Source organism: Sorex araneus, chromosome X, assembly GCF_027595985.1.
Source record: "Sorex araneus isolate mSorAra2 chromosome X, mSorAra2.pri, whole genome shotgun sequence".
NCBI lineage: Eukaryota > Metazoa > Chordata > Mammalia > Eulipotyphla > Soricidae > Sorex > Sorex araneus.
Window position 1 is genome coordinate 135,311,467 of NC_073313.1, and position 72,089 is coordinate 135,383,555.

Below are 72,089 nucleotides of genomic sequence, written 5' to 3' on the forward strand. Positions count from 1 at the left end.
TTAATTAAATAATAGCAATTATGGTGTCAGAGAGAGACCACAGTGAGTAAGGCATTTGCTTTGAATGAGCAAACATGGAATGAATCCCGGGCACAGTATATGGTCCCTCAAGTCTGGCCCTCAAGTGAGATCCTGAGCATAGAGCCCAGAGTAAACTCTGAGCACAGAGGCAGGAGTAAACCCTGAGCATTTCAGGTATTGCACCCAAACCGAAAAATAGCATTTGTGTTACAGAAAAGTATATACAGAAAAGCAAAATTTAAAACAAAGATTTATTTTAATAATTTTATATTAAACAACACATGTGTACAATTACATATTATATTGTTGATATTTTCTCTTCTTTGGGGGATTGGCATACTCAGCATTGCTAAGAGGCTACTCTCTGACATGCTTCTGAAGGCAAAAGCTTAGACTCAAGCCCTTTGAAATATCTCCCTGATTTATATTGTATATCATTTCATCTACAATTATGTCCCTAGTTAGACCTCTAAATATTGGTGACCAAGTGGCTTAATACCAATCTGGTGGGGAAATAAGATCAAAGGCAACTTCTGTGGGGAAAAAAGGAGAGACTGGAACAAGCCAAAAATGTTTTCTTTTCCTTGTTTTGTTTTTGTTTTATTTGCTGTTGTTGGTTTTGGGTTTGGTTTTGTTTTTGTTGATTATAGGGGTTTTCATGTTTTATTTTTGCAGGGTAGGGGGTCTCCCAAAAGATACTCAGAAAGCAAGTTCCCCTTGACGTGATACTCAGCCATGGTTCAAATCATCTGCCAAAAATGTGGTATTTCTGGAGCCCTGAAGTGCCCAGGACCACTAGGGGGCACATCTTCGGGGTTGGGGAGAACTGGGAGAAAGGGGCTCCAGGTCAGCTGCACACTGGGGGTGCTCAAGGGAACGTGTGGTATCCTAACACTGCTCTATCTCTCCAATAACTTTTTCTAGTTTTAAGTTTCTTTTTCACTCTTGGGTACTTTCTATTATTTTTAACAAACCAGTGGCATTGGATGGAATATAGAGCTAATTGCCAAAGGGAGGATGGAGAGGGAGTTAATGGTGGGGTGTAGTAATTTTGTGTATCAATATCATTAATTTTAATACTATTGTAACATCATAAGTAAAATCAAATAATAAAAGCATGTTTTAATTATGTATGTGAATGTTATAACATGAAACAAATGAAAATACAGAATCATTGTAATATATATTTCAATCTGTACCCTGTACATATGTTACCTATTTGAAAAGGGAAAAAAATCACTTTTAGTCTTAAATAGTGGTTGATCAAAGTAAACAGAGATAAGGACTAAGTAGAGCTTGGAAATCAGTGTTGGGATGAGAGTTCCCACTGGTAGCAATGTTAATGCTCCTGGGGACTTGGCCAAAACTCAAGATCAAGAATACCCTGGTGGAGACCCAGGTGGCCATGCCTTTGCACAGCCGCTTTGCTGCTGAATGAGCAGGAGCCAGAGCCAGCTATATGACTTGGGGTTCCAGCGAGTGCTTGCAGCCATGTCTCCAGACTGTGAACTAAGCTTTTGCCCCATGCCGGCTAACAGAGGAAATATCCTTCTTCCTTGGTTTTTCTTCCCTCTGGGAGGAAGAGGTGTGGTGTCCGCCATTTTATGGGACTTTTAAGTAGGTATGAACTTGGTGGCGTGGAAAAAAAAATGTGCTTTGAACTTGAAACAGCGGGACACCTGGGCAGTCTCGGGCCGGGGCCGGTGCTGGTTTGAGCTCCGCCGAGATTCGACCTGGGTGGCCATGCCTTTGCACAGCCGCTTGGCTGCCGAACGAGTAGGATCCAGAGCCAGCTATATGACTTGGGGTTCCAGCGAGTGCTTGCAGCCATGTCTCCTGCCTATGAACTAAGCTTTTGCTCCATGCTGCCCCAGGAAGGGAAATGATTCAATTTCCAACTTAAATCTCCCTGGACTTAATTACTAAAATACAGAAATCCTAAAACCGCTCGGTCACTACTGCAGATGCGCGACTTTATATCTCTTCATTCTCATCAGTGGAAAACTAATTATCAAATATTTCCCTGTCAATAGGGCCATATTCTTGGGGGATAAATTCCAACAAGAATAGTGAGTTCTGTGTTGAAACTCCAACAACAATAGTGAGTATTGTGTTGAAATATGGAATGTAATCAAGGTAAAGAGAAAAGGAAGTGAAATTTTTCAGTTATGCAGGGGGGGTGGTTGGGGGTGGGGTGTGGGATGTATACTGTTTTTTTTTTCTTTTTGGTGGTGGAATATGGGCACTGGTGAAAGGATGGGTGTTTGAGCATTGTGTAACTGAGACATAAGCCTGAGAACTTTGTAACTTTCCACATGGTGATTCAATAAAATAAATTAAAAAAAATAAAACTGTACTTTCTGTTAAAAAAAAGAATACCCTGGTGGGAACACCCAAAAAGGAGAGAGAGAGCAAAAGGGAATGCCCTGTCACAGAGGCGGGATGGGGTCAAGAGGATGGGGTGGGCATGGTGGGAGGGATGATGGGACCATTGGTGGTGGAAAATGGGCACTGGTGGAGGGATGGGTACTAGACCATTGTATGACTGAAACACAAGCACAAAAGTTTGTAAATTTGTAACTGTACCTCACGGTGATTCACTAATAAAAAAAGAATACCCTGGTGTACTGATTCAGTGGAGCAAGATGAGATAAGCTAGTACTCGAGAGAAAAGGACCCACTAAATTTTGGTTTGTTTTTGTTTTTATTTAGTCACCATTAAATTACATTATTCATGATTAGGTTTCAGGCATACAATGTTTTAACACTGATCCCTTCACCAGTGTCCACTTCTCTCCACCAATGCCCCCTCCCCTCCCCCATTTCCCTCCCATCCACCAGTGTGCCTCTATGAGGCACTTTTTTTAAAAAATAAGTTTTTACATTGTGGTTTACAATACTGTTGCTGATAGAATTTCATACATAATTTTGAAAGTCATTCAGACTGGAGCCAGAATGATAGTACTGCAGGTAGGACTTTTGCCTTGCATGTGGCAGATCTGTGTTGATCCCGTCATCCTATATGGTTTGCTGAGCACCACCAAGAGTGCAGAGTCAGGAGAAACCCTTGAGCACCACTGGGTGTAGCCCTTCCCAAAACAAAACAAAACAAACACAAAAACAGAGAATCACTCAGGCTGATATGTGGTGAGGAGGAGAGGGCAATATGGAGACCGAGTGCGGGTTTGTGGTGAGCCCTAGCTGCTACAGAGATTATATTGCTCAAGCCAAAGGATAAGACTGAATGAACTTCAGTGCAGAATCTTACAGGCCATCAAAGATTAATTTTTCATCAGTACGACATGGAACCATAATAGGACTTTAAAAGTTGAAATACCCATTTGACCCAGCAATACCACTTCTGGGAATATACCCTGGGGGTCCAAACACAGCAGAAACACCATCTGCACTTCTATATTCACTGCAGCACTATTCACAATAGTCAGAATCTGGAAACAACCTGAGTGTCTGAGAACAGACAACTGGATAAAAGAAACTATGGTACATCCCACAGAGTCTCTTTCCCCCATGCCTGGCTGTCTTCACCGGGGCCCCTCAGAGGGGGAGCGGGTTGAGTTGCCCTCCCTGCGCCAAGCAGAGCCTCAGCAGCCGAAGACCTCTGGAACCCAGCCACAGCCATGCCCTCTCCACACGTTCGGACAAGCCTCACGCATGACGAAACCAGCCGAGGAACCCAGGTGTGAGGAACCCGGAGCTGAGATCTCCAAGTCTGCTCGGATCGAGACTGGGCCTCCTCCACCCAGATCCCCAGTTTTCCAGTAGCTTGGCAGCCACACCCACAAACTGCCCTCAGCGCCCGTGTAATCCCATCAACGGCCAAGATCCAGAGACTATAAAACAATGCTCCTGAAACTGTGCGGCCCTCTTATAGCCTAGTTCTCCCTCTCAGAGAACCTGGCAAGGTACTGAGAGCATCCTGCCCTCATGGCAGAGCCTGGCAAACTCTCTGTGGTGTATTCGATATGCCAAATACAGTAATAATGATGGGTCTCATTCCCCTTACCCTGAAAGAGCCTCCAATGCGCCATCACTGTGAAGAATGGGTAAAGAGAGGCTTCTAAAATCTCAGGGCTAGGATGAATAGAGACATTACTGGTGCCCACTCGAGCAAATCGACGATCAACAGGATGACAATGATACAGTAATGGCACATCTACATAATGGAATACTATACAGCTGTAAGGACAGAGGAGGTCATAAAATTTGCCTATAAATGGATAGACTTGGAGAGTATAATGCTGAGTGAAATGGGTCAGAAGAAAAGGACAGATATAGAATGACTGCACTTATTTGTGGGATATAAAAACAGCATGAAACTAATATCCAGGGCCAGGGAAAACAAGCCCGGAGGACTGGTCAATGGTTGGTTAGTGGTGTGGGAGATGGAGGGAATTTAAGATAGAGAAGGGTCCATCTTGACAATGTTAAGTTGGAAATGATCACTCTGTACAAGTACCGAGTGTTGAAAACAGGTAAAGGGATATACATGATAACCTTTCAGCATCTGTATCGCAAACCATAACACTTAAAATGAGAAAGAGAGAGAGAAGAGAGGTGCCTGCCATAGAGGCAGTCTGGGGAGGAAGGTGGCTTGAAGGGGTGGGGGAGGGAAACTGAGGACATTGGTGCTGGAAAATTACACTGGCGAAGGGACGGGTGTTATGCGAACATTGTATGGCTGAAATGCAATTATGAGCAATTTTGTAATGCTCTATCTAGATCACGGTCATTCAATACAAATTTAAAATGAAATAATAAAATTAAAAAGTAAAGAATAAAAAAAAAAGTTGAGCTAAGGCCCCCTGTTTGGAGAGCAGCATACTGAGTTGTTGGATTTGGCCAATAAAATTAGGATCAGCCAAATACGTGAGATCAAGTTTTTTTTTAATTTATTCTTTTATTGAGTCACCATGTGGAAAGTTACAAAGCTTTCAGATTTAAGTCTCAGTTATACAATGCTCGAACACCCATCCCTTCACCAGTGCACATATTCCACCACCAAGAATCACAGTAAGGGGCTAGAGCGATAGCACAGCGGGTAGGGCGTTTGCCTTGCACGCAGCCAACCTGGGTTTGATTCCCAGAATCCCATGTGGTCTCCTGAGCACGGCCAGGAGTGATTCCTGAGTGCAGAGGCAGGAGTAACCCTGTGCATCACCGGGTGTGACCCAAAAAGAAAAAAAAAATCACAGTAAACCTCCCCCCCCCCCCCGCACCCCGCCTGTGTAACTGGTAAATTGAACCCCGTGACGCCTCGCATGTATTTGCCATACACATCTGGGCTGTGTGTGGGGCGTTGCAGTCCGCCTGGGCGATGTCCCTGTGGTTAGGCCTCCGCGGAGGCGGGTGCAGGAAGGGCCTCCGGAGACTTTCGGGGGCCACGGCCGGGGCCGGGGTGGCCGCCCCGGGCAGGGAAGAGGAGGAGGCGGGCGACGAGCGAGCTTCTGGGCTTTTCCAGCGCGGCTGCCCCCGCCCGGCGCGGGCCGTGGGGGCGGAGCGTGCGCGGCGCCGGGAGCGGCCGTGTCCCCGCTGACGCGGGCTGGGGAACATGGAGCCGGGCAAGATGGCGCCTCCCAAGAACGCTCCGCGGGATGCGCTGGTGAGCGCGGGCGGCGGGAGCGGGGCCGGGAGCGCGGCCGGGGAGGCGGCCCCCGCCAGGCGCCCGCGGGACGCTGTGCCCGGCGGCCGCGGCGGCCCGGGGGAGGCCGCAGGGAGTGGCGGGAGGGGGGGCGCGGGCTGGGGCGCCCCGGCCACCCCCACCCCGCGCCCCGGCGCCCTCCGGCCGCCCCCGGGGGAGCGAGCGGCGCTCAGGGCCGGCGCCGGCCTTTGTCTCCCGGGCAGCCTGCGAGCCCCGACGCCGTCGCCCGTCGCCCGTGGCGGCCGCGCCGCGCCCGCCCCGTCCCCGCAGCCGGGAACTGACAGCCGGCGGTGGCCACCCCCCCGCGGCCGGGCAAGCCAACCCCGACCTCTCGCGTCCCTCTGCCCCCGCCCCCGCACCCCCCAGCCCGCTCCCACCCACCCCCCACACACGCCGCGCTCGGCGTTTCTGCCAGGCGGCCAGGGCGACGGCATTGGCGGGCCAGCGGGAGCAGGGCTGGGGGAAGCCCGGGAGGGAGACGGGGACCTTACGTAACTGCACTCCGGCCCGGCCGCGCGGCCCCGCACCCGGGGGATGCCTGCTCACTCTTCTTTGCATTTGTAGGTGATGGCACAGATCCTCAAGGATATGGGGATTACGGAGTACGAACCAAGAGTTATCAATCAAATGTTGGAATTCGCTTTCCGTAAGTTCAAAAAAAAAAAAATCGGCCTGATTTGGGAAGGTGTGCACTGTTTTGTTGTCTAGACATTCGTGAACCAAATTTCCAGCGCATTGAGTCGAATTCGGAGTAGATCGGGGAAAAAGAAGGCGGGCAGAAGCAGTTCTCGTGTGGTATATTTCAAGTTAGTTGCATCGAGATGACATTACAATGTGTTATATACAATTAGATATCAGAACCAAAATTCATAAACCTAGAAAGTAGTGAGATTTTTTAACTGAGAAAAATGTCCACGGGGGCGGAGGGATAGAACAGTGCTTAAGATACTTCTCTTGCATGCAAGTGACTTGACCTAGGTTCAATCCCCTCATCCCATATTGTTCCCTAGCACCGACAGGAATAACAGTCATAGGTATTAAGCTGTTTTCATATCTGTGTGAAAATAATATTTTACTCTTAAAGGATATGTGACTACCATTCTGGATGATGCAAAAATGTATTCCAGCCATGCTAAGAAACCCAATGTCGATGCAGATGATGTGAGACTGGCAATCCAGTGCCGTGCAGACCAATCTTTTACCTCTCCTCCCCCGAGAGATGTAAGCAAATTTTTATTTGAAGTTTATCTTATGATTTTTTCCAATTGTACTTCTAAAAAAGTTTTTTGCTTTTAGTTTTTACTGGACATTGCAAGGCAGAAGAATCAAACCCCTTTACCACTGATTAAGCCATATGCAGGACCCAGACTGCCACCCGACAGATACTGCTTAACTGCTCCAAACTATAGGCTGAAATCCTTAATTAAAAAGGTAAGTGTGGGGGGTGGGGCGATAGCACAGCAGGTAGCGCGTTTCCCTCGCACAGGGCCCACCCAGGTTCCATTCCCAGCATCCCCTATGGTCCCCTGAGCATCGATAAGGGTAATTCCTGAGTGCAGAGCCAGGAGTGACTCCTGTGCACCCCGGGTGTGACTCAAAAATAAAGATAAATAAATAATAAGAAGGTAAGCATTTTCAATCACCTTAACTTTTTTGAAAGGTGAGGTGTGTTAACAAATTCTTGTAGCTAATGCAGTAGATGAAGGCTAAAGCTAATTAACTAGGAATTTTTAAGTTACTGCCTTGAAAAATACCATATCGCCGATTAGCTGCTATGTTAAAACATAAAAGATACAGAATATTTATAGCCAAAAGAAACTTTGGGTTTTTATCCAACCCAACATTTACATTCCACATCATAAAAGTGAGCCCAAACGTATCTATGGAGTTAGTAGCAAAGCTAGGATTCTCAAGTCTGATAATTCCTAATCCTTCCACCATATGAAATTAATTATATATCAAGAATTGGACTGATATGTATCAGTTCAATATATATCTTGATATATATGTATATATCAAGAATTGGACTGGCTTTCTGAAATATGACCAAAATCTCTCCCATGAGTGAAAACATATTCCCCACATAGGGCAGTCTTCATTGTCTAAGATTTTGAGTTAAAATGTTGACTTAAAGTCACTAGGAAGTTAGATATCATCCCCAAATAAGATTCTACTTTAAACTTAAATACTATACAGAAGAAACATATATCAGTATCCATATTGGACAGATACATATTAGATACAGACATGTTTGTGAAAACATTGGTTTCAATGGTAGATTCAGAACGAAGATAGAATTGTATCTATAGGAGTAGATGTTAGCACAACTTAATATCTTTTTATGGTAATCAGTCACTTCCCATGTGGTAAACATGCACTAAGCCTTAAACTTATACCGAGCTATATGCTAATTATATATCAAATAAAGAAGACATTGCTGGCACAACAACAAAAACTAGGATATTCTTGCCATGGATTACTAGTAATTCACATCAACTATCTTGGTTTTGTTCTGGGAATTTTAGGTGTCAAATTGTAACAACAATGAAATTAAATTTGTTTTTCAATTCTGTAGGGGCCTAACCAAGGAAGACTAGTTCCACGGTTAAATGTTGGCGCTAGTAGCAGACCTACCACTCCTACTGTAGGTAAGTAAGAGGCAGAAAAGGCTTTTCTGGTTAATAAAGAAGTATCTCACACTACATTCCAAATCAAAAGGAGAGTCAGAAATCCCCATTTGTGCGTTGCCACTGGTCACATTTCCCCATTTGTGTGTTGCCACTGATATCATTTACTCATACTCTGGTAAAGCTATAAACATACTTTTTACAGATTTCACAATGAAAAGGTCACAAAAATATCCAAGTGGAGTACAAATGGGGACAGGGTGCTTGTGTTGCAGACAACCGTTCCTGGTTTGATCCCCAGCACCACATATGATACCCCAAGCCCACCAGGACTAGTCACTGAGGGCAAAGCTAGAAGTAAGCCCAGAGTAAAGCTGGCTATTTTCCCATCCACCCCCCAACACCACACCAGCAAAAAAAAAAAAGAGTACAAAATAGGGCATTGTCAAGTATTGGTGTTAGTATATAAACTGTGTCATAGCTGTGAATGTGATTCAGGAGGTAGATATGCACATACCTTTTCACGTACAAGGCTCTGGATTTGATCCCTGGCACCAGATGCCCCCCAGAATACCAGTCATCAACTACTGGATGTGGCCCCTACAGCAAAACTTGTGATACTGATGCTTGTGTTCTGTCTTCCATAAAAAATAAAAGTTGTTATGAAATGAAATGGAACTCCTGAGTAAATGTGCAAGAGACTGTAGTCAGCGTTAGTTTAAAATGTACAATTGGTCCAGAGTTAAGACAGTGGATAGGGCACTTTGCCTTTCATGCAGCTGACTAGGTTTTAATACCCAGCATCCCATTTGCCCCTCACTAAATTCCCCTCAGGAGAGATCCCTGAGCACCACTGTGTGTGGCCCAAAACCATAAAAAAGCCTTTAACACAGCTCAAGGGTGTCCAGACAGTATTTAAAATACTGATTGTCCTTTTGGTTAGAGGGAGCCCCTTGAAGGAGTCTCTTGTGTCTTATTTGACAGCTCTCTACAGACATACGAGCATTTCTTGCTTTCAGGCATAAGATGTTCTGAGTTTTTCTTAATATTTCCCTATCCCAGTCCTACACACAGCCATTTCTTCAGAGTTGAGGTTCATTTTAGTGGAGACTGGCATTTAGAAACAATTGCTTAATGCCATTGTTTAAGGACAATAGTAGATTAACTTTTTGTCCCGTGTTCCTACTTGACTCATTTCATGGTCAATGTGTTTTCAAAAAAAACAAACAAAAACCAAATCCTATCATTTTCTTGGCTCTTACCACTTATAATGAATTTTGTACATAGAACATCTCTTATATGACCATTTGGTTAAGGTATGTAGAAGTGTCTTCCATATTCTTATAATGCTATTTCATTTCAGCATTTCAGCCTGATATAGTATCTGCTTTATTCTTCTACCTGCAACATTTGGGAACAGACTTTATATATATAATTGATGCGACTTTTAAATGGCTGTCCTTTCTCTATTCCAGTTGCATTCTCCCCTCTCACTTGAGGCAGGCTTCCAACTGTAGAATAATGTCACTGGGTATTAGGCTTGCATCATGTTTTTGTATGTTCCACAAATGAGTGCGATCATTCTGTCCTCCTAACTCATTTCACTCAGCGTGATACTCTCCATGTCCATCCAATGATGACTGTTATCTGTAGAAGTAGTACTTGAATGCCATTTAAGAACAATTCTAGGCTTTGGTAATCAGTTACACCCATTGGCAAGTAAATAATTTTAATTATAAGTTGTAATTCATTTTCCTAAACATTATACATATTTTAGATTTCTTGGATCCTAAGAGAGGAAAGGGCTGAAAACTATTATTGAAGACAGTATAGATATCTGACATGTGTGAGGTTTGGAGTTCAGTCCAAAGCATCACAAATATAAAAAGAACCAGCAATGTAGCTCAGTAATAGAACATTTGCTTTGCATGTGTGAGAACTGGGGTTCAGTCAGCGGCACCTCAAAAAAACAAACACACACACAAAGGGCCCAGGATGTAGACCCCAAGTTTCATCCTCGGCACAGCATGGCAACCAGAATTTAAAAAAATAACTACAAGTACAAATAAAGTTCTTAAATTTAAAAATAAATTAATAGGGGCAGAGCAATAGTACAGCAGACAGGGTGCATGCCTTGAATGCAGCTAACCCGAGTTTGATCCCCTAAGTACCACAAGAACTCACCCCTGAGGGCAGAGCCAAGACTAATGAATCCCTGAGCACCACCAGGTGTGGCACAAAAAAAGAAACAAAAAATTTTAATGAGTTTTATAAAGTATCTAAACTGATACTTTGTTTAGCTTTAAAGCCCAACTTCTTACTTAGACAATAATTAGTTCTGATAATGACCAAGAAAATATCTGCCTTGGGATTTTTTTTTGAGAAAATAAAGTACTTCATTAAGCCTCACCAAAGTTTTTGGATTAGTCATTTTACATTTTAATACATGGGAAAATCTGCCTAAGGATGAAGCTATGTTAGCAAGGCTTCATCAACTTTTTCCACTAACAGTACAGGTGAGCACTGCCAAAAATACCTCAGAAACACTTGATTTTGGATTAACGGGCTGCCGTGTGTTCAGAAACCTTTTACCATTGCCAGGTTTTTCTCAATCCCCACATTGTTACCTTACTATATTTGGGGTCACAGCCCATTTAAAAAAGCTAGCTGCTAGGGGTTGGATTGGTAGAACAATGAGTAGGGCACTTCCTTGCACGTGCCCACTGGAAGCTAGATTCCCAGTATGCCCTGTGGTCCCCCAAGCCCATCAGAAATGATCCCTGAACACAGAGCCAGGAGTATTCCCTAAACATGGCTGGGTATGCCCCCTCCCCAATTTTTTTTAAAGATGCTAGAGCAAGGCCTTACATTTGGATCCCATATGTCTGGATACTTTTGGACATTGTTCCACTTTATCCCTAAAGATAATGGTCACAAAGTTGTGTTATTTTTAGGAACTCCCCTGAGTACAGTGCTGGTTCCAGTATGGATAGCTTACTTCCTCAAAGGAAAAACCCAGAAAAAGCACATTTCCATTAGTGATTGTTTTGAGAAAGTTATGTCAGTATACACATTAAAACTGAGTCTTTCAACTTTCAGTCATTAAGCAGACATTCCTTAAATGCCCAGTAGGATAAAGGCACAAAATTCCTGTGCTAACAAGGATAAAAAATGCTAGCCAAGGTTATAATTACAAAACATAAGGCCTGTATAATGTATAAAGGGGATTTCAGAAATCAAGAAGAATTTTATAAAATTGGGTAGTATTTGACCACAGTAATAGTACAGCAAGCAGGTCATTTGCCTTGCACATGGCCAAACTCTGGGTTCGATCTCTGGCACCCCCTATGGTCCTCTAAGCCTGCCAGGAATAATCCCTGAGCACAAAGCCAAGAGTATGCCCCAAGTACTACAGGTGTGGCACAAAAATCAAAAACCAAAAAACATAAATTGAGTGGTATTGTCAGGGAGTGGGTTCAGTGGTAAAAACCCATGCCTTGCTTGTGAAATTCAGGGTTTGATTTCTGGCATCACAAAAATATGGGGTAACATTTGAATGTACCTTGAAACAATGGGTATCATTTAGAGATATACTAGGTAATCTCTCGAGAGCCCGGCAAGCCACCGAGAGTATCCCGCCCACACGGCAGAGTCTGGCAAGCTACCTGTGGCGTATTCCTTATGCCAAAAACAGTAACAAGTCTCACAATGGAGATGTTACTGGTGCCTGCTCGAGCAAATCGGTGAACAATGGGAGGAACTACAGTGCTACTAGGTTATCTCAAAATCTGTTTTGCTTTAAAAAGTGTGAATACAGTAAAGAAATGTCGTTTTCAGGCCCACTTGTGGATCCTATGAAATGTACTTCATCGGCTCTTGTTATGTGCAAATTGATATAGCTTCATGCATAGCAGATATTTTGTTCTCAGCAAGTAACAAAATCTCACCTAAATTAACAAAAAATTAGATATTTATTCTGCTAATTTCCTTCAACACTCTACTTCCTGTAGCTAAAACAGTGCCAGTCATTAGCTGAAGCACTTGACATGATTTAGTTCTCACAAGAATCCTGTGAGATAATTATCCCCATTTGACAGATGAGACGACTGAGACAGGAAAGATTAAATAACTTTCCCAAGGACATTTTGCTGGTAGGTGAGAAAACTTAAACGGAATTTCAAGTCCTAGGCACCAGAACCTACATTGTGGGTGGGGGCTGTCTATACTCAGCTGTGCTCAGGGCACACGCTTGGCTCTGCTTTCAGTGATCATTCCTAGCAGGGCTTAGATGTTGGTCAGATATTGAATCTGCCACTTGCAAAGCAAGAATTTTCCCACTGTATTATCTCCCTTCCCACCCAAAACCTATATTCTTCACCACTATGCTATTCTGAATTTTCAGATCTAAATATTTGAGAGCTTTCATTTTGGCTTGGTTTGAAGGCCACCGCTGGTGATGCTCAGGACCTGTTCCTGGCTCTGCTCTCAGGAATTACTGCTAAATGGGCATATGGAGTGCTGGGAATCGAACCCAACCCATTCGCATGCAAGAAAAATGCCCTTAGCGCTGTACTATACCTCCAGCTTTTAAAGTTACTTTGCTCTTCATTTCTAATGATTTTTCTTCTCACCTTTTAAGTTTCTGTGTTAATTTCTAGTAAGCTAAGGAATGCAGAGTGAAACCCCATAATAAGTCATCTAACTAATTACATGGTCTGTTAATTGTAACTACAGCAACCCCACAAACAATGTCTGTCCCAAATAAAGTTGCAACTCCAGTATCAGTGACAAGCCAGAGATTTACAGTGCAGATTCCAACTTCTCAGTCCACACCCATCAAACCAGGTAACGTGACAGGGGGCATGGGTGGCAAGTGGTTTAAAATACCTTTTCAGTATTTTAACATTTCTGAATACTTTATAACACAAGAGCTTGTGTTCCTGTAGCAAAAAGTTGGAAAGACATTTTAATATGAAAGAAAGATGCCAGTGATAATGCAGGTACTGATCCTTCACAAACCCACTAAAATACGAAAATTTACATCTTTTTAACATTTTCAGAGAGAGAGAAGGGAAGGTGTTTATTGTGATCAGAGATTCTCAAAGAATACTGTGAACTAATATAAAGCATCTTCAGGAAAAACCAGTGAGGGTTAGTTGAAAAAATAATAGACTTTGGTGTACAACAAATGTAATTTTACCTTTGCTCACTCTATAGGATACATGTGGAGTTAAAATAGAAATGGAATTCAGTTATAGTATGATTAATTAATACATGTCTGTAGATTTCATTTTCTGAAAATTAAATGCATGTAGTAAAGATCTTACATAAAATATTGGCTGTAAGTTAAACGTAAAGTTTTACCTTGACTATGTATTTTCTATCAGGAGTAAAACTTCAGTAATAAGTACTACTAATTGAAATTCTAGGTGATTAAGTTTTTAAAATGTAGAACTTGTATAATCTTGTGGCATTTAAATACTTTCAGGCAATTAAAAAAAATAAAAAAAATACTTTCAGGCATTAAAAATGTAATTCAACTCTTGATGCATTAAAATTACCAAGGTTTCTTATAAAGTACAGTTGAAATTTATGCTATTACATAATTAGTTATTTACTTATTTTGTGTGCTTTTTACCATAAGTTTCTGATTTGGGCTAATTCAGTTTGGGGATGTTTTCTTCTGTTTACAGTTCCTACAACAACGGCAGTTCAAAATGTTCTGATCAATCCTTCAATGATTGGGCAAAAAAATATTCTTATTACCACCAACATGGTTTCATCACAGAATTCAGCCAATGAATCAAAGACATTGAAGAGAAAACATGAAGATGATGACAATGATACAATGTAAAGAATATAGTCAAGGTGCATTTCAAATGTGTAGTCAATTTTGAGCCCCATGTACTAAATGAGAACATTCTAGATCTTTTCAAGTGTTATCTTAGAAATCATAAATATAGCTGCAATAGTTAGAACTGTTAAGATTTAAAAGTGAGCACCAATTTTTTTCATTAGGCTTAAAGTACAAAGTGTTTCTTAGTTTTATTAATGTCGAGACCTACTGTGGCAGTTCTATTTTTGGAAGCAGTTTTCTCCAGGATCACTGACAACAGCACTAAAGTTTGTTTTTACAGTCTTACTAGCCTTACCTTACAATTTCCACATACATTCAACTGCTACTTCCTTTCTGTAAGGTAAGGCAGTCACCAACTTTTCTGAACAGATCTAAATGTAGGGTCATAGTTTGGAGGATGGATTTAGAGAGATTCTAAATCCATTTGAATGTATCTGTTTCTTGGTGTTCGTTACTTCCCAACCCCTCAAATGTGTCTGGATCCTCCATTTTCTGCACATTCTACTCTTAAAAAATTTTCTTCCTATGACAATTTAATTTAAAAGTCAACAAATAGAATATTAAATAATTCCTGATAACACAGCTCCATATCATTTTCAGGCTTTTCTTTAAACCTGCTCTTTAAACGCCCTGATGTATGATGTTCACTTAAACCCAAAGGGTTTGCATTTACTTTTTTGTCTCTATACCAGAGCTGTTGTTTTTTACATTTAATGTCATACTCTGCTTTGGACAGGTTGTTTTTTAGTCATTTACATTCAATTTCACTCTCATACTTTAAGTTGATAATTCCACTGTATTTCACAATTCTAAATTTAACTCAGATGCTACCACTTAAAATCTGCCTTAATACGTTATTTACACTGGGATTAGGCAAAATCACTGAATAAAAAGTTACTTTTTCTTTTTACCACATGCATGGACTGGAGCGATAGCACAGCGGGTAGGGGGTTTGCCTTGCATTCGGCCAACCTGGGCTCAATTCCTCCACTCCTCTCGGAGAGCCCAGCAAGCTATCGAGAGTCTCCGGCCTGCACAGCAGAGCTTGGCAAGCTACCCGTATCGTATTCAATATGCCAAAAACTGTAACAAGTCTCACAATGGAGACATTACTGGTGCCCGCTCGAGCAAATCGATGAACAAGGGACAACAGTGCTACAGTGCTACCACATGCATATCTGCTTTGATCACTACTGTCTGAATACTCCTAATGGTATAATTCAGATCATTTTTCTGGTTTGTTGCGGAGGATATATATATATATATCATATATAAGATGAGACCTAAAAAGGTTTTCTTCCTGAGGAAAACAATAAGGAAATCAGATGAGTGTGATGTGACTTGTACTTATGTGTACTTCATTTCCCGTAAGATGGTATGTTGCTAATCACCTTTTCCTATGTGCCATTTAAATCTACCTGAACATCTTATTGGGAAATACTGCACAGTTTAAAAATACAAAGACTTAACATTATTTCTAGGTTTGACATAACTAACATAAAGATACTTTGCAGAATTTTCTAAAATGTATTTTCCTAACATAATTTAGAGCATGTATAAGGGATCCTCAAATTTTAAAACTTAAATTTTGTCTTAGGATGGTACTTGATACATCAAAGATAAGTAGCCCAGGAACAGGAAGACACGTCTCGTCACAGTAGGTATACTCATCACAGTAGGGGATGATAAAAGAAGTGGTATCAAACTTGTAACAAAAGAACTGATCATCATAGGAGAGATTCATTATATAGCATAGGAAATCATTACTTGAATGTTCTCAGGGAGGCAGCATGTCATAAAGCCTAGTTTCTAGTTCTGGCTCCGTAATTTTTCATTTGTGACCTTACTTCACTTAAGCCTTGTTCTCCTCACTGGTAGGAAAATAACACCAGCCTTGCCTACCTCACAGGGATGTTGTGAGGTTTAACTGGTATATGTGAAAGTTTGTATTTGTTCCAAGATTATTAATAAAAAAATTGAGCTTACCTTTGATCTTTTACTTAAGGAATTCAAGGATGATGAATGAGTTCCGGTAATTCTGAAGTCCAAAACCCAATTAAGATTTGCTTAATGGATGAATTACATTAGAAAAAGTCACTTGACTTTATTTAGAATCAGTATGTGACATAGTGAAGCAAAGGAACAATAAGAATGATTGAAAGAATATGGGCTTAAGCCTCTTAAAAACTAATAGTGGGAAGGGTGTTTGGCTTGCATGCAGCCAACCCAGGTTCAATCCCTGGTACCCCACATGATCCCCCAAGCCCACCAGGAGTGATCCCTGAGCATCACCTCGTATGGCAAACACACAAAAATAACCCTAGCATGCTGCTATCTTTGATGGAACTATACATTTGAAGTTGCATTCTGAGTGTTCATTCACTTACTAGATCATCCAGTAGGTGATTTGTTCTTTCAGATGAAGATGACATTATCTTGAAGATCATCCCTACTTAAATCCAGCGTAATCTAGTTTCAAGAGTGACTTCAAAGCAGCTTGCACGTAGAATTTTTAATGTACTGATGTGAATGGAGTGAGTGCATTTTCATCCCTAATTCTTCCTTTTACAAGTAGGAAGAACTATGTGTCCCTGGTCTGTGTATAAATACAGACCTATAGCCCATAGGAGAGAGGATAGAAGATAACAGTGCACACTGGGTTTAAAGAATCTAGAGTGAAATGAAGTACTCAGGGTGTAGGAAAGAAAACACTAACCTGAAGAACAGATGTAACACTGTGTATAATATACTACCAAATATATTTCAGTATAGTCAGATGTAATATATGTACACGAATGCTTTCTCTATACACTCGATGAAAATATACTAGTCTTACCAGTGGTTGCCTCTCAGAAGAGAAGCCTAACAGTGAGGGCACTGAGAGAAGGAATCTTACTATGTATCCTTTTTTTTTATTCATACTGTGTGCTAGAAAGAGCAGAGGTTCCCAACATTATCACCCCCTTTTCTGAAAATACAAATGACTCTGTGCCCCTCTGGAAATTCACGTTCTTTAAAGAAATGAACAGCCCCTCCCAGTTCACCCCAAGCTACTGCCAACCACCCACTGCATCATTCCAGGCTACCCTCCTACCCATATGGGAAGACCACTCAAGAAATTTTTTACAAAAGAAAGTAGGAGGGCCAGAGAGATAGTCTAGCAGGTAAGGTGCTTGCTTTGCACGTGGTAGGCCCAGATTCAATCTTCAGATGCATGTGTATAGCTGAACGTGGCTCAAAAAAAAGCTGAACGTGGCTCAAAAAAAAGTAAAGAAAACTGTAAACACTATAAACACTATTTGCTTATGACTAAGAATAATTTTATGTAGGGATGGAAATGACTGCCTAGCTACTGGAAAATGGGGGCCTTGAGCATGGCTGTGGCTGTGTTCTGGAGGTTTTCGGCTGCCAGAGCTCTGCTAAGGGCGGGGAGGGAAACTCAACCTACTCAGAAACTGCCCCCAGCACCGTGTTATCCCATCAATGGCCAACATGCAGAGACTATAAAACCAAGCTCCCGGAAGAGCACAACACAAGAGACTCTTGCTGTCTTCACCGGGGCCCCTCGGAGGGGGTGGGTTGAGTTTCCCTCCCCGCCGCGAGCAGAGTCCCAGCAGCCGAAGACCTCCAGAACCCAGCCACAGCCATGCTCAAGACCCTCTCCACATGTTCATATAAGCCTCACGCATGAAGGAACCGGCAGAGGAACCCAGGTGTGCGGGACCCGGAGCTAAGATCTCTAAAGCCTAATCAGATCAGGACTGGGCCTCTTTCGCCCAGATCCCCCATTTTCCAGTAGCTAGGCAATCACACCTAGAAACTGTCCCAGCGTCATGTAATCTCATCAACGGCCAGAGACTATAAAACCGAGCTCCCAGAAGCATGTGGCCGCTTTGCGGCTGCATGACATCTTATAACCTAGTTCTCCCTCTCGGAGAACCTGGCAAGCTACCAAAGAGTTTCCTGCCTGCATGGGAGAGCCTCGAAAGCTCCCCATGGCGTATTCATATGCCAAAACCAGTAACAATGATGCGTCTCATTCCCCTGATCCTGAAAGAGCTGCCAATGCAGCACCGTTGGGAAGGACGAGTAAAGAGAGGCTTCTAAAATCTCAGGGCTAGGACGAAAGGAGACGTTACTGAGACCGCTCAAGAAAATCGACAATCAACAGGATGATGACGACGACGATGATGATAAGGGATGGAAATATCTGGGGTCTCAAACTAGTTTTCCACACTGAATCCTAAACCTTTGCAATTTTTTATCATTGACTCATAATTCACCCTTAAATGAGTACATGCATCCTTATACTATTCTAGTTTATATGCTTGTTAAAGTTTTCAATATAATCTTCCTTGACAAGGTTTTAAATTCCTTTATGGCATAATTGCTACATTATACTTCCTCTATTAAGTCCTAAGCATATAGTCAGTAAGTACTCAAGGACTTGGCTATTTGCATTTTCCCACTTATTCTTTTGATTAATGAGCCCAAAATGGGATAATATCCTGAGCAGAGTCTAGTAAAAAGTTACAATCAGGTATTATTGAATGGATAAAATGGCTGCTAGGTTTATGCATATGTTTACTAGACAATTCTTTCAAATACTTTAAATATTTAAAATAAAATTTCACGGGGTTTGAGAAATAATACAGCAGTTAGGATGCTTGCCTTGCATGCAGTTGACAAGGGTTCAATTACCAGCACCACATATGGTCGCCCAAGCCTGCCAGGAGTGATCCCTAAGGACATAGCCAGAAGTCAGCCCTGCGCACCTCTGGATATGGCCCAAAATTTTTTAAAAACTGAAACTGGGGAAACGTAAGTGGGGTACAAATCATTAGTATGCTAAAGTTCTAGCCCAAATATTTATATTATTTTTCTGCGTCTATGGGTAGTTATCTTTGGATCTCATCTAAAAAAAGACTGGACTAAAATTCCTGCTTCTCAACAAAAGTATAGTTATGGTTCCATCAGAGGTTTGCAGAAATGATACATTTTTAATTCATTACAATTATAGGCATAGCATTAAATCACAAATTAGTTTTTATGAAATTATTCAAGACTCCAAAATTTTTGTTTTGTTTAAAGCACTCTCCAAAATATTTTGACTATTCTCTACAAACTAAGCAAAATGTTCTATTCTAGAAGCATCATTTTGGGAATGAGGTAGAATAAAAAGGTACCATCATTTGGAATCAAACATGAATCCTTGCTATTACTTATTAGCTTTGTGATCCATGAATTCAACTATAGGTGAAATACATATATGTAGTATGTAAACAAATACCCAGGACAGAAACTGTGGTTTAACACAGTGCAGTTTGGAATTGTGTATTTATATCTACTCACTCCCCAAACCCCAAAATGACAGGAAAGGTGTCTAGGATTTGACTCTGCAGCCATGTGCATGCCCTGCACGCATGAGATCTGGGTTCCATCCCTAGCATGTCCCCTACACACAAAAACATGAATGAAATGAAAGAAAAACTGCAAGGACAACAGAAGAATCAGAATTTTCTTCACTGAAGAACCAGGTGTAGCCCCAAACCAAAACAGATGCACATAACACAAAGTTAATTCTTTCGTTTTATTCTGGGGTCACACCCAGCAGTGCTAAGGAACTATTCCTGGCTCTGTGCAGTGCTTGGGACCATACATGCTGCTAGGTATAGAACTCGAGTCAGCTGCATGCAAGATGAGAACCTTATTTTCTGTACTATCTCTTTAAAAACCAGAAAAAAGTTAATAGTTAATAGAACAATAGTAGGGTGCTTGCCTTTCATGCAGCCAACTAGGGTTCAATCCCCAGCACCACACATGGTCCCCAAAGCACTGTCAGGAGTACCCCTGAGCAGAGCCCAAAGTAAGCCCTGAGCACGCATTGTTCAGAATGCTCAGAATCAAGAAACTACGGGCAGAGAGACAGTAGATAAGGCCTTTCATGCAGTGTTCTCTTAGCACCACCAGGTGTCACCCCTGAGCAGAGCTAGGAGTAGGCCCTGAGCACTGATGGGTGTGCCCCCGCCCCCCACAAAAAAAGAAAAAAAAAATCAAGAAGTTCATAGTATATGGTACTAACTAAACCTCAATTCATGAACAACTTTGCATTTCATGGTGATTCAATAAGAAGAAAACAAGTTAACAGTATAAGCATGTTACTTAGAAACAAAAAGGCAGATTTCATTTTCAAAAAGCTAAATGTTGAAAAGCTGTCATTATCTGGAGAGTGAGAATCACAAATAAATGAATGGACTGAGGCCCACATTTTTCAAAAACCTTGACTTTGAAAATCACAGTCATATGTAACTGATAAAAATAAATCTTACGGGGCCGGAGCGATAGCACAGCAGGTAGGGCGTTTGCCTTGCACGCGGCTGACCCGGGTTCGATCCCCGGCATCCCATATGGTCCCCCAAGCACCTCCAGGAGTAATTCCTGAGTGCAGAGCCAGGAGTAACCCCTGAGCATCGCTGGGTGTGACCCAAAAAGCAAAAAAAAAATAAATAAATCTTAAATGTCACTTAAAACACAGTAAAGCTTCAAAATAATTATTAAGTACCTTCAATAAAATGTCCTCAGAAAAAGATCATACATTTACCTAGTTCCCCACTCTAACTGCTGCTGCCCACTTTCCTTTATTCAGAAATGTAAATAATTTATTCTTTACTTAAAATTATGTTCTCCTTGGAAGTGACAGAGGGGTATGAATGGGGGTCTTGGCACTATTGGTGGTGAGGTAACTGCACACCAAGACCATGAATGTCAGTATCATTATAAACACACTATACCTTAACTGTAGCAATTTTAAAATTCTATTTTCATACTAACAAAGTATGACAGAAAAAAAATCCCAGTTTCAACGGTTACTTTTATTATTTATTTAATAGTTCACCAATTTCATCCCCCTTCCATATAGCTGGAATTTCATCTTGTTTCCATGCTGAGTAGTGAAACACTGATAAAGATTATTAGAATAAACTACTTCAAAAAGAGAACTAAGCTAACAGCTCATTTTTAACAGGCAAAATATAAATATACACACTCTAAAATGCACAACGGTTTAGTCACTAAGAAACTCAAGTGGGATCTTGAAGAATGTAGGCAGATCCAGGGTGCAGTAAAAAGGTAAGCTGAGATGCTGTGTAACTGTTAAGGGCTCCTGTGGCTTCATCTATTGGCTCCTAGCTGAATCTTGACATAGGGAAAGATTTTAGCTAATGCCAAGTGAAGATGCAGAAAGTACTAACTTGACTTAGGGGTTGTGCACAGGAACCGAAAGGCAGGAAAATACTAAACATTGCTGAGAGCATCCACCCCAGGAAGGACTTTACCTGTTTTTGAGAGAGCACATACACATAAACAGCATTACTATAGGGCCCACTATGCGAGATTTGCCCATTTCTGTCTTCCCAATAATACTATCAGATCTTCGTTAGGATATATGGCCAGGAGCTGGTAACTTCATTTTGGGTCTTAGGTCTACCAGAGCAGACCTCCTTGAGAATAAGCTTTCCTATCTGCCCCTTCCCACATCAGTAGATACCAGGAGCTTTATGTTAAGTTCCTCCATTTGTACTGCCCAAAGTAATAATGACTACTAATGAAAATGCAACCTATTAACTATTTCCACTCCATTCTACCCACCTCTCACTGAACAGACTCCCTCCTTCCCCCGCACAACCTAAATAAAAACACAGGGAAGAACCTCACCTTCCAGGAGCTCTAAACTGGCTCCACCCCCAGTGCTCACATGGCTGACTTTATCCTCTGTATTCCATTTGGCACAGCAAGTGGCAGTGTCTCCACCACCTGTTAAATAAAAATCAACATGGAAAGGAAAGAAGACAAGAAAGAAAAAGGACTGACACACAAACTATAGGGAATACTGCCTAAAGCTTAACGAATAACATGAACCCCCAACTCATTAAGAGGCTCCTTGAAAAGTACAAAGCTGTTTTGTTCTCAAGATTCCTTCACTGTTATGAAACGTAGGACTGTGGGGGACTCTGCTTGATAGTGGAGCATTTGCCTTGCATGTGTGAGGCCCTGGGTTTAATCCTTGGCACCCACAAATAAAGAAAAATCTAGGAGTTAACCACTTACCTTCTACTTTTTTTTCTTCTATCAGCTGAGATTCATATAAGCTTTGTACAAGATTCCTTACCTATGATGGTGATGCAGCCTCTGGAAGTAGCTTTCACCACCTCATCCATAAGCGCTTTGGTTCCTCGGGAAAAAGCTTCCCATTCAAATACACCTACAGGTCCATTCCAGACGATCTGCTTAGCCCGACCAACAGCCTCAGCATACTTCTTACTGCTCTCAGGACCACAGTCCAAGCCCTAAGGGGCAGAGTTAAAAGAGAAGATGAAGGGCCAGAGTAGTACGGCAATAAGGCACTAGCCTTGCATGTCGCTGACCTAGGTTTGATTCCTGCCACCACATATAGTCCCCCAAGCAGCACCAGGAATGATCCGAGTGTCACTGAGTGACACCCAAAACAAAAAAGAGACGATGAGCTACCAATCAAAGCTACTTAGAGGAGTAAATGTCAATATGACCAGAACTCAAGATTCAAATCAAAGATTTTCTTCTATACCTAAAAATTACCCTTAAAATCTTTTAAATTTTAAACCTGTTCATGTCCTCCATGGAACATCAAGTCACAGGGGCTGCCTCCAAATTTATTGGATCTGTAGTCTCATTTCTTACTCAAGTTAAAAATTAGATTGATGTCTTCAGGGTTAATTCTTCCCCTCCCCAGGGGACATGGGGCAACGTCTAGAGGCATTTTTTTCGTTTCTACAACTTGAGAGGAAGTACAATTGGTATACAGTAATCGCCAAGAAGGCCTTCAACAGGCTATGCCATGACAAAAACTACCTAAGATGTCAATAGTGTGGAGGCTGAGAGACACTGAACAAGATCACAGGTTCTCAAACTTTGGTATGTACTGGAATCACCAGGAAGACTCGTTCAAGCAGATGGATGGGCTCCATCCCAAGTGATTCTGATTCAGTAGGTCTGAATGTGGAGCCCAAGAACACGCATTTATTATTGCAAGTTCCAAAACAATGCTTATAATGCTGTTCTTGGGATCACACTCTGAGAAATAGTGAACTAAAAAAAAATGCCTAGCCGAAGAATAGTTATTAATAAACTAATCAAGATGGCACAATTTTATACAACTACTAAAATAACATGTAGAGAACACTATAATAAATTTTAGTCTTTTACACACAATTATATATCTATAATATTCATACACACAGCTGATTATAACCAATACATTTCTATCTTAATTTTTCCCTGTACATAAGATTTCTTATACCAGAGTCTCGTTAGCAACACAATACAGAACAGCCCAAACCATGAAAGTACATAGCAGCCCTCCAGGACATACGTACTCAATATTTTAAATACGTGAACAGACAGAAAATAGTTCTGTCCCATATTACTGATTCAGCAAAAATCTGATGCCACTGCTTTCACCCTATCCATTCTCCTCCAAGGAGGGAGCCTTTTAGCATAACTCTGTAGAGATTGTTTTTTAAATGCTTGTTGATTGGGTAAGTAACACCAAAATATTTTTATTTACTATAAAAGTGACGCACCATCCAGTCCGCAGGTATACCAGAGGCTACAAGAGCTTGGCCAGTCTTGGCATTCTCGTCAAACTTGTCAGCAATGACAAAGTCAACAGGCAAGGTAATCCTCACACCGTTCTTCTCAGCTTTGGACATCAGGTCTTTGACAATCTTAGCTCCCTCTTCATCAAACAGAGAAGTGCCAATCTATACAAGGGAAACAGGTAATGAAGATCAGCCTCTATATGAAGAACTTGATTACCACACCAAGCAGACAGGAACAATTTCAAACAACAATGCAAAAAGAAAGGAAAAGGGTAGGTGGTTCAGTGGCAGAACATGTGCCTCACATGTGTGAGACCCTGAGTTTAAACCCCGAGTTTATCATAGAAAAATGAACAGAAAAATTGCTAAAACAAAGTTAAATGGGAACTTTTGTTTGTTTCGTTTTATGGCCACACTTGACAGTGCTTAGGACTCACTCCTGGCAGGCCCAGGGTACCATATCATGCCAGGAATCAAACCCAAATGGACCACATGCAATGCCCAACTCTACCCACTGTACTATCTCTCCAGTCCCTAAATGGAAAGTTTTAATGTTCAAATCAGATACTGGGTTTTTTTTTCACATGCTCTACATATCATGGGTAACTACTTCACATCCACTTGTACTTAGTTGCCTACCTCCATGTTGTTCAGCACCTTAAGGAAGGTAAAAGCCATTCCACCACCAATAATCATCTCATTGACTTTGTCCAGCATATTATTGATCAGCTGGATTTTATCTGCAACTTTAGCTCTAGAAGAGAAAGCAAGAATCATCACCAGAAAGAACAAACATGTTAAGGAAATAAAATTACATAGTCCAAGTTTTTTCTGTCAAGGTATAGGATAAGAGAAATGTCCCACAAGTGACAAAAATACTGGCTAACTTGATATTCCTCACACCCAAAAGGCCAATCCATTTGTAAGAAATTCTTCAAGGTATAATTCTAACCCAATCCTTCCAGCAGGTGGCGTCAGAAGCCTTCAGCACAACTTGGGGGTACTTTCTGTTGTTCACTTAAAGGGACTGGAGGGAAACTGGGAACACTGGTGGTGGAAAATGTGCACTGGTGGAGGGATGGGTACTCAATCATTTTATGACTGAAATGTAATCACGAGATTTTGTAAATCTGTAACTGCACATCATAGTGACTCAATAAAAAATTTAAAAAAATTTTTAAGAAAAGAAAGTAGGCTTTCTGGGATGCTGAATAATTTTTTGTGTGTGTATGAAAAGGGCCAAAACATCTGCTCTATACCAATGAGAGGCTGAAAAGACCTACCAGTCTCTAAATGAAATGTGAGTTTCTGGGCCAGGGGGTGTGGTCAGGGGTAGAGTGCCTGCCCTGCGTGTGTGGGCGCTTTGTTTGATACCTCATACACACACGGACATAAAATAAAGATAAAGGAACCATTAGTTTCAAATAGGTCTACTTTGCACCTTCTCCCCCTAAAATCAGTCAAGATTGCTAACTGTGCATGAGTATGACTGCTAACTGTAGCCAGTATTTCTAGTGTAAATGCATATTCATGACAGTGATCATTTGCTGGAATATTTGCTTTATGGTATTTATTAGTCTATTAGACATGAGTTCAGTGCATTTTACTAAGCATTCATTTTGTTCTAGGTCTCTGAGAAATATCAATGGGCAAAAACAGAGATTCCCCCAGCCGTTTGGATTTATGTTCTGTCTCTGTCATTGTCATCCCGTTGCTCATCGATTTGTTAGAGAGGGCACCAGTAACGTCTCTCATTGAGAGACTTATTGTTACTGTTTTGGGCATAATCAATACTCTCAGTAGTTTGCCGGGCTCTCCAAGAGGGGCGGAGGAATCCAACTCAGGTCGGCCGCGTGAAAGGCAAACACCCAACCGCTGTGCTATTGCTCCAGCCCACTAGCATTTATGTTCTAATAGAGCAAAATAAGAAATAAACACAGACATACCTGATCCCTATAAGATAAAAAGATCCAAATTAAAGGAAAACAAAATCACCTGAAGTACACCTTTAACTTTCTCAGTAATAGTTTGTCTTCCCTAAACCTTCTCATATAACCAAATCAATCACACTTAAATGAACAAATCACCTTGGACCTGTTTCCCTCTTCTTTCAATAAAAAAATGATGTCTATCCTATAAGAGGCCCTATGTTAGGATTTGGAAATAGATTTTCAAAACAGTAGTCATATTATAAAATAGATGGCATAAAAGTATCTCCTTAGTGAGGATTATCACCAAGGGAAAGAATGGATTAGTTACTTTGTTGGGGTGGGATATGGGGGAAGCAGGACAAAAAAGAGAAAGAAAAGAAGGAACACAACAATTTCTAAACAGAGGATATTATATAGTTCAAACGCCGTTTCTTTAACAAATCAATAGAATGAAAATATAACAAAGAGGAAAATTATATAAATATACCTTACAACCAAGCACGGACAACATCTGGATCATATTTTTTAAAAAAACTTTATAAAAAGACATTGCTGAGATAAAGGATAACTACTACTAAATACAGACTGTATATTCATAGTAAAAAAAGTTGTAAATTGTGGGCCGAAGCAATAGCACAGTGAGTAGGGCATTTGCCTTGCATGAGGCCAACCCAGATTTGATCTCTTCCCATATGATCCACCAAGCACCACCAGGAGTAATTCGAGTACAGAGCCAGGAGTAACCCTTGAGTTTAGCTGAGTGTGGCCCTCCCCAAAACAAAAACAGATTTAAATTATTAGTTATTATGGTTATTTATAAGACTCCTTATCAGTTATAAAATATATACAGAAACACTGGAAGTAGAATTATACGATGTATAAAGCTTGCTTTAAGCTACTGGGGATGGTATTTTCTAATGCATTCTGGGATGTGGCTCTGTCGTACAGCATTGGCCTTATGGGCACAAAGGACCAAGTTTGATCCCTGGCACCACCCCAAATGCTGAGTACAATCCCAGCAACATGGCCATTCGGGATCCCTACCACCACCACAAACCTGTAAGATTTAAAAGGAGAAACACAGGATGATATCACATATATGTGGTATTCAGAGTAACTGGATAGTTTAAAGTGGCTGAGATCACCTTTGTCCCCAGAGTATAGGAAGGAGAGGAAAGATAAAGGGGAGTGGAGAAAAGATAGATGAGAAGCAATAGGGGTAGAGGTCAAGGGGACTCAAGAACATGGGTGGTGTTAAGGCACGACACAAGAAAATATCTAAATCACAGAGTTAATAACACAGAAATCAAGAGATCATTAAAAAACGGGGAAAAAAATCAAGGGACCAAAACTGTAACAACCAAACTTAAAAAAAAAGGTGTCTGTCAAAAATGGAGACTGGGGTTGAGGGAAGGGGATCAGAGGGAACCTGGGAACACTGGTAAAGGGATGTTAACCCTGGCGCAGAGATCAGTGATGGAACATTGTATGTCAAAAGCCCAACTACGAAAAACTTGGTACATCACAGTGATTTAATAAAATAAAATTTGGGGGAAAATAATCTGAAGAAAATGAAAGGAATAAAATAAAATAAGAAGTTGGAAAAAATGTGTGAGCTCTCTGGGCCACCACAACCAAGTGTGTGAGAGTGCTACCACCAAGTGTGCCAACCCCAGAAATACCACCAAGTGTATGAACACTGTAACCAAGTGTGTTACTCATGGTCATTTCAACAAAAACGAAAGGAAAGAGAGGGATGAATTAATTGCAATGGGAAAGGACTTAACAACATACCAACAAAAAAGGCTATATTCCTAGCACTACCTATGGTCTTCTGAGCACTGCCAGGGGTGACCCTAAGTAGAGCCAGAAGTCAGCACTGAGCACAAAGGGGTGTAGCCCCAAAAGAAAAGGTGGTAACTAGAGGAGAGAAGAAAGAAAACTGACAAAAAAGTAACACTATCGAAGCAGGGAAATGGGTACCTAGAGGTTTTTATCATATACTATTCTCTCAACCATACCTGTTCTTGTTTTTACACAATAAGTTTTTAGGGTTTGGAGAGTTATTTTTGCCAGGTGGGGGTGTGATGGGCCACAAGTGGTACCCTACGTGGTATCAAGGATTGAACAGTAAGTGTGTGCTCAATTTTGTAGAACTTTTCAATGGAAAATTTTCCCAAGAGTTGTCAATAAGAGACTACACGGTAAGAAACGTGGCTTAAAAACCCTGCACGGCTGCTTCCCCGAAAGTAGCTATTTCAGACTATTTAAAGCCTGATCTTAACTACCAGATGGTACTCTCAGTCAGTCTCATTTCAGGCCGTTCAGATCTTATTCCCCAGTGAGACAAAAGGATAATCCCAACTTTATAACCCAGTACACAGGGAAATGCTTCCAGGATATAGAAAACAACCTGTATGAACCTTAATTATTTTTAGGACAGCGAAAGTGGCCTCCAAGTCTAGAGAGCAAGTATACTACCTAAAATTGACACCCAATCCTGAGTCAAATATCACAGGAAAGTGCTAAATTGAATGTAGTATCTTGAGGGAGCTGGGGGAGACCTACTCACAGAAGATAAGGAGCCTCCGGTGGAAAAGAGGCTGCTTCTACCTATTTCCAAACTCCCAGCTTCCAGTCCCCATTGTATCACCTATAATTAACCTCCTAGCTTCTCCGCCCCAAATTCTGGTATTTCTCTATTATTTTAGTGAGGGGCACACCCAGTGGTACAGAGGCCACCCCGAGCTCTATGCCGTGCTGGGGACCACCTACGATCAAGTATCCTAACCTCGTATTATCTCTCCAGCCCTGGCACTTCTATTCTAAACTAAGCCCTTCGAACTAGGATATCATCATGCACATGATATCCTTTCCTCATAGGAGAAAATACACAGGTATGTGCCCTGAAGAAATCAATTACAAATAGTAAATACTTCGGAAAGAGCTGGAGAGAGAGTACGAAGGTTCAAGTACTTCCTGTGCATGTGCTCAAGCCCAGCACTGCATGTGGTCCCCCGAGCACTGCCAGGAGCAATCCCCAGTACCGCCACATAGGGTCCAACACCTTCCCCACTCCCAAAAACACAGATGAAAAAGGTTTACGTCAATACCTTGCTAGATTGTTTGTATTGAAAGGCTGAAGAGTCTGAACTGAAGGGTTCAAACACTTCTAAAAGTGTTGGATAAGCACCTATGCTATGGAAATCCCTTCCAGTCTCCGCAGACACGAAGGCTAACCTGCATGGACTCTATCAAGGGGCTCACTCTGGCTTTCATCTGGGCTGCAGCTGCTAAGAGTTACACCAGTAGAAGACTGAAAGGCTACAGCATTTCCTTGGCTCCTTGTACCAAAGTTCTTCCAGAGGGCCCTCTCGACACAACTCTTCATTCTGACAAACATTCCCTCCCTTGCCCCTTCAAGATTAGGGGCTGCGCTGGTTGTTGCAAACTCCAGATTTAAAGCACTGCCCTCTCTGGGTTCCCTAACCCCATCCACACCACCTTTATTGATTAATGCCTTGATTAAATTCTCCTGTTACCCAGTCTGATGGTTCTATCTGGCAAATACATGACTTAGAAACACAATCTGAAGAATCCTTCATACCCGCCCAAGATAGCCAGGAAGGGTTTTTCTGGGCTCTCCAGGGCCTTGGCAAAGTAGTTCAGCTCCTTCTTCATCAAGAATCCTCCAGCCTTCTGTGGCAGATTGACTCCCACCATGGAGCTAGGAAAGACCAGAGATATTCACATTTAACCCAATATCTACCAATTTTCCCAATCCCACAGTCCATATTCTTATCACTGAAATATTTCCACTTCTGAGATTCCAAGAGGTAATTGTTTTTGTCCACAAACTGTAACAAAAGCAAGGTTTTTGTTGCACTGGTAAAAACAAAAGATTTGATAAAACAAAAGCTTTTTGTTTTACCAATAATAGTGCCACAAAAAAAAACAAGTAAAAAGCAATAACCTGAGTAAAAATTGTGGGGTTTTTTGTTGTGCCAGACCTACTGTGCTCAGAATTTATTCCTGGATCTGAGCACTCCGGGTCTTGCTCAGGGATCATATATAGTACCAGGGATCATATATAGTACCAGGGATCAAATAGTGGCTCGCCATTTACAAGGCAAAAGTGCCTTAGCCCCTGTACCATATCTCTGGCCCCTAACTAAGTAGAATTTAAGATACCAACTGCTTTTCAAGAGAATAACCAGAATCAATAGGCAGCCAGTTGATAATAGGATGGAATTTCTCAATTTGCTTCCTGCTGACAGCATAACATTGTGATCTCACAACATTCACAAAGGTGAAATTTTACATCAAATATCCTAAGTGGGAAAAAGCAACCTATTCCCAAAACTCAACAAAAAAAAATCCCAACTTGGACCAGAGGGCACGGTGCCTATCTTGTACATAGATTTTTATCTACGGCACCACATATGGTCCCCTGAGCATGAGAAAGTCCTATGCACCACCAGCAATGGTCCAACACAAACAAAATAGCCAACAATTTTCATTTTTATTTCCTCCGTAGATCAGGGATAATCAATATAAGTCAGCACAAGCCAGAGAGAAACTGGCTCTTTCACCAACTAGAGGAAGGATCCCAGCTGCCAAAAGCAAGCCAGAGTTTGGGCTGCTTGAGTAATCTGAAGAATGGAATCCTGCCCCGTCTTGACATCAGAAAAGACCCTTTGCACCTGTGGGCTCGGTGAGCAGTGCCAAAAGCATCATTGACATAGACATCCCCTAGTTTGGAAAGTGATGCTCGGAAGGCTTCCACTTTGGCTGGCTCGGCTTTAATCTGTAGAGAAAATAAAACAATAATTTACTTTTTTTTAAATACAGTAATTTTAAAAACACAGGAAATGTTGATGGCTTCAAAGACAAACCAAGTGTAAAACCATACCAAGAGTTCTCTTAAATATTGACAAAGATCCTGAGTTAATGGACAGCCGTTTCTACAATTAACAATAAAATCTGCTTTCTTCTTTTAGTGATTTCTTTAAGTGACTTTGCCTTTCTTTGCCCTCCCTAAAATTGCAAACTGAAGATGCCTGAGCATTGACTCAATCTCTAACCATATGAAGCTTACCACATCCACTGGTCTCTGTCCCAACACTTAAGAGCACATCCTGACTATCCTTCACTTGCCTTATTTTGACTTACTTCCTTATTTTATAATATTCTTGTAAGAGTTAGAATCATATTTGACCCAAGTTTCTGTCTACACGGGCTTTTATGCAAAGGAAACTCAGATATATTCTCCATGAGAACAACACCAACAGGCCAGGACAGCAGTAGTAGAAACACACAACAAAAAAGGAACTCAGAAATATTTTATGTTGACTAAAAGGTGTTACTAGGGGCCAGAGCGATAGTACAACAGGTAGATCACTTGCCTTGCATATAGTTAACCTGGGTTCAATCCCCAGAGTCGCATATTGTCCCCAAAGCACCACCATGAGTAATTGCTGAGTGCAGAGCCAGGGGTAACCCCTGTGCACCACTAGGTACAGCCCCCAAACCAAAAAAGCTCTTACTAAGAATGAGTTGTGGGCCACACTTGGCTCAGCTCAGGTTATACTCCTAGCTCTGTGCTTAGGATCACCTCTGGCAGCTTTCAGGGAACCATATATAGTTCTGGGAAGAGGACCCACGCCAGCCACATGCAAAGCAAGCACCTTATCTGCTGTACTATCTCTCCAGCTCCAAGAGTGTTGACAGTCTTGCCTGGAAGTTTGGCACACAAAAAGGAGAATAACAAAAAGCAGAAGTAAAACATAGGACCTTAGAAGGATAAGTCACTATCTTGGTACTCCTCCTCAAAGCAGGACAGAAGATGAATCAAGATGCTGTCAGGAGACAAAGCAAAAATGCAGAGGACGCAAGCCAGATGAAGGGGATTACGGCACAGAAGAATTCACAGCACAAACCCAACATTCATTTTCGTCAATGCCTACTCCTACCTCTATGTACCAGAGGCTCTCAGAATGAATGGGAGGTCTAATAATGCAAAGAATGCAGGGCTACTAAAGCTAAAGCTGAAAACTGTAGCTCATGTCTGAAAGAAGAGACACGCAGTCATGAGTTCTAAACTGCCAAGAGTTCTAAACTCACCTTCGACACTAATTCATCATATAAACCTAATTTTGCCAAAAATGTATCACTTTTCTATTTCAGAATTGTTTGAGGAAAAATGGGACAAATTAAAGTTTCTTCATGAAAAAAGTGTCAGAGAAATAATCAACTGAAGGCTTCTATTATTTTTGATCTTTTAATTAGAAGGAAATGAACATGGACAACTGGAGGTTAAAGGAAATACTTTATTTCCTCACTCTGGTCCTTTCTCCATTCTGAACTGAAGACTGACTTGTGGAATGCTGATTGAGCGCTGAAAAGCAGTGAACACTAAATGTACTGTTAATTTCTTAAATCATTCTAGCAGAGTTGGTTCATCTTCCTACATAAAATATTATGCTTCGCTTACCAACTGCCTCCTGCCATTTCTTTTTGTTTTTCTTTTGGAGTCACAGGGGGCGGTACTCAGGTCTTAACTCTTTTCTCTAAGCTCAGGGATCACTCCTGGAGTGTTCAGCAAAATCTATGGGATAACCTGGAAGTATCCCCTTGAACCCAGGAAGGCCACACACAAGGCAAGTGCCCTACCCACAGTAGTACTTCTCTGGACCACCTCCAGCCATTTCTAAGGCCTAGAGTTAAGTCTGTGTAACATGAGCTTTAATTTAAAAGGGCATCAAATTTTAGATCAGCATTTGACTCATACTACTGTAGCAAGACCATGCCAAAGACCGGCTAAGGAAAAACCAGGACCTGCAGTGCTAAGAAAAGAAACTGCTAAAAGGCAGACACTCAGATTACTTTATGAAATGTCACAAGTAGAACAGAGTGAGTCACTAAGCTGGGTCCTTAAGAGAAAAGATCATAATTGTGAAAAGTACTAAAGTAACCTGCTTCAAGTTAGTCTCAAAGACTCAGCTCACAATTTTGTACCTGAATTTTGCTTGTCTGTTTTTTGGGTTACCTATGGATTCTTTTGCATAAAAATGAAAGAGGTGCATAGTTTTTCCAGCATCTGTATACAGTTATTATAAACTATGTGGAGCTGGAGAGATAGTACAGCAAGTAAGACTATGGCCTTGCATGCAGCTGACCCATCTTTAGTCACTGACACTGCAAATGTTCTCCAAGCACCAACAAAAGTGATCCCTGAGCACAGAACAAGGAATAAGCTCTGAGCACCACCTGGTATAATCCAAACACCCCCCCTCAGCACAAAAGTTTGCTGATCTAGGGTCAGAGATAGCTCAATGGGCTAAGTAAATGTTTTGCATGCAGGAGCTCCAGGCTTGAGCCCTGCCACCACATGTTTTCCAAACACTGCTAGGAGTGATGCTGAACACTCATCCAAGAGTAGCCACTGAGCATCATGGTTCCACCAAAAAAAAAACAATCAAAATCAGCTTGCCAAGGTTCTGGAGTGATAGTAAAGCAGGAAGGGTGTTTGCCTTGCATGCTGCCAACCTAAGTTTGATCCCCAACACTCCATATCGTCCCCCAAGCAGGAGTAATTCCTGAGTGGAGAGCCAGGAAAAACCCTTGAGCATTGCCATGTGTGTCCCAAAAAAGCAAAAAAGAGAAAAAGTTACCAGGGCCAGAATGATAGTACAGTAGGTAGGGCAGTTACTGTGCATATAAGTGACCAAATGTAGTCTCCTGAGTAAGGAGTAAGCTCTGAGCACAGAGCCAAGAGTAAGCCCTACGCAGTGACGGCTGTGGCCCAACCTCATCCCCTCCTCTGAAACAGTTTGCTAATGGGCTGAATTATAAAGCCTGTCCATAGCACTATTACTTCTATTACCTCTAAAATCAGCTATTTTGAGCCTATTTCTTTTAAAAAACGATGGCCTATATTTCCCTATCTTAAAAAGCAATTCAAAGAAATATACTTTACAGTTCAGAAAAATGCCTTAAATCCAAGAAAACATCCTCATTACCACCAAGTATTCCCAAACAGGCCTTTTTTCCTTTTAACATAGGAAAGTTCTTTCTCTGACCACATAATTCCTTTCTAAGAATATGCCAAATTTAATTTGCTATCTTTAAAGTATGAACTGTTTAATTTGCTATCTTTAAAATAGCAACTTAAAAGGGGAATTAATGCTTACCAAAGTCAAGCATTAAACTAATTCCCCATTTAAGTAAGAATATCTATTTCCTTTCCAAAATACACAAAGTCCTGTTGATACCAAATAATTATTGAAGCTTTGACCAAACCTAGGCTAAAATCGGCTATGTTGGACAAACATCAGATCTAGCAAGTAATCTTTTGTTTTTGTTTTTCAATTTTTATTAATGAATCACTGTGGGGTACAGTTACAAACTTATGAACTTTCATGTTTGTATTTTGTTTACATCCCTCCACCAGTGCCCATTCTCCTCCACCAATGATCCCAGTATCTCTCCCACCACCCCCATCCCAACCCCCACCAACACATCCTGCCTCTTCGGCAAGGCATTCCCTTTTGTTCTCTCTCCTGTTGGATGTTGTAGTTTGCAACAGAGGTATTGAGTGGCCATCATGTTCGGCCTATAGTCTACTTTCGGTATGCAGCTTTCAACCCAAGTGGGTCCTCCCAACACCCCATACGGTCCCCCAAACCCACTAGGAGTGATCCCTGAGCACAGAGCCAAAAGTAAGCCCTGAGTATTTTTGACCCTGAGTATTTTAAGACTATAATATTATTGAGTATTTTCAAAAATAAAGCTGAGCTTGGTCTAAAGCACAAAAATAATAAAATTCTATATATATATATATATAAACAAAGGTGGTTGAAAACCTCTGAGCATGAAGAGGGCTTGTGCCATGCTGGGAATTACCTTTCCCATGACCTATGTCATGATTACACAGTTGTGTTTATTTGTGTGAAAAATGTATTTTTTTTGCTCTTTTGGGTCACACCCACTGACTCAGGGGTCACTCCTGGCTCTGCACTCAATTACCCCTGGCCATGCTCAGGGGACCATATGGGATGCTGGGAATTGAACCCGGGTCGGCCACGTGCAAGGCAAACGCCCTACCCACTGTGCTATCACTCCAGCCCCAATAAATGTATTTTTATGTTTGTCATACTTCAATGAAAAGGTAAAGGATGACCACAGCTTCTCGACTCCTTGAATCTTCAATCACAGTCACTTAAAGACTCAGCCCTCATTCCCATTAAGGTGAAAAATCACAAGCTGTACCTTGTTCCCAGAAGCATCTTTTCCTTTCCCCTCTTCCTCCACATGGAACCGGAGGTTCTCCAGCAGGATGACAGACCCAGCAGCAGGGTCAGCACAGGCTTTCTCCACTTCTGGGCCCACACAGTCTTTCAAAAATAAAACATCCCTGTGGAGAGCACAAGAAAAAGACAAATGAGCACTCTGAAAGGTGAGAAGGAAGTTAGAACCAGTAATGACATGCTTGGCAACATCCCCTGTAACACAGTCTACCAGTACCAGCATCCGTCACTTACTTGCCCAGCAGAGATTTGAGTTCTCCAGCAACTGGCTCCAAGGAGTACTTATCAGGCATAGGGACACCATCAGGCCGGCCAAGATGGCTCATAAGAACAACTGACTTGGCTCCATTGTCCAAACAGAATTTGATGCTTGGGATGGCTGCCTTAATCCTACAACCAGAAAATAGAAATGACAGCTGTCAGAACACAGTAATTCCTTCAGAAGGAACTGTTTTATGATTAGTGACAACTATTTTATTAATAGCTTCATGAAACATAGTTTCTTGTCTAAATTCCTACAGCCTGCAACTCAATGACAGTTCTCAGGTTCATGTTCCAAGGAAAAAGTCAATTACAATGCCAACCCTCCTCCTGGCACTATATGGTGTCATCATCATTTTTGCCCCTTGTGAAGAGTATTACACAGCAGCACTAAAGTTTCTATCTTTAAAAGGACCTGCTTTAGAGAAGGGACCGGTATGACAATAAGAGTTAAAAAATGATCACTCTGGACAAGAACTGAGTGTTGAATGTAGGTAAGGGGATATACATAATAACCTTTCACTATTTGTATTGCAAATCATAATGCCAAAAAAGAAGGGAGAAAGAGAGAACAAGAGAGAAGAAAAGTGCCAGAGTCAGGCGAGGTGGAGAGAGGGAAACTGGGGACACTGGTGGTAGGAAATGTACACTGGTGAAGTGGGGTGGGTGTTGGACCATTACATAACTGAAACCCAATCATGAACAACCTTGTAACTGTGTATCTCACTGTGATTCAGTTAAAAAATTTAAATAAAAAACCTGCTTGGCCAGAAAGATATATAGTACAGTAGGCAAGGCGCTTTGCCTTGCACATGGCCAATGCTGATCCAATTCCCAGCACTACCTATGGTCCCCCAAGAAATACCAGGAGTGATCCCTGACCACAGAGCCAGTAGTGAAGTCCTGAGCATGATCCAATGTGGCTCAAAAACAAACAAAAAACCACAGCAGGACCTGCTTGCATGCAAGACTGGCCCCAATCTGGTGTCTTCAAACTTGGGTTTCAAAACAGTCCCCGAGTTCTCTGACAAGCGCCACTCCCTATTTCTACACTGTTTAATCTAGTTTTATGCTGAGCACCTACTTCCCTATTAAAACGCTGGAACCATGGGAGTTGATATAGGTAATCTATAGGATCGGTTTCCAATAAAAGTCTTGGGAATAAAATCTCTAATCGGTGGGGCCGGAGCGATAGCACAGCGGGTAGGGCGTTTGCCTTGCACGCGGCCGACCTGGGTTCGATCCCGACATCCCATATGGTCCCCCAAGCACTGCCAGGAGTAATTCCTGAGTGCAAAGCCAGGAGTAACCCCTGAGCATCGCTGGGTGTGACCCAAAAAGCAAAAAAAAAAAAAAATCTCTAATCGGTTTCTCTAGGCACCAACAATTAACACAGTTAATTAAAGTACCTTCCACTGCTAGAGAGGCGAACACACTTGTGTTTGTCACCACATGGAAAGGAGAACTTTCCATGCATGGACTTTTTCCAGACTCTTCCTGTATCTTTTCCTCTTGCTGATCCTGTCATGTATCCTTTCATAGTAATAAACATCAGTCCTAAAAATTATAGGTTGAATCCTTCTAGTAAATCACCAGACATATGTATGTTCAGATAGAAAAAAAATTGAAAAATATGTATATGTGACCTTTGAACAACTTGGGGATAAGAGGCACTGATGCCCCTGCAACTACAAATACACGTATCACTTAGAGTTGGTCCACATATATAAGTCCTACATGCAGGAATTTAGCCAGGAGGGCCAGAGAGATGGTAAGGCAGTTAAGGCAGTTAAGATAGTGAGTTAAGTTTCCTGGCACTGCATAAGCGTTGCCAGGACCAAGTCCGACCCTGCCAAGTTTGCCTCCCTTCAAAATGAGGAATTTAACCAACCATCTAAAGTGGAATGAATCTATGAATGCAGAATCCTCAGAGGGAGCAGGGGGTAGTACGGGGGGTAAGGCACACATAGCTTAACCTTAGCTCAATTCCTGGCACCACATGTCCTCCAAGCATTGTAGGGTGCAGTCCAGGAAGCCCCGAGCATCAGAGCCAAAGCAGCATTACAATGGACTGAACCACATAACCAAGAATAGACAGAAGGGGACCAGAGCAAGAGCATGCAAGAGCAATCATGTAAGGTGCTTGCCTTGCACATAACTAACCTAGATTAAGTTTCCAGCACCACATGTGGTCCCCCAAGTCCTGCCAGGAGTGATCCCAGAGCACAGAGCCAAAAGCCCTGAGCACTATTCCTTGTGCCCCACCTCCCTCCTCCGAAGGAAGTAAGGGAAAAGGAAGGAGGAAAAAGGGCCAGAGAGATAGTATAGCAGGTATAAGGCACTTGCCTTGTGTGCAGCTAACCAGATTTGATCTCCAGCATACTGTCTAGTGCCCTGAACCCTACCAATAGTAATTTCTGAGCATAGACCCAAGAGTAAAACCTGAGCAGTGCCAGATGTGGCCCCCCAAACGAACCAAACAATTGAAAAAAATAGAAAAAAGATACTTCTGGTCCCCTGAGCATCACTTGGGTGCCACCACTTAAAAATAACTAGAAGGGCCAGAATAATAGTACAGCAGGTAGGGTACCTGTCTTGCTTGCCAACCAGTGTTGGATCCCCGGCACCTCATTGGTCCTTCGTGCACCACCAGGATTGATCCACATATGCAGAGCCACAGTAAGCCGTAAGCACCACTGGGTGTGCACTCCCTGCCCCTCCCCCCAAAAAAGAAAAGAAAAAATAACTAGAGACTCATAAAGAATAATGATAGGAAAAGCCACTGTTATGGTGGCATTTCAGCAGAGAACTGAATGATAAAACATGAAAAACCATGTTATGGGTCTGAGCGGTAGTACAGCAAGCACGGGCTTGCCTTGCACGTAGTTAACCAGGTTTGATTGCCAGCTTCTCACATGGTCCCCTGGGGAATGACCAGGAATGATTCCTGAGTGCAAAGGCAGAAGCAATCCCCAAGTATCTCTGGGTATGGCCCAAAAACAAAAACCAAAAATATTTTTCTAAAATATCGTTTCTATGTATCAGACATAAAAAAACTCATTTACACCAAATAACGACAACCTTATTAGGGAAAATTTCCCAATAAAATCAAACTAGCTTTTAGGATTCTCCCTTGTCAGTCAATTCTATTATCACGGATGCTTCATTTGTTGATCACATCTAGGGACTTCTGAAAGTAAAAAGATTTATATGCATGGCCTCCTGACCACCACTGCATGTAGCCAGCCAGAAGTGTTAGAGAAGCCCCAAAACAAAAACAAATGAAAAAATAAAATTTTAAATAAAAACCTTCTTTTACATACTGGTTGTGGTATAGTACTATCACTTGAATTTTCTGCTTCTGAATCTAGGAACAAAGACATTTGGAGCAACCTAAAATAACTGAAAATATTACTTCTGAATTCTTCCCCTGAACTGAAATTCTTAAAAAAAAATGGCTTATTTGAGCCCTGAGGAACAGGGGTTTATAAAACTACACGTAAATTTAATAATGACTGGCATTAAAAACATTTTCATAGCTCTTCATTTTGCAAGAGAAGCCAAATAACTTCATCTTAACTATCTCAGAAAATGCCAAATTCTTCAAAATTGAAAATAGGAGGAGGAAAAATAATCATTCTCCATTTTTTTTCCAATTTCAGCATTCTCACAAGAGTAAAGCAGATGGTAGGTTGGTGGAAAAACTAGATCAGATGGCTTAGTTGGACAAAGTTCTACAATAAGAAAGAAAAACAACTCTATCCTATGTACCCATACCCATGTACATGTTTGTTTTCATTTCTACTGGGGACTGAAACCAGGGGCTTCTACATGACACACATGCACTCTAACACCAACCTACATCAGCCTCTACAAAAGTCTAACTAAAGGCTGCTTGGCAGGAACCTTACCTCTGGTTGTTTGTTATCTTGTTGTTCTTCATAGGAACATTGAAGTCCACTCTGAAAAACAAAAAGAAATTACAGATTCAAAACTGTAAACAATTTACCATTCCACCAAAGGTTAGAAGCAACACTTAGTTTCAACGAGGTAAATATGCTGGAGGTCTGACTCTGGGGGGCGGGGGGAGACTCCAAACAATAATAGTGAGTTTTTTGTTGAAATATTGAATGTAATCAAAGTAAAGAGAAAGTAAAGTGAAATTTATCAGCTACACAGGCGGGATGGGGGACTGGGGGGGTGGGGGGCGGGGGGGAGGTTTACTGTGGTTCTTGGTGGTGGAATATGTGCACTGTGAAGGGATGGGTGTTTGAGCATTGTGTAACTGAGACTTAAGACTGAAAGCTTTGTAACTTTCCACATGGTGATTCAATAAAAATAAATAAATTTAAAATAAAGAGTTTATTTTTTTTAATTAATTTATTTATTTTTAATTCGTGAATCACCCTGAGGGCACATTTACAGATTTATACACTTTTGTGCTTATGCTTCCCTCATACAAAGTTCGGGAACCCATCCCTTCACCAGTGCCCATTCTCCACCACCAGTAAACCCAGCATCCCTCCCACCCTCCCCGATCCCATCTCCCCCCACCCCACCCTGCCACTGTGGCAGGGCATTCCCTTCTGTTCTCTCTCTCTAATTAGCTGTTGTGGTTTGCGATAAAGGTGTTGAGTGGCCACTGTGCTCAGTCTCTAGCCCTCATTCAGCCCACAACTCCCTTCCCCCATATGGCCTTCGACTACATTATAGTTGGTGATCCCTTCTCTGAGTTGCCCTTTCCCCAGAATGTGAGGCCAGCCTCCAAGCCATGGAGTCAACCTCCTAGTACTTAAAAAATAAAGAGTTTAAAGTGAAAAAAAATATGTTGGAGGTTCAAAATTCACCCTAAATATAACCGGCGGTAAAAAGAAGTGAAAAATAAGTGAGAAACGTGGGATTGGTGCCTGAGATAGGACACCAAAAAGGGTTTCTGGTTTTCTGGTAAAATTTTCTCTTAATCTGGGTGACTGTACAATACAAATGTTCCCATTTAGCGGTAATTATTCACATTTCAGTTTAAGCCTGTAATCTCAGGCCAGAAAAATGACTTCAAAGTCCATGGTTTGGGGCCAGAGCAATAGTATAGCAAGCGGCTAGGGTGCTTGCCTTGCACACGGCTGACTCGGGTTTGATCCCTAGCATCCCATATGGTTCCCTGAGTACCACCAGGAGTAATTACTGAGTGTAGAGACAGGAGTAACCCTTGAGCATAGCTGGGTGTGGTCCCCAAAAACAAAAAAAAAAAAAGTCGATGTTTTGCATGCAGGAGTACTGGGTTCAACCCCAGCCCTGCCAGGAGTAACTCTACCAAAAGTAATACTACCAGGAGTAATTCTTAAAGCACAGAGCAAGGGGATAGCCCCCCGACCAATAACAGGTATAGCCTCAAAACAAAAACTACACATAGCATATGATACATGGATTATGCAATATCATACTTCAAAAGTTATTTTTAAAACTAAAAAAAAAACAAATAAGGCCCAGAGAGATTACACAAATATAGAGGTTAATGTACTAGTCTTGCACATGGCTGATCCCAGTTCAATACCCAACTCCACATATCCCTGACATCTCATCCCTGAGCACCTCCAGGACTGATCCCTGAACATAGACCCAGGAGTATGTCATGAACATCACTGGTGTGCCCCCACCCCCTCAAAATCTCACTAAAAATGTAAAATAAGACCTTACTTAAATCACAGGAAAATAGCCCCAATGACTTGGGAAATGCAAACCAGCAGCTCCCTCTAAAAATATTTTTATGTAGGCTTAACACAGTAGTATATCAATTATAGTGGTTGGTGAATGGGGAAGGTAAGAAGAATATATCTTCATTCTAATTCATTTGATATTATTTCTGGATTCCCGTGAAGCTAACATCACCCAAAAGAAAAAACTGGGGCCGGAGAAAAAGTACAGCGGGTTAGGAGCTTGCCTTGCTTGCAGCTGACCCGGGTTCAATCCCTCACACCACGTATAGTCTCTCATGCACCTCCAGGAGTTAAGCACCTTCAGGATCTTCAGGAGACCCCTGTGCTCTGAAAATAATTGGATGTCGCCCAAAAGCAAAAGCAAAAAAAAAGAAAGTGAAAAAGCAAGCCAAGAGATTACCATTCTAGGATCCAGAGAAATAGTAAATAAAGTGCTTGCCTTGCATGCAGTCAACCCAGGTTGGATCCCAGGCATGCTATATTGTCCCCTGTGCTCCACAAAAATTGTTCCCTGAGTACAGAGCTAGGAGTAAGTCCTAAGCACCACTACGTGTGGACCCCCGTCAAAACAGATTATCCTTCTTTTAAAAAACATTTTGTGCTTCCAAACCAGAAGGGATCTAGTGTTTAAGACGAAATATTCTCCAGGCAAAATGCAAGCAATAAAATGAGACTGCTTTCATAATAAACCAGTAAATCAAACATTTAAAAACTGTCAAAAAATCTGAGTGAAGGAAACACAGGCAGAATATTCCATAGCAACTTCAGAAGTGTCTTCAATGATTGCTACTCCATTGGCACAAAACATGAAAACAAAAAAAACAAATGGGACTATATCAACCTAAATATTTTCTGCACTGTGAAAAGAAAAATGGTTAAAACAAAGAGACAGACTACTAGATGGGACAAAATATTTATATACCATATACCTCACAACGGGCTAATATCCGATATATGTAAAGCACTTAATAACAACTCCATCAAAAATGGACAGAATAGGAGGTCAGAGTGATAGTACAGTGGGTAGGGCGTTTGCCTTGCACAATGCTGGCCTGGGTTCAATCTCTGGCATCCCACATGGTTCCCCGAGCACCGCCAGGAGTAATTTCTTAGTGTAGAGCCAGGAGGAAACCGAGCATCTCCAGGCGTGACCCAAAAAAGCCAAAAAAATGGGGAGAACAGCTAAACGGCACTTCTCTAAGAAGCACGATGCGTATGAAAAAGTTCATGAGACTGGAGAGACAGTACCGCAGGTACTGTATAAAAAATTGTATAAAATTTTTGTATTTTATACAAATACAAAACAAATACAAAAACACAAATTCAAAAATATACCGCTTGCCTTACATGTAGCCAACCCAGGTTTGATCCCTGTCACTCCATATGGTTCTCTGAGCTCATCCAGAGCAACTCCTGAGCACAGAGCCAGTAGTAACACCTGAACATCACAAAGTGTGGCCCAAAAACCTCAAACAGAAGTTCAAAGTCAGCGGTTGTCACAGAAATGCAAATCAAAATAATAGAGATATAGTGTCACACCAGTGAGAATGAACTTTATTAATGTAGTATCAAAGGGTAGAGACAAGCGCTGGAAGAACTATATAAGGAAAGGAACTCTCCTTCACTATTGGTGGAACTGCAAACAGGCTCAGCCTCTATGGAAAATAATATGGATACTTCCCAGAGTAAGAAAAATAGAACTTTCATATAATTGGGGTCAGAGCAATAGTACAGCGGGTAAGGCACTTGTGCTGCTTGTGGCTAACCTGGGTTTGATCTCTGGCAACCCAGATGGTCCCCTAGCCATGCCAAGAGTGATCCCTGAGCTCAAAGCCAGGAGTAAGCCCTGAGCATTGCTGGGTGTTGCCCAAACATATGGTCAAGCAACTCCAACCCTTGGTATCAAGAATACAAAAACACAAATTCAAAAATATAAACATACCTATGTTTACTGCAGCACTATTTACAATCCCTGTATCTGGAAACAACCCAAATGCCCATCAGATGAGTGTATTTAAAAGAAAGTGGTGGGGCCGGAGCGAGGGGAGGGCGTTTGCCTTGCACGCAGCCGACCCAGGTTCAATCCCCGGCATCCCATATGGTCCCGCAAGCACTGCCAGGAGTAATTCCTGAGTGCAGAGCCAGGAGTAACCCCTGAGCATCGCTGGGTGTGACCCAAAAAGCAAAAATAAATAAATAAAAATAAAATAAAATAAAGTGGTTTATATACATAATAAAATTTTATTCAGTATAAGAAAAGATGAAATCTTGCACTTTGTTACAACATGGATAGAACTAGAAAGTGTCATGGTAAGTGAAGTGAAATTAGGAAAAAGAAAATTGGTGGATGATCTCATTCCTATGTGGTATACAAGAATAGATGGAACAATGTCCAGTGGAAAATATGCTTAGACTATGACAGATAACATAATTGAGGTTACCACAAGAAGTTAAGGGTATTTCTGATCCACGAGTTCTATGGATAGTGGTGAAGAACTATTGGCACTTTGGTGGGAGGGGTGCTGTGCTAACACTGTACCCCTACAACATTTGTACTCTTACAAACCACCATTGCCTAAAAACACAAGCAAATCCTAAGAATGTCACCCTGCCCACCTGACAAATAGTTAGCTAGAAGTGACTGAGATGATAAAAGCAAATAAAAGAAAGTTTCTCCTTTCTTGTCCAAGAGATTAACGCTTTACCTTTTTAGAACTAATAATTCCTTCCCCCTTCTTCTGAACTTTGGATCTTTAGCCTACTTCAACATAACTGGAAACAATGCTGTGTAGCAACTGGTCAAGATCTTCCTACTAAGACTTCTTATTAGCTTGCTGTGGAACCAATCCCAGGAATACTCAGGGAGTCAGGCAGTGCTTTGCGATAGAACCTGGGGCACTGCATATGCAAGGCATAGGTGCTCTGCCAATTAATTTGCATCCCCTGTTCCTACTAACGAATTTTTTTGGTTTAGGGGCCACACCAGACGGTACTCAGGGCTTACTCCTGCCTCTGTACTCAGAGACCACTCCTAGGGGATCTTGGAAGACCATATGGAATGTTGGGGACCAAATGCAGGTTGGAGAATGCAGGGCAAGCACTCTGCCCTCTGTACTATCTCTCCAACCCCAAATTCATTTTAAGTGATTTCTTTCTCTCTATAAAATGCGTTTTTATGTTCAGTTGCTATGGAAAGTATGGTGAAACATAAGAGATCAAATGGATGCACAGCATGCATCCCACAAAGGAGGCTTGGCTATGATCCCAAACACCACATAATCCCCAAGAAACATGTTGGGGGTAGCCTTAAGCACCTCCAAATATGGTCTAAAAGGAAAAAATTAAGAATAGAACTTCTATTCTGTTGAAGTGACTCTGCAATTCCACTACTGGCATCTGTCCCCAAAACACAAAAATATGAATTCTAAAGGACATATGCTATGTTCATCATAGCAATAGCCAGGATCTGGAAACAACCCGAGTGCCCAGTAACAGATGACGGGATAAATAAATAGAACTGCAATCTGAAGGTGCTAAATGGAGTGCAGGGCAGAGGCCTTGTGATAATGGTGGAGGGACTGTCACTCTGGCAGTGAGCACAATTTAGCACATATAAAAATAATATTGGTACTACTGTAAAAAATGAATAATTTTGAAATAAATTTAATTTCTAAAGTGATTAGGAGTCCCTGGTATGCAGTGTATCATAAAAGTAAGTAGCAGCTCTTTTGTGTATGTTAATGCTTCTACTGTACATGATTCTGTTATTGAAATGTAGATCAACCTTCACTAAAAACAGCATTATGTACTGACTATACGAAAGGTGTGACCCAGTCACAAAACTACTGCTATACATAAATATAAAGCTCCAAAATTAGTTCTTCCTAAGTCTGAGGCTGACAAATTCATAATCCTTAACTAAGAGGACACCAATATCCTCTATACACTAGATCAACTTCCTATCACCTAGGACTACACACTAATCTCCCTGACTGAAGAGAACAGCCTTTTACAAAGGTGGGCTGAGAAACTAATTCAATATTCAAACATCTTCATTAAAGGTAAAGGCAGTTCAATGTAATTTGATACCAACAATAAGACTATCAAAATATTTTTAAAGGCAATGCACTACTGAAGAAATAAACTCTACTTAGTTTCAGATTATTTGATTCTGATTCTAGCATCTTCTTATAAATATACAAAACATTTATCAGAATATGAAAAGGGAAATTAATACTGAAGTCCCATTATACTGATGGAATTCCATTTGTTTTGTAATAACGTGTGTTTAAGTTCCTCAGAAGTATTAAAACATATTCAAAAAACACTTGCATGCATTTAGAAATACTAAATTGTGTGAGAATTCCCAGTACATCATTTACTGTATATTAAAATAATGTATTCTAAAAGTATCCTGCTTTGAGAAACGTTTCGCTATCCATTTATTCTTCTTAAGTGTTTTTTCCTTAGAAATTTAATCATAATGAATGTTTTAAATAATTAGTTCTTAATCTTAATTTATCTAATATTTTACATTCATTACTATGAGATGACTACAATGTTCTACCTAACATCACTGATATTATAATAAATGCTTTGGCTTTCTAAAAAAATAAATAAATAAATATACTAAACAGGGCACTTGCCAGCCACATTTCAAAGAGGGCAGAGTATTCCATTACCAGGCTCCTCTTCCTACAATTTCCCAGAAGAACCATGGTCAAAAGGGAAGAACCGTGGTCAAAAGGAATGATTGCAAGAGATTGAGTACAAAGTGTGAGGTTCTCTCCCCCCAAGACCTTACAGGAAAGTTCTTTGGGTAGACACACTCAAGAATATGTCTCATCCGGAACTGGAGAGACAGTGCAGAAGGTAAAGTGCTTGGCCTGCACATCACAGGTTTAATACTAGGCACCCCTTATGGTCCTGAGCCTCGCCAGGAGGGATCCTTGAGCGCAGTCAGAGATAAGCCCTGAGTACCGCCAATTGTGGCCTCCAAGCAAAACAAAGTAAAATCTATCTCCTCTATCCGACATATGGACTTGTGGGCCACAGAGACAGAACAGCAGGTAAGGCACTTATCTTGCACAGAGACAACCCAGGTTCAACCCCCAGCACTGCATATGGCCCCCTGAGCCCTGCCAGGAGTGATCCCTGAGCACAGTGCCAGGAGTAAGCCATGAGCATAACCAAGTGCGGCCCAAAACAAACCAAAAAGGGAGTTGTGCTACTTTCTCACTACCTGTGGATTTGCCTCACCATCTGAATTTTTTCAGAGTAAAGAGTTTCAAGAACCTTTCACCTGAAATCTCAGCCTCTCAAGCTCAGTTTCATTAAAAGTTCTCAAAGGAACAGTTCCCCAGTGCTTCACAATCCTAAATGGAAAACTGGGGTATTGTGGCTGTCTCGGAGACTGATCTGCCTCTGTTCTTATTTTCCCCTCACACTTTCTTTTTCCATTACACCCAGGCTTTTGCTTAACAAGTTGGAACAGGTTACAGCAAAAGTCAATTTTTAAAAAAACGGGGTGGGGAAGAACAAGTAAAAGGGAAGTACTTTACAAGTTATCAAAGGCTTAGAGTGACAGCCCAGGAGAGGAAGAAAGGAAATGACATTGCAAAAATCAAGCAGGACGTTTACTCAAAGGGTTATTACAAAAACTGAGGTGGAACCTGATCATTTAATAACCCAAAGTTCCCTAAACACATCGATTTACCAGGCTGAAGAAATAGTTCAGAGTCTAACATGCTTGTCTTCATGCAGCGAACCATGGTTTAGTGACCTGAGTACCGCCAGACAACATTCCTGAGCAGAGCCAGGAATAGCCCCAGAGCAACTCTGGGTTGGCACAAACTCTGTTCCCCCATCCAAATCAATTTTCCTTGATAATTCAAGGCAGAGGCCAAAACACCCAGCAAACTTACTTTGTAGAATATAGTAGGTAAGCTCAATAGGAATCACTACTCAGAATACCACACTTGCAAAATAGCCAGCACCCACAAAGTTACTTCGGCCTTTAAAATCAAAGGAAATTTAAACTGACAAAGCTCATCGGAAAAGTAGTTTAAATGCAGCTTGAGCACTTACCTCTCTCCTGTTTCTACTCTGGAGAAGCCTGAGTTCTTTCTGGAACATGTATTTCTCTGTCTCCCCACCCACATCTTTCTAAATAGTTCAATAAAAACTGTCTTGCTTCAGGAAAAAAAGCAGTTTACAATGAGATTCTCTGTTCAAAGAGACACAGTTGTCATCAAGGAACAAGTAACTTTCTCCGGGAAGAAAATTACTGATTGCAATTTTCAGTTGACAAAATATCTATTTCAACCTGTCCTTGTTCACTCTTGGAATATTCGGAAGATTTGGTTGGTAGCAGAGACCTAAACTCGAGAACAAATTTGCAAGCTGAGTGTCCTTGGATAAGCCATTTTTCATTAGCAAAACAGTACTAGTCAATCACTTCAGGCCTCGGGATTAGTATATGTTCATTGAAACAGTAAATCCTTGAGATAGTTCCTATTCCATATTTCCTATCTTTCCAGAGGGAGAAAAGATAAGCAAGCAGTTAATTTCTCAGTTCAGTTAATTTCTCAACTAGGTTGGCTGCCGAGATGTGACCCCGGGGGCTGCACGCGTGTGCGGCCCCTCCGCAGCTGCACGAGCGTGAATCCAGACCCAGCTGAACCACTTTCAACATGGGCAGCTCCTTGCAGATTGTCTCCAGCCTGAGAACTAAGCCGCGGCCCCATGCCCGCCCGGGAGGGGAAAGGTATTTCTCTCTCTCGCCTGTCCCTTCCCGGGGATGAAGGGCGTGGGGGCCGCCATATTATGATGACCACAGATGGGGTTTAAAAGCTTGCAATGATCCAATATCCGGAAGAAATCTCCCTGGACTTAGTTGTTAAAGTACAGAAATCCAAGACCTCATTTCTCTTCACAACAGGTCTGACTCTAGTGGGGTACTCCTAACAATAATGGTGAGGTTTGTGTTGAGATATTGAATGTAACCAAAGTGGATAGAAAGTGAAGTGAAATTTATCAGTTACAAGGCGGGGTGGGGGGGTGCGGGGGGTGCGGGGGTGGGCGGGATGGGAGGTGTACTGTGTGGGTTTTTTTTTCTTCGGTGGTGGGATATGGGAACTGGTGAAGAAGGGATGGTTGTTTCAGCATTGTATGACTGAGACTTAAGCCTGAAAGCATTGTAATTTTCCACATGGTGATTCAATAAAATAAAATTCTTATTAAAAAAATGAAAAAAAAATTCTCAACTAGGTTAACTTAGGGAGAGAAGACATAGGTGTGAGACTATAAAAGCATGAAGGTGATCAAATTGATGCCCAACCCTTGTCTTTCAGCTGATGCACACATCAGAAAGGTCGGCGTTGGGCACAATGGAGATGGTAGAAAGTAATTCAAACCTAAGCACTACCTGCATGCCAACATCCACCCATCCTGTTTTTCAGAGGGCCTATTCCCTAAAAGTCATCTGGAGAGTGGAAAGGACCCAAGTCTAATACAAAGATGGCTGATTCCTAATTTGTCACAATTGCAAGGCCTAAGTTCATCGGGCATTTCCTATTGACATAAGTGATTGCGTTCATGTAGTTTACAATGTGGCTTACTCTGTGCTCACCTTTGAACACATATCTCTCTGCTTTTTCCTCCCTGGAGAAACCCATGTTCTCTTTAGTACAAGTATTTCTTTTTTCTGTCCCCCCACATCGAAGTAAATTTCCTTCAATAAAAACTACCTTGTTTCACAAAAAAATGCCTGTTTTTTGCCTTTTCGGTCACACCCAGCAATGCACAGGGGTCATTCCTGGCTCTGCACTCAGGAATTACTCCTGGCGGTGATCAGGAGACCCTATGGGATGCTGGGAATCGAACCTGGGTTGGCCTTTGCAAGGCAAATGCCCTACCCACTGTGCTATCACTCCAGCCCCTAAAAAATGCTTTTTGAGGGTCATAAGGCACTACAGTAATTGATTGTGCAGTCTGGGAAGTAGCTGATGGTCAGGCTTATTAATGGTGTGATCCATAGCAAGGCAGAGACATCCACTTGAAAACAGCAATAATGAAATTAAAGGGATGGTAGAACTGCATGAATTTTTAGAGTACCCATACAGTTTTCTAGTTCATAGTGCTATTATATGATTAAGGTTCACTGTAAAGAGAGACGCCCTTCTGCCTTATATGTCTATTCATGTCCAAGAGGTGCTCTCACTTTAAGAAGCCCAAATTGCAAGAGGAGCTGGATCACTCCATTAATGAGACTGACCATCAACCAACTACTTCCCAAGAAACACATGTACTTCCCAAATTGCACAACCTATTGCAGTGCCTCATGGCCCTCAAAACGCATCAGCCTTAGATCCTGGAAAGGTAGATAAGCAGGAAACAAGGAAAAGTGCTCAAGTGGTAGAGGACACGCCTAGCATATGAGAAGCCCTGAGTTCCATCTCTAGCACATGTATCCACAGGGTACAGTAGGGTGGGGAGTGACTCCTATAATTTTTTTAAAGTTAGCTAAGATATACAAGGAGGCCCAAGGATGAAAGATTCCGTGGCAAAAGCACCTGTCTTGCAAGCGTGAGAGTGAGAATTCAATCCCTGGTGCCACCCACATGCACTGAAAATGGTCTCTTCCACTCTGCTGCTTGGAACCCCATACCCTGCAATATCACTTGTGATCTCCAGAGCACCACAGCCAGGTGTGTAACACCCCCAGCACACGTATGATCCCCACCGAGGCACCCTGCAAGCACTGTGGTACGAATTTGTGAGAACCACAAATAAGAATGTTAATCCAGTCAAGCACAGGTGCAAGTACCTCAACTCAAAGATATGCTAAACCCCAGTAGGCACCACAACCAAGCATCTGAGTGAACAAGCCTAAAAAAAGAAAGATGGAGAAAAAAAAAGACACATGAGCAGTCAAATCCATCAGTCACATACCTAACTGTCCTGCAATCTGCTCCTGGTATGTGCCACACACCACAGAAGGGAGCACTGTAAAAACCCCATACACCATACTAGTAATTTGGGCAGCAAAGGAAGCCAAGTTGGTGAGTAACCAAGCATCCACACATGCTGAGCAAGAAACCCCTAACTGAATGGGAGCCCCCCCATTTTATTCCAATAGAAATTCTAATATCCCTCTTCCCTAGCCACAATGGGGGGAAGGTTGAAGAACACCAAGACTGAGCAGCCACATTCTGCTGCACCATTACCCAGCATGGCATAACCCTGATGCAAACCCCGAACCCAAGCCCAGCGATCCAGGAAGGGCGACAGACCTGTTACATAAACCCTTTGGGGTCTCCTCTGCTGCGCCCCTCCACACCTCGTCCTCCACCCCCAACACTTTAGAGCGGGCTCTCGAACCTCTAACCCAAATCTTCAAGGGAGGATATCGTTGGTGCAGGGACCTTTGGAATGTGGGTGGTTTCTTCATCTGCCTGGACGGCGGGGGAGGGGACGCCGAGCAAATGACCTTTCAAGGTCCCTTCCGGAGGCCTACCCATTCGCAAAGTCAGCACGAGCCCCACCTCGGGGACTGCACGCGAGAGGCCCGGGGCTGCATGCCGGCGATCAGAAGGAGGGAAAAGGCACTTCCCGGGAATACGGTCCCTTGATCCGTATTCCCGGGATCACCCAAGTTGCACCCCAGGGCGACCCGAGCTCACTTTGGGGGCTGGAGGACATTAGCTTAGAGCCATCGAAGCCCACCAAGTCTCGGCCGCCAAGGTGATCAGTCTCCCCCTGCAACGTGAGGGCCCTCGGGGGCCCCCACCGTGGCCCAGAAAGAACTGGGGCCAGACCAGAAGGCGAGCGGGCCCGGGCCAGGGGGGGGCTGCAGCGGAGTCCCCGGAGCGCCCCGGGAGACCTCGGGCGTTACCTCATGATGACCCGCTTCCCCTTCACGTCCAGCCGGTCCAGCGTCAACTTGTTGGAAAGCGACATCTTGGCACTAGAGCGGCGGGCAAGGGAAGGAGCTCCGGACAGCAGCCAGGCGGCGAGCAGCGTGCACCGGGGACAGCGCGGACTGCGAGGCGCCCGGCGGGATGCGCGGCCCCGCCCCGCCCCTTCCCCGCCGCCTCCCCCGCGGCGCCGGGCACGGCGGCCGCCATTGGACCAGCCCGAAAGCCCCGGCGAGCTCCCATTGGTCCGAGCTGCCGTCAATCAGCGGGGAGACGGGTGGGACGTGCGGCTCGCGTCTGTCACGTCCGGCACGCACGGAGGCGCTGGGACCCGCCGAGCCGCGGGCGGGGCCGGGAGCGGGAGGCGGGGACCCGGGTCGGGAAGGGACCCTAGTGGCGCCGGGGGCCTGACGGCCGTGGCGTGAGAGGCCCCAAGCCGCGCGGTCGGCCCCGCCCCCGGACGCCAACCCGGAGGTTTCCGCGCCCCGTAACGCGATCCGTGCCCATCCCAGCGCCTCTGGGAATCTCTGGCCTGGCTTCCCGTAATGACGGTGGCAGGGGCCCTGCTAACCAGCGCCTTTCTGAACCGGGGCCGGCCCGCGCTCCCCGTGATCTCTTTGGGGCGGTACTGCACCGGGCCACCAGTCTTCCGTTAATGAGCAGGAAAACGAATGCAGGGCATGCATGCCCTCCACACCCCCCCTTGGCGTCCCCCCATCTTTGGATAATAAAAATCCCGGCGTGATTGTTCTAGCTATGAAACAACGGTCCCGGCAAGTAAGAATAGCATTTTTCTTTCTTTTTTCTTTTTTTTAATTTATTTTTTAATTAGTGAGTCACAGTGAGGGTACAGTTGCAGATTCACTCATTTTTGTTCTTGTTTTTCCCTCATGCAATGTTTGAGTGCCCATCCCTCCACCAGTGTCCATTCTCCACCACCCATGAACCCAGTATCCCTCCCACCCACCCCCAGTCCCATCCCCCCACTCCACCCCGCCTCTGTGGTGGGGCATTCCAATTTGATCTCTCTCTTTCCTTTTGGGTGTTGTGGTTTGAAATAGGGGTATTGAGTGATCATCCTGTTCAGTCTCTTGTCTACTTTCAGCACACATCTCCCTTCCCGTGCAGGATCTCCAATCACATATTACTTGGTGTTCCCTTCTCTATCTGGGATGACTTTCCCCCAGCGTGTGAGGCCAACTTCCAAGCTATGGAGACAACCTCCTGGTATTATATACTACCATTCTTAGGCATTAGTCTCGTACTCTGTTGTTCTATATTCCACAGATGAGTGCAGTCTTTCTATGTCTGTCCCTCTCTTTCTGGCTCATTTCAAGGAATAGCATTTTTCATATATTAACTAAGGCTCACGAAATTCTGAGTAGATACTGTCATTGTTTTGTAAAAAGACATAACTGATAAAATAAGAGGTTCAGTGACTTGCTCTTGCTTCAGGTTTCAGAGCCTATAACTGGTGATTTCAAATCTAGGCAGTTGGAATATAGATTCCATATTCCAGACAATATAGCTTAAACTAATTATTTCGTGTCCAATATGCTATATAGTTAGAATGAAGTACTTTCTTTAGAAAAATTAAAAACTTCCCACATATAGCTCTCAAGATCTATGTGAGCTGTAGGAAATCTGAATCAATTTATAGTGCATTGACACTGAGGCACAGTGTATTATCAGACAGGGCAATATTTTAGTTATAAACAGTAACTGATAACAAACTTTTCAATCCTATCAATGCATTAATAAACTTGGGGCCTGGGACTGAAGAGATAGTACAGAGATTAAGGTGTTTGCCTTGCATGTCCTACCCTGGTTTGATCCCCTGATCACCACTAGGAGTGACCCCTGAGCACAGAATCAAGAGTAAGCCCTGAGCACTGCTGGGTGTGGCTCCACAAAAAGAGAAAAGAAAAGAAAATTCCTTTAAATTACTTCCAAATAAGTCTACATTTGGGGATCGGAATGGCTTCCTGAACTCCCCATGATCAGCTCTGTATACATTTAGTATTTTTCCATTCCACCTGGAAGCAAATTATTTTGGATTAGGTAGAATAGCTGTCAAAGACATGAGCAGGGAATGCAAAAAAAGAACATAATCTGACAACCTTAAATTAGTAATTTCTCCCAATTACTGAGAATTTACTTTATGCCAGACTCTGTGCTAAGGACTAAACGGATGTGACTCATTTGCTACTCACAATTCCTCTGTGAAGTAGATTCTGTTTCGATGTCTGTTTTACAGATGAGAACATTAAAGTTCATAAAAGAAGCAAAAATTTTATCCACTACAGATCTGAAGTGGATTCACAGATGTGAACACCCCATAGTGGAAAGACTGAAAACACAGAGAGTCTAGTGTTACTGGGAAAGAGAATGTGAGGAAAGATGTCTGAAATTGTGCTAACCAGACAAGGGAAGCAGGGACCAAAATCTTTTGGGGTTCTATAATCGTGATAAAAGTATGATTTTTATCCTAAGAACAATAAAAAGTCATTTGTTGCATTTACTGACATCTACCCAACTACCAGGCACCAAATTCATTGTTAATTAACGGAAACCTGATTTGATTATTGAGCCAGTAACAAGTACGTAGGTAAGGTAGAATTATCTCTCAGGGCAAGGCATTTACCATGATTGATATAAACTAAACATGGTAACCCCTTTTCCCTTTGCCATAAATTGATCTGGAACTCGCCATTTATTTAGTGTAAGTCAATGAAATAGAAGTCTGACACCAGAAAAGACTTGGTCTGGATAAAAGAGTAGCTAGAGTAGAAAGACCTTTGGCATTTTTGCCTGACTTTTGATATTGAGATATTGTCCTTTGAGAATACCATGTTGCAATTTATGGTGATTTTAAAATATGTCTACAAATTAACGTTCTTTCACAGGGTAAAGTCTAATTTCCTCTTTAGTATGGGCTATACTTACTGACTCATTTTGATGAATGTGATAGAAATTCTTACTGACTCACTTCTGATGAATACATGATAGAAATGATGATGTGTCAATTCAAGACTCAGTATAAAGGGCTTTATGAGTTCTTCTTTGCTCTTCCTCTTCAATCATTCATACTAGGGAAACCAGTTGCCATGCCATGAGGATACTCAATCTGATAGCAAGGCCTTCATTGTAAGATACTGAGGCCTCCTGCAAGTAGCCTCATGAATGAACCATGTTGGTAATAGATCTTCCAACCCTATTCAAATCTCCAAATGCCTACAGAACTTGCCAACATCCTGACTATAATCTCATGAGAGAACTTGTCTAGGTTGTAAAGGAAATATTCCCATACTCCTCTGGGATCTTCCAAGCTTGCAAATAATCAAATTAGCATCAGATAGATTGACAGGAGAAAAAAGAGATGTAATAATGTATACATACCTCTTATTTACATGGAAGGGATCCAGTAAGGCTAAGCAACTCACCCAAATGGCTTCAGTCAGCATCTTAAATACTCTTATAGAGAGACAAAGGAGATGGGACATGGGACAGAGGAAGTTAGTTTGGGAATTTACCAGAGAAGGCATAGTAAACAAAAGTATAACTATTAAGCACAATCAGTTCTGTCTTCTCTATTAGAATGTCTTCCCGAAACAGTACGGAAGCATCTCTTACAAAGAGAGGTTTCCCTTCATACATGTTGATCTTTCCAAGGGAACTAGCTCCACCACTAGCTTCAGCATCAAACTTAAAAAAAAACTTTTTGCAAAAAACTTTTAATTTGATGTAGTGCCATTTGTTTATTTTTGGTTTTGTTATTTTTATCAGTGAATTTAAGTTATTGAAGATACCTTCTGAAGCGTCCATTTTCCAGAGTTCGGCCTATGTTTTCCTCGTGAATTTCCTCATTCCTATGTACTTCATGGATTCTGGCTTAATCTCAAGGTCTTTAATCTGCTTTGAAATAACTTTTGTGATGTAACTTTTTATGAGATACAGATACACATTCAATTTTTTGCATATGGTGATCCAATTTCCCCAACACCATATGCTGAAGAGGATTTTCTTGCTCCACTTCATGTACCCCAGCTCCTCTGTCATAATTTAACTGTCGAAAAATTTGATGAGTGCTACTATATTGTATGTGTAAAACCAAACTATGAATAACTTTGTAAATCATGATGCTTTAATAATGTTTTTAAATCTGATAGTTTATTTCTAGACTCTCACTTTTGTTCCATTGATCTGTGAGCCTATCATTATTCCTGTACCACATCTTTTCAATAACCTTCGCCTTATAGCATAATTTAAAGCCCAGAAAAATAATATTTTCCATCTTCTTTTTTCTCAAAATTGCTTTGGCCATTCTGGGAGTTTTATGAATCCATACAAATTTTAATAGAGTGTGTCCAGAGTCTTTGAAGAATGTCATTGGAATTTTGATGGGGATTTCATTGAATCTATATCATTGTATATATACGATGATTGTCTTGAAAATGTTAATTGATTTGCATATTTTGAATCATCCTTGCATTCCTGGAGTGAGTCTCACTTGATTACATGTATGACCCTTTTGATACACTGTTGAATTCAACTCACTAATATTTTGTTTAAGATCTTTGATTCAGGGGCTGGAGCGATAGCAGAGCGAGTAGGGCGTTTGCCTTGCAAATGACTGACCTGGATTCCATTCCCAGCATCCCATATGGTTCCTTGAGCACCACCAGGGGTAATTCCTGAGTGCAGAGCCAGGAGTGACGGCTGTGCATTGCCGCGTGTGACCCAAAAAGCAAAAAAAAAAAATCTTTGAGTCAATGTTCATCAGAAATATAGATTAGTAATTTTCATTTATAGTAATACCTCTGTCTACTTTTGGTATTGATTAAGTTGGCTCATGAATAATATTAGAAAGTATTTCTTTTTATTCAATGCTTTGAAAGAGCCTAAGGAATATGTGCCTTAAATCTCCTTTGAAGGTTTGGTAGAACTCAGTGTGAACCTATCTGGATCCAGGCTTTTGTACTCGCGGAGATTTAAATTATTGCCTCCATTTCCTTGTGTGAGATTGGTCTATCCAGGTTTTCTATTTCCTCTGCATTCAATCTTGAGAGTCTGTGTGATTCTAACAATTGATTGATTTCTTGAAGGTTCTTCAGCTTAATGGCATAAAATTGTTTGCATAACCTTTTGTATTTCTGAGATGTCTATTATAATTTATTCCCTTTTATCTCTGATCCAATTTAATTGGGTTTTCTCTTTTTTTTCCTTATGAGCTTATTGATAGCCCAGCGGGTAGGGCATTTGCCTTGCACGCAGCCAACCCAGGTTCGATTCCTCCACCCCTCTCGGAGAGCCTGGCAAACTACCAAGAGTATCTCGCCCGCACGGCAGAGCCAGGCAAGCTACCCGTGGCATATTCAGTATGCCAAAAACAGTAACAAGTTACTGGAGACAACAGTAACTGAGACATTACTGGTGCCCACTCGAGAAAATCGGTGAGCAATGGGATGATAGTGACAGTGACAATGAGTTTAGCTAAGGGACTGTCAGTCTTTATTTTTCTGGGGGAAAAAACAGCGCATAGGTTCATTGACCTTTTGTATTATTTTCTTGATTTCTCTATAATTGATTTCTGCTCTGATTTTTATTATTTCTTTCCTTCTACATTGCAATTTGTTTGTTGTGCTTTTAGTGTGGTTAGTTTTTCTATTTGAGCTTCTTCTTAACTTTCATGATTTAAGCCTGTATTGCTATGAACTTCCCTCTTTGTACTACTTTCATTTGTCCCATAGGTTCTGAGAGTTTGTGTCTTCATTTACATTAATTTAAAAAAGACTTTTTATTTCTGGGGCTGGAGAGATAGCTCAGCAGATAGGGTATCTGCTTTGCATGCAGCTGAACAGGTTTGATCCGTGGCAACAGCAGGTAGGCCACTTGCCTTTCATGTAGTTCAAAAAGTGTGGGTGGGGGCTGGAGTGATAACATAACGGGTAGGGCATTTGCCTAGCACACGGCCAACCCGGGTTCGATTCCCAGCATCCCATATGGTCCCCCAGCACCGCCAGGAGCCAGAAGTAATTCCTGAGGGCAGAGCCAGGAATAACCTCTGTGCATTCCTGGGTGTGACCCGAAAAGCAAAAAAAAAAAAAAAAAAAAACGCGTGGGTGCTCAACACCAGTGTTCAGTGGTCAGAAGTTACCTCCCCACCCCAGACAGTCAATGAGTGAGGATGAACAAATGAAGGAGAGAATGAGGGCCAGGCTAATTAGTGACCAGTTGCCATTTATTCCAGTCTCCTTCTGGCTATATATTCCATTCTCCCTGTGCACCTATTCCAGTCTCACTGTGTGCCTCATTCCAGTCTCACCCTGTCCCTCATTCGAGTCTCCCCGTGCCCAGTCTCACAGTTTAATAATCGAGGCAATCCCCTAGAGTTGAGGGTAGCAAATACACATAGGTGTGGTAGCACAATCAACATGTGTAAAGCCCTTCCTTCTGGGGAAAGCTTCTTCTAGGACAAAATCTCATCCTGCTAAGTTATCCACCCAAGGGCAGTTTCATTTAAGGGCATATTTCTACTTTCCTTAGTCTAAATCCATTTAAACAATATCTTAAATTTGATTCTTAATAATATTTCCAGTCATTTTGTATGGGCAAGGTAAGAGATATATTAAGGTTAAAGTTCTTCTCCTGTGGACATCTTGCTATATATCACAGACTACTGTCCTTGGGGAAAGTTAGTCCTTGCTAACCCCATCCAATTACTTCTTTTGGGGTCATGACAGATTTTTCTATGAACATGATCTTAACTTATTATAATTTTTATAGAACTTGACCTGACCCTTTTTGATACCAGAGTAGCTTACAGCTTGTCCCTTTTTAATGCCTGGAGCTTACAGCTTGCCCAGGGTCCATCCAATCCTTCACCAGAACCCTCCTTTTGGGGTGCTAGGAACTAAGGGAAACTGAGGCTTAATTCAAGTAAATGTAACAGATGCCCAGGAGTAAATATTATTCGGAGTTCATTAACTCTCAAGTAACAAGATCATAGCATCAACTATCTTCCTGTGTCTATACAAAAAGGACATTGCTCTAAAATAAACTGCAAAGGACATAAAAGAAAGAGAAAAATTCACTTTCAAATGCAAAATAGAAAATCCTCTGAAGAATCTGACTTTACAAGTCACGGGGTCTGTTCTACCTACATTTTCTTCTATGAACCTTATAGATTCATGTCTGATACTGAGATCTTTAATCCACTTTGATCTGACTTTTGTGCCTGGCATTAGACAGAAGTCAGAGTTCATTTTCTTGCAGGTAGCTATCCAGTTTTCCCAGCACCACTTGATGAAGAGGCTTTCCTTCTTCCACTTTGCATTTCTTGCTCCTTTGTCAAAGATTAAATGGCCATCTATTTGGGGGTCTGTGACAGGATATTCAACTCTGTTCCAGTGGTCTGCAGGTCTCTTTTTAGCCCAACACCATGCTGTTTTAATCACTACTGCTTTGTAGTAGAGTTTGAAGTTGAGGAAGGTGACGCCACCCATCTTATTTTTCCAAGGATTGCTTTAGCTATTCGTGGGGGTTTATTTTTCCATATAAATTGTTCCATATAAAAGCATCTTTAAGGATCAAACAGCACTGACCATGCAAGTGGAAGCAAACATAAACAAATGGGACTACATCAAACTCAGAAGCTTCTGCACTTCAAAAGAACCAGTGACTAAAATACAGAAAGAGCCTACAGAATCGGAAAGAATATTTACCCAATATCCATCTGATAAGGGATTAATATCCAGGATATACAAGACAATAGTAGAATTGTATAAGAAAAAGACCTCCAATCCCATCAAAAAATGGGGAGAAGTAATGAACAGATGTTCCCTCAAAAAAGAAATACAGGGGCTGAAGTGATAGCACAGCGGGTGGGGCGTTTGCCTTGCACGCGGCCGACCCGGGTTCGATTCCCAACATCCCATATGGTCCGCTAAGCACCTCCAGGGGTAATTCCTGAGTGCAGAGCCAGGAGTAACCCCTGTGCATCGCCAGGTGTGACAAAAAGAAAAAGAATACAAATGGCCAAAAGGCACATGAAAAATGCTCCACATCGCTAGTCATCAGGGAGATGCAAATCAAAACATCAATGCGATATCATCTCACACCACAGAGACTGGCACACATTCAAAAGAACAAAAGCAACCAGTGCTGGTGTGGATGTGGGGGAAAAGGGACACTCCTTCGCTGTTGGTGGGAATGCCGACTGGTCAATCCTTTCTGGAAAACAATATGGACAGTCCTTCAAAAACTGGAAATTGAGCTTCCATATGACCCCACAATAACCACTTCTGGGAATATATCCCGAGGATGCAAAAAAGCACAGTAGAAATGAGATATGTACCTATATATTCATTGCAGCACTGTTTACAATAGCCAAAATATGGAAACAACCCAAGTGCCCTAGAACAGATGACTGGTTAAAGAAACTTTGGTACATCTACACAATGGAATACTATGCAGCTGTTAGGAGAGATGAACTCATGAAATTTGCTTATAAATTAATAAACATGGAGAATATCATGCTAAGTGAAATGAATCAGAAAGAGAGGGACACTCATAGAGGGACTGCACTCATTTGTTGAGTATAAAATAACATCAAATGAGGCTGACACCCAAGGACAGTAGATACAAGGGCCAAGGGGATTGCCCTATAGCTGGAAGACTTCTTCATAAATGGAGGGGATAAGGCAGATGGAATAGAGAAGGGATCACTAAGAAAATGATGGCTGGAGGAACCAGTTGGGATGGGAGATGCATGCCGAAAGTAGATAATGGACCAAACATGATGACCTCTCAGTGTCGGTGTTGCAAGCCATAATGCCCTAAAGTAGAGAGAGTATGGGAATATTGTCTGCCATAGAGGCAGAGGGAGGGTGGGAAAGGGGGTGCTATACCTGGGATATTGGTGGTGGGGAATATGCACTGGTGGAGGGGTTGGTGTTTGGTCATTGTGTGATTGTAACCCAAACATGAAAGCTTGTAACTATCTCACAATGATTCAATAAAATTTTAAAAAATAAAAAAGAAAGGAAAGAATTGATGATGGCTAGACTAATCTTAAAAAAATAAGTCACAGGGTCTTATTAGCGTAAATGAATGTTTAACAGGGGAAGCAGAGCAGAAAGGAGAATTTAAAGATGGATGAGAGTGCATTGGGAGCAGTGTGATAGGTGTTACTCGATAAACCTAAACTCCTTGCAGTGGAGGAGAAAGGACGGAGGAGAAAGGATGAACCAATGTTATCCAACAGTAGTCGACCCAGGTTCAATTCCCAGCATTACATGTGGTCCCCCAAAGTACCACCAGGAGTGATTCCTGAGTGCACAGCCAGGAGTAACCGCTGAGCACTGTCAGGCGTTGCCAAAAAAACGTAAAAAACTGAAAAAAGATCTACCTTCATAAACTTATTTTTTATGAAATCAATGACCTACTGAATTAACCAAACTTGACATTGCTCTATTATCCAATTTCTTAACAGGTGAGGTTAACAAATGCTAAAACTTGAAGCATTCCGTTTAGTTTTTCTTTTTTTCAGCAGAACATCTTTCTATATTTCTAGAGTATTGAAGGGATTTAGGCAAGAGTGGTATATCATCAAGTTTGCATTATTGAAATTATCTTCTTGGGAGGTTTTCATTTCTGCTAATGGGATCATCTTGGACTACATAATGGGAATTTATTCTCCTGTTGAAAAATATAAGAACTGAAATTTCTTAAAACATCTGAAATATAAGAGAACTACCAAGGTCAGAGGGATAGTAGAGCAGGTAGAATGCATGCTTTGCATGTGTCTGACCCTAGTTTGATCCCTTGTACTGCATATGGTCCCCAAGCACTGCAATATTCCCTGAGTACAGAACCTGGAGTAATATCTGAGACCACTGGGTTTGACCCCTAAACAAGCAAACAAAAACCCATAGAGAACTACCAAGATTAGTAAGGCCTGATGAACCCAAGGCATGATGAAACTGCCCCTGGCACCGTGTAATCACATCAATGGGCAACATCCAGAGACTATAAAACCAAGCTCCTGGAAGAGAGCGACACAGAGTTTCTTGCCCCCGTGCCTGGCTGTCTTAACTGGGGCCCCTCGGAGGGGGTGGGTTGAGTTTCCCTGCCTTCCCCGTCAGTCGAAGACCTCCGGAACCCAGCCACAGCCATGCTCAAAGGCCTCTCTCCACATGTTCAAATGAGCCTCACGCATAAAGGAACCAGCAGAGGAACCCAGGCGTGTGGGACCCGGGACTGAGATCCCCAAGCCTGGATCTCCGCTTTGGGACTTGGGACTTGGCCTCTTCCACCCAGATCCCCCATTTTCCAGTAGCTTGGCGGTCACACCCAGAAGCTGCCCCCCGCCCCAGGAGCCGTGTAATCCCATCAACAGCCAAAATCCAGAGACTATAAAACCAAGCTCCCAGAAATGCGCACTGCTTTGCAGCCGTGTGACATAGCCTAGTTCTCCCTCTCAGAGAACATGGCAAGCTACAGAGAGTTTTCCTGCCCACACGGGAGAGCCTGGCAAGCTCCCCGTGGCATATTCATATGCCAAAACCAGTAACAATGATGGCTCTCATTCTCCTGACCCTGAAAGAGCCTCTAATGCGGCACCGTTGGGAAGGACGAGTAAAGAGAGGCTGCAAAATACCTCGGGACTAGGATGAATGGAGACGTTATTGTGCCCGCTCAAGCAAATCAAGAATGAATGGGATGATAGTAATAGTGATAGGTGAAGCCAAGACTCAGGAAGAAAAGGCAGGAGCATTAACAGTATTTAAACTGCTTGTATTGCTTGTGGCTAACCTGAGTTTGATACCCAGTACCCCATATGGTCCCCTGAGCTTCACCAAAAGTGAGACAAAAAACAAATGTCAATAAATTTACAAACGCTAAAATTATATCAAGTATATTTTGCACTCACAGTGCTATATAAAGAGAAATCAGCCATAAAAGAAAGCTTGAAATAAATAAATTTGTAGAGACTAAATAACAAGCTATTAAATGACTGTTGGGTCAACAGGGGAATCAAAGGAGACACGTTTGAAATACATGGAAGCAAACGAAAGTGAATACATGAATAATTGGATGGGAGAGATAGTGCAAAGTGATAATACACATGTTATGCATGTAGGAGGACAAGACTGAGTATCACGTGCACCCCCCTTCCCCCCACCAACACAGACATACAAGTAATGCTGTGAATGATCCCAAGCACTGGACTAGGGGGAAATCTATGCACTGCTGGGTGTGGCTCAAAAAACTTAAAAAATTAAGATGGACTCTCAAAATGGGGCAAAACCATTACTAATAGGGAAATTTATAGCAATACAGGCTTGCATCATTCAAAAAGAAAGCACTTTCTCTCTGAGAGAGAGAAAAGAGAGTTGCCTGCCATAGACTTCAGGCTGGGTGGGGGAGAGTTCTGGGGATTGAAGGAGGTAAACTGGGAACATTGGTGCTGGAACATGTACTCTGGTAGAGGGATGAATGTTGGAACATTGTATGACTGAAACTCAATCATGAACAGCTTTGTAATGCTCTATATCACAGTGATTCAATAAAAAAAATAAAAAAGGAAAATGTTCCAAGTAACCTTATACCTAAAGGAACTAGAAAAAGAATTGGAAAAACAAAAATAATATAAAGAATGATTTAATAGTATAATTGCTATATTATTCAGAAACAAATGAGATATTTTAAAACAATGAAATGATAAATGAAACAAAGGGTTCTTCAAAAATATAGAGACAATTGAGATATGTACAACAAGTAAGGTGCTAGCCTTGCACACATCCAATCAGGGTTCAATCCCCATCACCCTATGTGATCCCTGAGTGCAGACCCAGGAGTAAGTACTGAGCAATACAGGGTGTGGAAAAGAAAGGAACAGAGGAAGGAAGGAAGGAAGGAAGGAAGGAAGGAAGGAAGGAAGGAAGGAAGGAAGGAAGGAAGGAAGGAAGGAAGGAAGGAAGGAAGGAAGGGGAAGGAAGGGAGGGAGGGAGGGGGAGGGAGGGAGGAAGGAAGGGAGGAAGGAAGGAAGGAAGCTTTTCGTATGTGTGACATCCTTGGCTCAAATGAGTTACCACAATAAATCACTTTATCACTATTATCCCGTTGTTCATCGATTTGCTCGAGAGGTCACCAGTAACATCTCCATTCATCCAAGCCCTGAAATTTTAGCAGCCTCTTCTTACTTGTCCTTCCAAACAGTGCCATATTGGCGGCTCTTTCAGGGTCAGGGGAATGAGACCCGTTATTGTTACTGTATTTGGCATATCAAATACGCCACGGGGAACTTGCCAGGCTCTGCCGTATGGGCAGGATACTCTTGGTAGCTTGCCAGGCTCTCTGAGAGGGACAGAGAATGTATATTAGAGAATACTAGCAAGTACGTTAAACCCAAACACATGTAAATAAGTAATAAATAAATAAATAAAATCATTAATAAAAGGGGAGATGTTACAACAGATATCACAAAAATCAAAGTATTTTAAAAATACCTTTATGACCATCTCTATATTCTAAAATTAGCTAATTTAGGAGAAAAAGCACATTCTTAGAATCATATTGCTTTTCAAAACTAAATAAAAGAAATCAGAAAACATGAACAAAGTAGAATTTTTTTAAATTTAAATTCTATTTCTACCTTTTTAGAATAGAGATATAACTGGGGCTGGAGCAATAGTATAGCAGGTAGCTTGCTTACCTTGCATGTGGCCAACTACAGATTTGATCCCTGGCAAACCATATGGTCCTCTGAGCACTGCCAGGAGTTATCCCTGAGGGAAGAATTGGGAGTAAGCCCTGAGCATTGCCAGGTGTGGCCCCAAAACAAAAACAAAAGAATAGAAATATCACTATTCAATTATAAGCAAGAAACCTTGGGACATTAATCAAGTATGAAAAAGGAAAACCATGACCAGATTCTCCAAGATTCTACAAGATTCTTCTCAAATGCTTCAGAAAAAATTAAAAATATGTTAATGCCTGTGTTATGAGGACAACATTACCTTAATACTGAAAACATACAGAAACAGCAAAAAGCAAACTGAACACCAATATACCTGATAAACATAGAATCATGAATCCTCAACAAATTCTTAGCAAATTGAATTAAACAATACACTAAAATGACAGAACATTATGACAAAGTGGGATTTATTTCAGGGATAAAAAACAGTTTTTCATAGACCAATCAATAAGTGTAACGCATTATATCAATAAAAGGAAAGATTAAAATATCATATAGTCATATAAATAGAATCAGAGAAAACATTTGACAAGATTCAACATCCATTTGTTATTTAAAAAAAAAACTAAGCTAAAATACTCAATATTTCAGCACTGAATTTTGGGGACTTTTGTTTTGGAGGCCACACCCAGCATTGCTTAGGGCTCACTCCTGGCTCTGCACTCAGAGATTACTCTTGGAGGTTCTGGGAGATCATAAGGGTATTGGGGATTAAACTCAGGTTGACCCCATGCAAGACAAGAGCCCTGCCCCATCAACCATCTCTCCAGCCCCAGAAAACTGAAATGTTTCACCTCCTGGATCAGGTATGAGACAAAGATTGTTAAACTATTATTTAACATAGCATTGGAATTACTAATCAGAGCAAGTACTCTAGCAGTACTAATTAAGCAACAAAAAGAAATAAAAGAAATCCAAATAGGAAAAGAAGCAATAAAAGTATGACTTTTGCATATGATATGATAATATACATAAAAAAATCCTAGATGTACTACTAAAACTATTAGACACAGTAAGTAAGTAGGGTGGCAAGCTATAAAATCAACAGACACAATATATTGTATTCATATGCAAACAATGATGTGGAAGACAAATAAAACCGCTCCCATTGCCAATTTCGCCAAAAGAGGAGTCTTTATTTGTATAAGACTCCCAAATCCCATAGAATGGAGTACTTGGTGACTAGAATAAGTTCTTGATAAATTACTGCTAAAAGAATATTAACAGCAGGGCTGGGACAGTAGTACAGCAGGTTTGGAGTTTGCATTGCATGCAGACGACGCTGGTTTGATTCCCTGATATCCATATGGTGCACTGAGCCAGTCAGGAGTAATTCCTGAGTGCAGATCCAGAAGTATCCCTTTAGCACCGCCAATGAGCTCCTCACCCAAAAGGGAATATTAATAGCATTTTGATGAGTTCTGTCAAGGAGCGTGAAAACAAAAAATAAAAATTTCACTTGAAACCTTTAGTTTTGGGGAATTTCGGGTAGATGTCAAATTTGGTTTTTATCAAGATTTTTTTACTTCAATTGCCTCTGCTAAGAATTATTACATATATTTTTCTTGTATATATATATATCTTTAGTTTTGATTGAGAAGAGTAGCTTATCTGCAAGTTCTATTGCCACATTAAAATTATCAAACAATAAAAAGAAAACTCTGCTGATATAATAGTAGTTGATACTATTCAACTTCTGATGAATAGTGTCAAGTTCTTAGTACATTTGTAGTTCCTGTTTTTGATTCCCATTCTCTGCTGGCAGATGCCAAACCTACTCCTTATCTATATCCACAACACATATTTACTGCAGAATAGTGAGATCTAATCGAGGAGCTTTGAACCTGACTGGCCCAGGAAAGCAGTAAGGGTGGATAGAGCTGTCTTCCCTTCTGCGCTATCTTTATCTGACCCTTCTCTTTCTTTGCCCCACCAGAAAAAAAATCAGTGTTTTTTTTTTACTGTTCATTACTTTGTGTTTTAATAAACACTTTATGGTAAAAAAAATAATAAAATGAAAAGTAAAATCATTAAAACTATATTTAAAAATGCATTTGTAGAAAAACATCAGTAATCTGGTTACAACCATATACAGCTGAGAAACTTTGGATATGTGCCAAAAAGGTATTCTGCTTGGGCCCAGAATGGTAGTATAGCAGGCAAAGCAGTTGCTTTGCACACAGTCCAATCCCTGGCTCCCCATATGGTCCCAGGATACTGCCAGGGATGATCCGTGAAGCACACAGCCAGGAATAAATCCTGATTACTGCAAGATGTGGCCCCAAAACAAAACAAAAATTATCCTACTTGTATTATTTTTTACTGTTCAAATAATCAATATAAATAAGGCATTTTTGCTGTGATGTACAGTGGCATTTTTTGATTTTGTAAATAATTTTATTTTTGAAATTATTTTAATATAACTGCTTATTATCCACTAATATAATAAAATTGTTAATCAAAAGGTATATATTTCATATATACTGAAACACTACAGTGTCCCATTTCACTTTCTAAAGTATCCCACATTAGGTAACATGGTCTCCCTAATTCTTTAGGATCTTTCCACTTTGTAATTTAGTACTATTTGTTGGAGGATTTGGACCATACTTAATGAAGTTCAGGGGCTACACTTGTCTTTTTACTTGTGGCCCACTCCAGGCAGTGTTCAGGAGACCATGTAGCATAGAAGATCATACATATCTTGGCCACTCACAAGAAAAGTATGTGCTCAGCCTTTTGTGCTATATATCTGACCCCCTACTTTTTCAGTTTAGTGGTATCTATAACCCAAATTTCATTTCATGTACAAACTTCACCTTTTAAAAAAGATAGTGGGGACACGTTTTTGGGCCAAGTGGGCAACCCATTCACTATGTTTTGAAGTGGGATATAAATGAAAGGACAAAATAAGTTCAGAGGTATAAACAGGATCTGCTTTTTGTTCTCTGAGAGACCTCTATTTTTTGCTAATTAATCATTAACAAGTCCCAAAAGGTACTTCAGAAAAAAAGATTTATCTCTCCAAAGACATATGATTAAAACAATGAGAATGGAACAAGTTAAAAAAACAAGGTACAAATATGGCAACACAAAAAAAGGGACAGAGAATGCAAGAAATTAAAGTCCATATAAAACCTATATTCCTTTGTACCAGTCCTCTTATTATAAATTCTTGCAGGGAAGAATTTATGCTATTTATAAAAATTGCAATATCATCACACATTCTACATTAGGGTTCTTAGCATTACTATTATAGTGGAAACTGTTCCCTCCTTTTTTACTAACTGAGCTAAGTTTCATCAAAAAGATAGTTGTCCAGCAAAAAACTAATTTTCCCTGTCTCCTTTGCAGATTAACATATCCAATCACTGTTTTTAATAACCTATGTATGCCATATTTTACCTTCAGATGGAAAGTTCATGCAATCTTTTGATTTTTTTTGCCCTTGGCTGATTGAGAGATAGAAAAATCAGAAATAGCGCTTGGACTCATACATGGTATAGCTTTCTTAGCTCTGGACAACTTAGCTGTATACTATTAGCATGAGACAATCTATTTCTATCCTGTTTAATCTACAATGTTCAGAATTTTGAATCTCTTTGTTACTGCATCTTAACTCTTTCCAGTAAAACTATTCTGAGTTACAATTACAAAATGAAAAAAGTATGCAGTGAGTCACTGGAACATAAGTAGAACATATTAACAAGCAGACGAGAAAGTCCATAAGTAGGACCGAATGCACATAAAAATTAATACAAAAACCTAATCAGTGACTTATTTTTAGTATAGTTGACTGAAAACATGAGTTCTAAGCTACAGCCACAGAACTTTATAATGTGCCTGTCAAGGTGGCAGGCAGGGTGTGGGACAGATAGAGGGAGAAAGTGACTGGAGTATGGGAAGACTGGTGAGGGGAAATTGACACTGGTGGTGGGATTGATGTTGAAATATTACATGCCTAAATTTCAACTATCAATAACTTTGTAAATCAGAATTCTTTAATTAAATAACAGTATTAAAGATAAAGAATGTTGTTGATATAACTAAGTAGAAAGATAAAAGGTTTAATATTTTCCTCACACCATTATGGCAAGTAAAACTCTAAGTTGATCAAAGACTTAACACATTTCCCTTTGAATCAACAACTCATTTCTGCTAATTTACTCACAATAAGTACATAACTGCACTTTACAAATTAATGCATGTACATTTTTTCATTTGTAATATAAAGGAAAAATTTCAAGTGTCCATGACTAAAGGATTATATAAACTATGGGACACTGATAGAACTGAATATATTATATGATGTTGTAAGAAAGAAAGAGAAGTTCTATAACCACTAATCGATCTTCAGGATGTATTTAAATGAAGAAAGCAAAATACATTAAGGTGAACAAGGCTAATTAAGAAGAATCAGCTTCTGCATCCTACTATAATCACTGCAAAATCTATGCCAAAGCTTGCATTAATCACAGTTTTACCTGAAACCCAAATGAACCATATACAGGAGAGCTCCCAGAAAGACTAAAGTCGTTTTGTAGTTTTCTTTGTAGAGATCCTTTACCTTCTTGGTTAGGCTGATTCTGAGGTACTTGATTTTCTGGGTACGATTGTGAATGAGATTGTTTTTTTCATGTTACTTTCCTCTGTCTCGTTATTTGCGTATAGGAAGGCCATGGATTTTTGGGTATTGATTTTATAGCCTGCGACTTTACTGTACAAGTCTATTGTTTCTAGGAGTTTCTTGGTAGAAGTTTTAGGATTCTCTAGGTATAGTATCATATCATCTGCGAATATTGAGGGCTTGATTTCTTCCTTTCCTATCTGGATGCCCTTAATGTCTTTTTCTTGCCTAACTGCTATTGCAAGTACTTCCATTACTATCTTGAACAGAAGTGGTGAGAGTGAGCATCCTTGTCTTGTCCCTAATCTTAGAGGGAAGGCCCTTCGTTTTTCTCCATTGAGGATAATGCTTGCCATGGGTTTGTGGTAGACAGCTTTGTCTATCTTGAGGAAAGTTCCCTCTAAATTCATTTTGGTCACCTTCTCCAAATGGAGTCCCAGTGACACTGAGCTTCTACTAACATGGCTCCGGTATGTGGGACTGGGACCATTTCTCCAAACCGCGTGGGGCCACTGGAACTGGGAGGCTCCATCCCAGCTTCTAGCCCGCCCCTGCCCCTGGAAGTCATGCCCTCAACCCGCCCCCGGTGCCATCTTGCCTCAGCAGCCAGCAGTGAAGAATCCGGGCTGGCTGGCACCGCAAGCCAGAGAATGCTCCGAACCCCAGACCGGGCCAACAACACCGGAGTGCCAGACAGAGAAGGTGCAGTCACCCCGCCTTCTCCAGATGGAGTCCAGGTGACACTGAGCTTCTACTAAAATGGCTCCGGTATGTGGGACTGGGACCATTTCTCCAAACTGTGCAGCCCCGTAAGTGGCCGCGTAACCTTTCCTGATATACAAAAAGCCGCTCAGGAACAGCTCTGCCACCCCTGAGCGGCCATTATCCCAGAGGCACAGAAACCAATCTCGGAACACAGCAGCTGCTGGTAGACAAACTCATAAACTGTGAACTAAGCTACGGCCCTGTGCAGCCCCGGGAGGAGGAAGGGTTTTTGTCCCTCGGCCTTTTCCCCTTTGCGACAGCATGGCAACCGCCACCTTTCAGAGCCAATTAGACAGAGAGGTAGGAGCTTGCAGTCATGGGATGCACGGGGAATCTCACAACGGGGGGGGGGGCAGAACTGGCCCTGCTCCTCCCCCAAATGAGACCCCAAGCAGCCGCCCACGAGCAGCTCCACCGCTCCTGAAGAGCCATGTTTCCAGAGACACAAATAAATCTTGGAATGCAGCGGCTGCTGGCAGAAATACCTCTGGGTTTAATTACTAAAATACCAGAATCCCAAAACTGGATGGCCACTTTTGCGACCATGCAACATCATATGCTCTTTGTTATCAGCAATAGAAAACATATGATCTAATGATGCCATTTCAACAGGTCTGAATTTTTGGGAGAAAACTCCAAATAATAATGGTGGGTTTCTGTCGAAAATTGAATGTAATCAAAGTAAAGAGAGAGTAAAGTGAAAATCATCTGCCACACAGGCAGGGGGGGAGTGAGAGGGGGCTATGCTGGGATTCTTGGTGGTGGAACATGTGTACTGGTGAAGGGATGGGTGTTTGATCATTGTATGACTGAGACTTGATCCTGAAAGCCCTGTAGCTGTTCTCATGGTGATTCAATAAAAAAGAGAGATCAATAAATAAATAAATAAATAAATCCATTTAGTGAGAGTTTTTATCATAAATGGGTGTTGATCTTGTCAAATGCTTCTCAAAAAATAAAAAAAGACTAAAGTCAGAGAGATGTCCTGACCAATAAACAAACTCCACTACAGAGTAACAAACTCCAGTATTAAAAGACATTGTTTGGGGCTGGAGTGATAGCACAGCGGGTAGGGCGTTTGCCTTGCACGCGGCCAACCCGGGTTCGAATCCCAGCATCCCATATGGTCCCCTGAGCACCGCCAGGGGTGATTCCTGAGTGCATGAGCCAGGAGTGACCCCTGTGCATCGCCGGGTGTGACCCAAAAAGCAAAAAAAAAAAAAAAGACATTGTTTGTTTTCATGGGGCACAACTGGAAGTGTTCAGGGGTTGCTCCTGGTTCTTTGTCCAGGATCAAACTGGGCCTCCTAAAAGGCACATGAAAAAGTGCTCTATATCACAATTATCAGGGAGAGGCAAATCAAAACAACAATGAGTATCATCTCATAACAAAGAGTCTGGTACACATTAAAAAGAACTAGTGCTGATCCACACTAGTTGTGGAGAGAAAGGGGCTCTCATTCACCACTGGTGGTAATGCGAATTGGTCCAGCCTTTCCAGAAAACTATATGGACATTTCTTAAAAAAAAAAAAACTAGAAATTGAGCTACCATATAACCCAGCAATACCATTTCTGGGAATATACCCTAGTGGGCAAAAAACACAATGCAGAAAAGCTATCTGCACAATGTTTTTTGAAGCTCTATTCACAGGAGCCAGAGTCTAAAAACAACCCAAGTTCCCGAGAATAATTGAGTGGATGTGGAAACTATGGTCCATCTAAACAAATTTTTGTAGTTTTCTAAACAAAAAAGGGGGATATGTAGGATAACATTTGTTTGTCCTTTCTCCCTGGCCGCAGGGAGCTTAGGTTTATTGGGTTACACCAATCATAGTACTCCTGAGGCACTCCCATTCCTGTGTGTTTATCATTAACCTCTTCTCTGTGCTCTGCTTCCCCAACCATCAATCATCTTTATCCCCAAATCGGATTCTCTTGCCTTATAAGGTCAGATCCTTCTAAGGACTCCGGATTTGTATTTGTAAGTGAAATATTGCTGTTCTCGTCTCCTTTTGTCCTTTGCATAGTTTCTTTAGACCAATGTCCTTTTTGTATAGACATAGAAAGACAGTTAATGCTATGCTCTTGTAACTTGGGAGTTAATTGACTCCAGATAATATTCACTCGTGGGCATCTGTTTTCTTGGCTTAAGCCTCAGGTGCCCTTACTTCCTAGCACCCCAAAAGCAGAGTCCCGATGAGAGACTGGATGGACCCAGGCTACAAGGGATTAATGGATTAATTATTAATTAGCTATTATTAATAATTATTAATTAGCTCATTATTAATGAGCTACCCTTGCATTGAAATGGGCCAGGCCAAGTGTCATAATACTTAACCATAAGGTAAGAGCATGGTAATCTACAAATTCTGTCATGATCCAAAGAGAAACAACTGGAATAAGACCCTGCTAAGGTTAGGAAAGACTAATCTGACATGAGCACTGTAGTCTGGGATCTATAGCAATGTGTTCCCAGGAGACCCATCCTACAAGCTTAATGTATCTCTTACTGTGTTCATACAAAATGACTAATGTTGTTTTTGTTTTGTTTTGTTTTTGCTTTTTCTTTTGCTTTTTGTGTCACACCCAGCGATGCACAGAGGTTACTCCTTGCTTTACACTCAGGAATTACTCCTGGCGGTGTTTGGAGGACCATATGGGATACTGGAAATAGAACCCTGGTCGGCCGCGTGCAAGGCAAATGCCCTACCCACTGTACTCTTGCTACAGCCCCAAAATGACTAATATTATTAAGAAATAGAATTGAGATGAATGTTTAAATGGTTGTTGTCTAAGGAAAGGAGAAACGCACCCCTAGATGGTATTTCACCCTTGAACAGATGTCCTGGCTGCAGATCTTTGTCTTATCTTAGAAGAGCTTCTCTTGGAAGGAAGGGCTTTTATATGTTGATTGTGCCACCTCACCTGGGTGTAGTTGCTACCTGAAATTCTTGGAGGTTGGGCACTAGATGAAGGCTGGGAGATGAAGCCCAGAGAGACTA

At 41.6% G+C, this 72,089-nt stretch overlaps 2 protein-coding genes across 3 annotated transcripts; one reads left to right on the top strand and one right to left on the bottom strand.

Annotated features, from left to right (window-relative positions):
• The first annotated feature begins 5,349 nt into the window (after positions 1-5,349).
• Positions 5,350-16,149, top strand: TAF9B (TATA-box binding protein associated factor 9b). 2 transcript variants are annotated; one of them, XM_055120967.1, is made up of 7 exons: positions 5,350-5,641; positions 6,245-6,326; positions 6,765-6,901; positions 6,977-7,111; positions 8,256-8,328; positions 13,042-13,152; positions 14,001-16,149. In XM_055120967.1, the coding sequence occupies exons 1-7, from the start codon at positions 5,591-5,593 to the stop codon at positions 14,159-14,161; spliced, it is 750 nt and encodes a 249-aa protein (XP_054976942.1). In that variant the 5' UTR covers positions 5,350-5,590; the 3' UTR covers positions 14,162-16,149. The 2 variants fall into 2 exon arrangements, with proteins under 2 accessions (XP_054976942.1, XP_054976943.1); XM_055120968.1 differs by lacking the exon at positions 13,042-13,152 and having other exon boundaries at positions 5,357-5,641.
• Positions 16,150-21,017: 4,868 nt separating this feature from the next.
• Positions 21,018-51,096, bottom strand: PGK1 (phosphoglycerate kinase 1). Its single transcript, XM_004611636.3, has 11 exons — positions 50,909-51,096; positions 39,211-39,261; positions 35,273-35,428; positions 35,001-35,145; positions 30,434-30,537; positions 29,338-29,457; positions 24,439-24,553; positions 23,782-23,961; positions 22,332-22,509; positions 21,878-21,976; positions 21,018-21,498 (listed from the first exon to the last, which is right to left on the bottom strand). The coding sequence occupies exons 1-11, from the start codon at positions 50,971-50,973 to the stop codon at positions 21,458-21,460; spliced, it is 1,254 nt and encodes a 417-aa protein (XP_004611693.2). The 5' UTR covers positions 50,974-51,096; the 3' UTR covers positions 21,018-21,457.
• Between the last annotated feature and the right edge of the window lie 20,993 nt (positions 51,097-72,089).

Excerpts from the sequence above, each read along its gene's own strand:
- TAF9B (XM_055120967.1), top strand. The coding sequence starts at position 5,591 with ATGGAGCCGGGCAAGATGGCGCCTCCCAAGAACGCTCCGCGGGATGCG. Across the intron at positions 5,642-6,244 it reads ACGCTCCGCGGGATGCGCTG|GTGATGGCACAGATCCTCAA; the intron begins GTGAGCGCGGGC and ends TTGCATTTGTAG. Across the intron at positions 13,153-14,000 it reads GTCCACACCCATCAAACCAG|TTCCTACAACAACGGCAGTT; the intron begins GTAACGTGACAG and ends TTCTGTTTACAG.
- PGK1 (XM_004611636.3), bottom strand. The coding sequence starts at position 50,973 with ATGTCGCTTTCCAACAAGTTGACGCTGGACCGGCTGGACGTGAAGGGG. Across the intron at positions 23,962-24,438 it reads AGGTGCTGAACAACATGGAG|ATTGGCACTTCTCTGTTTGA; the intron begins GTAGGCAACTAA and ends TCCCTTGTATAG. Across the intron at positions 22,510-23,781 it reads GTATACCTGCGGACTGGATG|GGCTTGGACTGTGGTCCTGA; the intron begins GTGCGTCACTTT and ends TCTGCCCCTTAG.